This window comes from Procambarus clarkii, chromosome 73, assembly GCF_040958095.1.
Source record: "Procambarus clarkii isolate CNS0578487 chromosome 73, FALCON_Pclarkii_2.0, whole genome shotgun sequence".
In the NCBI taxonomy this organism is placed as follows: Eukaryota; Metazoa; Arthropoda; class Malacostraca; order Decapoda; family Cambaridae; genus Procambarus; species Procambarus clarkii.
Genome location: NC_091222.1, coordinates 28,363,540 through 28,435,628, shown reverse-complemented (window position 1 = coordinate 28,435,628; position 72,089 = coordinate 28,363,540). Strand labels below are relative to the sequence as shown.

General features: G+C 36.1%; 1 protein-coding gene and 5 long non-coding RNA genes across 12 annotated transcripts in view; 5 read left to right on the top strand and 1 right to left on the bottom strand.

Annotated features, from left to right (window-relative positions):
* LOC123774108 (zinc finger protein rotund-like) overlaps window positions 1–4,263 on the top strand; it is a 240,997-nt gene extending 236,734 nt beyond the window's left edge. For all 4 annotated transcript variants that reach the window (XM_069312734.1, XM_069312733.1, XM_069312735.1 and 1 more), the window contains one exon: window positions 1–4,263. This exon is cut by the window's left edge and continues 2,615 nt beyond it. The gene's annotated coding sequence lies outside the window, so the exon portion shown is untranslated.
* Window positions 4,264–13,736: 9,473 nt separating this feature from the next.
* Window positions 13,737–18,726, bottom strand: LOC138356545 (uncharacterized). The gene is made up of 2 exons (XR_011224528.1): window positions 18,603–18,726; window positions 13,737–15,386 (listed from the first exon to the last, which is right to left on the bottom strand). It is a non-coding gene; the product is annotated as an uncharacterized lncRNA (long non-coding RNA).
* A 980-nt stretch (window positions 18,727–19,706) lies between these two features.
* On the top strand, window positions 19,707–27,657 carry LOC138356544 (uncharacterized). Its single transcript, XR_011224527.1, has 5 exons — window positions 19,707–19,805; window positions 20,087–20,174; window positions 21,740–21,868; window positions 22,440–22,551; window positions 27,200–27,657. It is a non-coding gene; the product is annotated as an uncharacterized lncRNA (long non-coding RNA).
* A 10,652-nt stretch (window positions 27,658–38,309) lies between these two features.
* LOC138356543 (uncharacterized) lies at window positions 38,310–45,841 on the top strand. 2 transcript variants are annotated; one of them, XR_011224526.1, is made up of 4 exons: window positions 38,310–38,796; window positions 40,270–40,495; window positions 40,621–40,791; window positions 42,934–45,841. It is a non-coding gene; the product is annotated as an uncharacterized lncRNA (long non-coding RNA). The 2 variants fall into 2 exon arrangements; XR_011224525.1 differs by having other exon boundaries at window positions 38,311–38,796; window positions 40,270–40,490.
* A 7,500-nt stretch (window positions 45,842–53,341) lies between these two features.
* On the top strand, window positions 53,342–60,905 carry LOC138356542 (uncharacterized). Of its 2 annotated transcripts, XR_011224523.1 has the most exons (4): window positions 53,342–53,827; window positions 55,322–55,542; window positions 55,673–55,843; window positions 57,996–60,905. It is a non-coding gene; the product is annotated as an uncharacterized lncRNA (long non-coding RNA). The 2 variants fall into 2 exon arrangements; XR_011224524.1 differs by lacking the exon at window positions 55,673–55,843 and having other exon boundaries at window positions 53,343–53,827.
* A 7,508-nt stretch (window positions 60,906–68,413) lies between these two features.
* Window positions 68,414–72,089, top strand: part of LOC138356541 (uncharacterized) — a 7,563-nt gene continuing 3,887 nt past the window's right edge. The window contains exons 1-3 of one of the 2 annotated variants that reach the window (XR_011224521.1): window positions 68,414–68,896; window positions 70,391–70,611; window positions 70,742–70,912. This is a non-coding gene — a long non-coding RNA (uncharacterized lncRNA). The remainder of the gene's footprint in view (window positions 68,897–70,390; window positions 70,612–70,741; window positions 70,913–72,089) is intronic. The other variant, XR_011224522.1, reaches the window with a different exon arrangement.

Sequence of the window (72,089 nt, the reverse complement as noted above, 5' to 3'; positions counted from 1 at the left end):
ACAGGCACTTTGACTTCAGTCTCTAAGGACACTACTTTTGTATGCTGCAAAAGTTCTATATTATGCATGGGTAGAAGGTTATGAAAAGTACTTAGTAGGGTACATAGCTAATACGACTCGTTACTGTTTCCTTTTGTACTTACGACTATAGGGAGTGAAATAATAGGATAATGTTGGTTCGTTTTCTATATATTTGCATGGATAATAGACCGTAGCAACATCTTCTGTCGTATATAATATGAAAAATCAAACCGTGATGTTATAGACAAAGGAGGTAAAGAGAGTTTGTTAGAATGGACGAGTGAATGTATTTAGAAAGTCTGGAAATTCAACTCTTGCTTGCTCTCACAGTAAGCATCGCATACTTTGGGCCGCATTCTCGATGCGTACGGTAAGATTAGGCTGATTTACTTGAAGTTTCCAAGATTTTACATTAGGCTGAAGGGATTTCAGTAACAAACTTATGTGACTTTATGCCAAAAATAAACGTTTTTGAATGTGACTAAAATTTTGTTAGGCACGTGGATTACAGTAATCACTTCTGACAGCCTTTCGAATCTTCAATACGGCCCTCAGATTGTCAGTGACGAGTGATATTTTGTACAGTAGCCACAGAGAAGTCCAACCTTCCCAGATGATATTACTGTAAGTGAAACTATACATCAAAATATGTTTGCTCAACATAGCTACTTGTTCGTTTGGCACGTTAACAGATGTTTGTGTTAATTGTTAATTCAAGTGTTGACTGTTATTAAAGGCTCATAAGTCACACTAAAGTGGAGTTCTCGTATTCAACATGACTAGTTTTGTTTATGCTAGTTTAAGGTTTTAGTGGATTGGAAATGTGTGCTTGTTAGAGCAGTGTGACCAATCAAAAGGAACCTTAGCATAGACAAAGGGGTTGTGCGTTCCACGATAATTCCTCTTCTCGGGAAGCCTCAGCATTGCTGAAGGTCCAGAGCCCAAAGTGTACTCACGGGGGAAAACGTCCAATCAGGAAGTTCCTGAGACGGCAGCATCCAGCGACTGAGTTTGCTCTCCAGTCTCTGTGCTGATAAGCTTAACTCTTTGTGTATGGTAATTGCACGTGCTAAATCTAATGCTTGTCAGGGTAAACGTCGCATTGTTGAGGTTTAATTCCTAACAGACATTAGTGTTTGAGTTTAATCATCATCCCGCCATCTTTTTGGGCATGAATGCAAGATGAAAAAACTAGGCCACGGCACAGTCCGAGAGATGACAGGTGTGAATAGGGTCCCATAGTGCCTACACTGAGGGCTCTGGACGGCAAGGCTCACCCAAATGTCCTCGCAGTATGGCTGAAAGCTGCGTGCATGGCTTACTGAATTCCCCCCAAAATGATTTATTTTGTTTAGCAAGAGACATGACTGAAGTAAACTCGATAAGTTCAGCCCTTTTCGTTGGTTCATTTCTCTTTGTCGTTCGTGGCAAAGCTATTTCATTTTCCGCAACAACCCCTGAAGTAAACTCGATAAGTTCAGCCCTTTTCGTTGGTTCATTTCTCTTTGCCGTTCGTGGCAAAGCCATTTCATTTTCCGCAACCACCCTTTGTGAATGTACAGACCCTCCCCACCCACCTATGTATTGTTATTTTCATTTATTTCCTCTCTTTTGTTTCTCGTCCTTGCTTTTATAGCTATCCTCAGTCATGGCGGCCTGGCCTTGACAACCTGGCCACGATCTTGACAGTCTGGCCTGGATAAGGGTAATTTGTCTCGCCATCTTGACTCTCCCGGTGCGGCTCCAAAAGTGACGTTTGTGTATCCAGCTTTGAGTCCGTTCATTAACATTTCCCTCTGAAGATTTATCTATTTTTAATTATGCTCGAGAGCGTTATTTTTTATATTTAGAAGCAGTTATATTTTTAATTTTTGTTATTGACATTTTAATTGAGAAATCAACGAGGCGCTTTGCAAGGTGTGATATTAGTGAACAAGAGTGAGACGACCTGTCGGTTGTGCTAGCCCGCGGGTCCTCTTTAAGACCTGGGGCCAGATTCACGAAGCTGTTACGCAAGTACTTACGAACCAGGGGCCAGATTCACGAAGCAGTTACGCAAGCACTTACGAACGTGTACATCTTTCCTCAATCTTTGACGGCTTTGGTTATATTTATTAAATAGTTTACAAGCATGAAAACTTGGCAATCAACTGTTGTTATTGTTATAAACAGCCTCCTGGGGCTTGGGAGCTCATTAACTGTTTAATAAGTGTAAACAAAGCCGCTAAATATTTAGAAAAGTTGTACAGGTTCGCAAGTGCTTGCGTAACTCCTTCGTGAATCTGGCTCCAGGTTCGTAAGTGCTTGCGTAGCTGCATCGTGAATCTCACCCCTGGTGAGCAGCTGTAGTGCTCGCGTCAGGCCATAGACCGCGGGCTTTGGCTGAAAGCTACAGGTCATCTCTTGCTCTTTACAGCGTGTGACGCTGTCTAAATTGTGTAAAGTTATCCCTGAAAGCGTGGTTTAACCCACCGTCTGGCCGCTGGGTGGTCTTAAGACACCGCTGAAGGTGCAAGTGGGTTGAGATTGTGGGTGGTACCGGACGCTGGCGGTGCAAGATAATGTCCTGGTCCGGAACCCCTGCAATCACACCCAGTTGTTGTTGTGTTCCGGTACGAGAGTGAACACGGGCATCTGATGCCAAAAATGATAAAAAAAACAAAAAAACTAAAAATTCGCTTTGATAAGCGCGAACTAAGGATACCTGGGCTTTAAAGTCTCATTTGTTTTATAAATTGGTGAAAGTAAGTGCCCAGGAGAACCCCAAAGTGTAAATACGGAAGCGAGTTTAGGCAACTGTGCATCACCCGCGCGCCGCCGAATAACCGAATAACCAGAGTTTGTCTTGTCTAAAAAAAACTAAATATTTGCTATGGTGCTGCATTCGTGTTCCTGGTTGGTTATCAGTTGTTATCCAGATGTTGCATTTTAGTACCAAGTTTACCGTTATTCCACACGTTTCCGTTATGTAAAAGGGGCAAAAAAATAAAATAAAACCCTCTTTTTAGCCTGTTGAGAAAGATTTAATATGGTTTCGTTGCCCCCTACTACGGTAGTGGAGCGTAGTACAAACTAGGCCGAGTAAGATTAAGCTTAGATATAACATGTTAATTGGTGGAAGGATCTTTCTCAATGAGCACAACAGACCCAGGATATTTTTCATGACAAAAGAGGTGGGTGGTACAGGGTCAAAGCTTATGAGCTCCAGTATCCATGACACTTGGTTAAGTACGCATGTCCGCCCCCAATATGTGGGAGGACCATTTTAACAGGGTATTTTATTCTATACTGACTCTGTACCCACCCCACTACTACCTCCAACCTCGGTTATCTCGCTATTAATACTGTACGTCAAGCCGACATACTGTGTTGCCAGGGGACCCTCTTCCCATTTTCTATAGTTATAGCCACTTTTTGTTTATATCCCATTTTCTTTGATTGCCCATCCTATCTTGTGTGTGTCTCCTGCTTGGTCAATGCTTGTTTGCATATGAACGGATGGAAGTTGTATTTACAAGCACATCTGTAGGTAATATTTGTAGTGAACATAGGCTCTCTTTTTCCTCTATCAAATTTGTGATAGCGCAACCTAGTAATATGAATAGTGTTATTTTCATGTGGGATGTTACAATAGAGTTAACCGTGACTGCAGAGGAATACTGGGCTGCATTTTAATGCACAATGATTGTCTTGTAATATAGTAATATTAACTTTTCTCTGTGTTCCTTAAGGGGTTAAAATGGTTGAGCTGTTGTAATGTCTCTGTACAATTATATTTGTTCAATCCTGTAAGAAATAACTATGGTTAATTGTGTTAACTATACGATAACAATTGTTTCAAAGGGAAAGATTGACTCAGTAGATGGAATTATTATATTTAAAAACGTATGCCATGTAACCCAAAAAAGAAAATAGGGGCCTTTTTAGTGCATAACATTAATTGTATCTTAATTTGCATTACTTAATCTTGAATGTAACATTCTGAATGGAGCAAATGGAATTATTACTCTTAGTGGGCGCAGATCTGCCAGTAACTGTACATTATAGCACTATCTGCAGGCGTGCCATTAGATCTATTATTTGTCTCTGTTAAAGTTTTTTTTCCTAGTAAGAACGGGAGCCTGGTCTTATGATAGTGTGAATACTGTCCCAGATGCGTTTCTTTTTATCTTATTTTTACATTCTATATAATTTTTAATTTTAATTTTGTGTTTTTTAGAATAATTAAAGTCACCCATGTATTTTTTTGGTTTTATTTCTTCAATCCTTCCCCCCGACCCTCCTCTCCTAGCGAAGGTGTTGATAGTTTTATTATGATAAAAATGGTGCTGGTGTCTGAACTATGCATGACCGAGTAGAGTAGTCATGATGGTGACGGCAGTTATCGTTGGACAAAAGGATACTATTTTGGTATACGTGGTACTGTGATAAGTATGGTTGTCCTAAACTGCTGACTAGATATGTTGGGCCCACAAAATTGCACATGGCTACAAGACTTAGCAAGACTCTGCAACGCATGTTGCTCCTGGGCGTTATTTTGTCTTATATTTTATACAGATATCATTTATAGAATGAACTACCAGAATGGAGTTTGACCAAAGTTCCTATAATAGTGAATATTACCCTCAATAACCCTTTCTTCCCCCCTAGAGAATGATATTAAGATGTAAAAGTAATGTTAGTCAGCTTTCATCATCCCACTGCCATCGTGTCAGCGCTGACCTGTCGCACGCTGAAGAAGCTCTCTTACCACCTGATTAATCAAAGAGATTACGATCCTTCAACGTTCGACAGGCCGAGCTTCATCCACGTGAAGGGAGACAGAAGCCTCCCCCCAAACTCCCAATTTACAACATTGACTATACTGTAATCCCCCCCCCCCCTCACCACCACCGTAATAGGAGGAACGGATTCTTAGGTCATTGCTGGAAAATTTGCATTTAGATGACATTTTTATCTTTTCAAGAAATACTTGGTAAATGAATTTCTAGTGATGACTTAGATTTCCACCTTATTTGCCGTGATCCTCATTTTCCGTGTGATGTTGAATGGAAAAAGAGCCTTAATCACGCCTCAAGTAAGACTCAAGCGTTCGTTTTCTTACTCAGCACTTGGAACTTAGATGACCCATCAAAATGTGGCTCAAAGTTTGTGATTAGTCATATGCTATCTCTTAATGTGCCACAGTCCATCTGTAAGCCTGCATCAAATGTTAGTTATAAAGTGAAGTGTTGATCCCGTGGCAGCATTTGCCATGAAGTGATCAATGTGAATCATTTGTTTTAAGTGTTTTGTAAGAAAACGGGCGGGAAGGCTGATTCCGAACGTCATATATTGCCGTATGTGAATGTACTCTTAAAGCCCCGACTCCCCACATTTAACAAGTGGAATATACAGCTCAAAGTTATTAACTTGCCCTCACAAGCCTCGGGGTTGATTGGCGTATTCACTTGAAAGTTAATGTTTGGGAAATCGGAGCTCAAACGGGTCAGGAAGAGTATATAAAGTCTGTTTGAGCAGCTAGCCACCAAGCTCCTCACTTTGCTGAAATATATATATATAATAATTAAATGTGTATATCACGAAAATAAACACGTGATTAAGAATGTGACAATGTCAGACCACGGAGGAAAAATGAAACAGGAAATTTCCTTAAGTACTTTGGTATATTAAATACATCTTCAGAAGGTCCTGTTTCATTTTTCCTCCGTGGTCTGACATTGTCATAATAATTAAAATAGATCAGAAAAATGTTATGATGAACGAGCCTAGAAAAGTCAAAGAAATCTGGCAAATATTAACTTCAATGTATCAACATATAGTTGTATTAAAGTAATTCCGAAAATATGTTAAATTAGCGTACGGCACTAAATATGTTTTAAGAGAGCGAGGTGGGCAGCTTCTCTGGTGGCATACGAACCTGGCCCCATAAACCAGTCTCTGAATGTTTATACCGTGGACCGGTCATGTGAAACTGAGTGAGAGTATGTGAACACGAGGAAATATCGTAGTACATAAGTGGTCCCTCATTTCTGTTTAGCCAGCGACGAGTCTCCACTTCGCTCTTCTGTCGTGTTGAAACTATGCCTGTGCCGCCGGCCAAACTTCTCTCTCTTGGTGCCAACACATGTCATCAGGAACATCCGAACAGCATGGCACTTAGCCATGCTCATTCCCGTTCTCATGGGATCTGAGATTATGCTGTAACCGATGAAACAAGTGACTAAATTGCTCGTTAAAAAATGTAATTTTGCCGAGATAACAGTAATTAAATGTTCTTTGAGGTCACTCTAAGTGATGGTGTGTTGGTGGTGGTTCGGGGGTGTGGCACTCACAAGGTAGAGACGTTAGCCAAGCGTGCATGTTTAGTGGCAACACTTTGTCATAGACTCAAACAACTGTATTTGTTCCGAGAAATATTTGTGTGCCCGAGATCCCTTCCTTAGTAGATGGTAGTGCCGTCTCCTCACTATCCTAGAAGTGTTGATTTTCGTTGTTTAGCAGTGACTGATATTGTCTTTATAGGGAACTATTTTGCAAGTATTCCTCATAATATTTATTTTATTTTCAAAGCGTTGGGTTTAAGATACAATATTTCGGTAGACTTTTGAAGGTTACTGAATATCTGTACACATATGTTGCTTCAAAATAAATTCTAAACCCATCATAGAACTTTTAACTCTTATTAATTTATCCTCTACACTAAATAATAGTACACAATATCCTTGCTCCAAAATAAATGTACCATACCTGACAATATTCACGAAAATGTGCAAAACTGTTTGTTATTGGTTAATACAGATAGTTGGCTTACATACGCTCCTCTACTGAATTATGGGGGTGTGAGGCAAGGTTGGACCAGAAAATGCAAGATTTTCAAGACTAGTTTGCATATGGATATAATCAATGTAAGTGGATAAATTACGTTAATAAATTAACGGTGTCAGTGCAACGTCGAATCCATGATTACAAATGGAACCAACAATTATCGACGTTAAAACGTCAAAACGACGTTGGAAAGAAATGGAAACATTTACCTGATGAGTGGCGTTAAAACGACGTCGATTCCTTGATTACAAATTGAAATTGTTACTTGATAATTAGCGGTGTAATTTCTTGGGAATTTTTAGTAGGATTCCAAATAGGATTTCTTGTGATTTCCAGGGGAATTTCTAGTAGGATTTATAGTAGTATTTCTATGGAATTTCTAGAAGGATTTCTTGGGGAATTTCTAGTAGTATTTATAAAAGATTTGTAGGGGAATTTCTAGTAGGATTTCTAGGGGAATTTCTAAGGGATTTTAGGGGAATTTGTAGTAAGATTTCTGGGAGAATTTTTAGTATTGTAAGGGAATTTCTAGCAAGATTTTTTGTGGCAATTCTAGGGGAATTTCCAGGAGATTTCTAAGGGAAATTTCTAGGGGATTTATTTTGAAAAATCTAGGGGACTTCTGGATGAATTTGTAGGGGCTTTTTAAGGAAAAATGGATGGGATTTCTATAGGAATTTCTAGTGGAATTCTAGTATGATTTCTAGTATTTCTAGTAGGATTTGATTTGGAAATGTATAGTAGGATTAATAGCAGTACTTCTAGGGGATTTTCTAGTAGGATTTGTACTTTGATTTCTTGGTTAATTTCAAGTATGATTTCTAAGTATGATTTCTAGGGGAATTTCCAGTAGGATTTATAGTAGTTCTAGGGGATTTTTTGTATGATTTCTAGGGGAATTTATAGTAATTTCTAGGGGAGTTTTTAGTAGGATATCAAGTAGGATTTACAATAGTATTTATAGGGGAAATAGTAGGGGATTTCTAGTAAGATTTGTATAGGAATTTCTAGAATGTCTAGCAGGATATCCAGTTGGAATCATAGTAGGATTTATAGGGGAATTTCTAGTAGTATTTCTAGGTGAATTTGTATTAGGATTTCTATGGTATTTCTATAGGATTTGTAGGAGAATTTCTAGTAGGATTTCTAGGGGAATTTTAGTAAAATTTATAGTAGGATTCCTAAGGGATTTTTAAGGGGAATTTATAGTAGTATTTCCAGGGGAATTCTGGTGGAATTTCTTGGGGCTTTCTAGGGGAAATTTTAGTATGATTTCTAGGAGGATTCCTAGTAGGATTTCTAGAGAAATTATAGTATGATTTATAGTAGTATTTCTAGGGGAATTTCTAGAAGGATATGTAGTAGGATTTGTAGAGGAATTTTTAGGGGGATTTCTAGGGGATTTGTATTAAATTCTAGGAGAATTTCTAGGGGAGTTTCCAGGGGTATTCTGGAGGAGTTTGTAGGGTAAATTCTATTGGATTTCTAGGGGAATTTCTAGGGGGAATTTCTAGTAGGATTTCTAGTGTGATGGGTTGTGGTGTAGCAGCTATACTGAACCAAGATGGTATGGCTCTTCCTCAAATAAATAAAAAAAATGCTGCTATTTGCCTTGGAGTAAGTCACAGGTGGAAACAAATGAAACTGATCATATAAATAACCAATTTACTGATAGTAATGAACCAAAATGACCCATGACAATACTTGGCTATCATGTAATGCAAAGGTGAACAAGTTATGTTGACCAGACCACACACTAGAAATTGAAGGGACGACGACTTTCAATTTCTAGTGTGTGGTCTGGTCAACATACTTCAGCGACGCTATTGTGACTCATCGCCTGTGAACAAGTTAGTATGACCTTAAATGCAAAAATAAACTATAAGCAATGAATAAAAGCATAAAGATATACTGGTGTACTGAAGTCAGCTACCATACCACCATGGCATCAGTCACACGACGTTGGCTGGAGGCGGACGACGGGTAAGAGACACGAAGGTGATCCTAGAGCACTGAGACTGGCTCTCCAGGTTTGTTGTTGTTGTTATAGATTCAGTTATTCGGAACAAGTTCCGAGTAGGACGGGCTATGGTGAGCCCGTAACTTACCTGGCAGAGGAGCGGGGCAAGAAGCACGGGCTATGGTTAGCCTCGTGGACGGGAGATGTCTCTCCTCTCCAGGGAGACGTGTCTTCTCCAGGGAGCCGTGGGCCTTTATATAGTCCGGCGGTGATGACTCCTCCAGTGTCAACGTGAGGTGGACATCTCGTCAACTAGCAAACTGCTCGTTGTGGCTGGCTGTGCCTTTGTCTTGAGCTGCACCACTGCCAGTTGAAGGCGGGTAACTGCTTGTTTGTGGGGGCAAACTACCGGTTAGCAGAGGCGCCCAGCTTGCCTCTTGAGTCGTGCCAGGCCCTGGGGGGTATGGAGAGGTGGCAGGGCTGATGAATCATCTGGGCTGGTGTAGAGGTAGACTTCCAGTACAGAGGTATTGAAGGTGAAGGGAAAAGGCAGTTCCACTGCTATGCAGGGGATTCACGTGACAACTCCTCCCCAAAGCCTTTTCCTAATGTCTGAGATGTCGATGCTGGAAGGAGTGTGGAAGCGGAAGGTTCCACTTCATGAACACGTAATAGTGCGTCCGCAACTATGTTGTCTGATCCTTTGATGTAGATGATATAGTGGGTAAAAATGTCCAACTAGATCTATATTAGTATCTAAGAAATGTATTATTTCTATATCATATTGGAATCACTACAGATTCATTATACATCTGGACCCTAGATGACAATGCGTATGATCACGTACACCATAGGGCCCTATAGGTGCCTACGTGACTTTGTGCATGATTTCTCAAGGATCCAAAAGCTTCTAGAAGGATTTCTTAATTAAAAAAACTTATTTGAACAATTGAATCGATTTCCGGTAGGGATTAAATCAAATCCTTAATAAGAATCAATAGTACTAATAAGTAGTATTAATTATCTTTATAATATAATTAGATATAGGATTTAATCACATCTCAATCATATGTCTAGACAGTAAAAATAATCAATCAATATTCATTGAAGGTTACCGTGCTCAGGAAGCATGGGGGGGGGGGGGGGGAAAGAGAAGCACCCACCACACCCCGAGGACAGAACTTGTGTGTTTACAAACAGTGAACATGTGTGATGGTGCTTATCGAACATTAATCAGCTTAGGACACCTTATCCAATTATCTTGATCACTAGTGATTACTCTCTAGAACTGGGGGAGTACCTGGACAATATATCTAAAAGGAAAAAATCCTAGAACAATTATATATAAGAGTGTAGAGTGGAGCACACAAAGTGACACTGTCTCCACCTCCACCATCATCACCCATCGTAATCTCCGTGGTGTAGTGGTAAGACACTCGCCTGGCGTTCCGCGAGCGCTATGTCATGGGTTCGTATCCTGGCCGGAGAGGATTTACTGGGTGCAATTCCTTAACTGTAGCCTCTGTTTAACGCAACAGTAAAATGTGTACTTGGATGAAAAAACGAATCTTCGCGGCAGGATATCGTATTCCAGGGACCTGCCCGAAACGCTACGTGTACTAGTGGCTGTACAGGAATGATACAACTCTTGTATATATCTCAAAAAAAAAAAAAAAAAAAAACTATTGCAACCACAATGAAGGACATAATCAGATAGCAATGTTACTAGAGCAATATACAGCAAAGCTGTGATATAAAATATCGTGACTAAACTCGACAAGAGAGTTATCCTGGTCTGGCACACTTGTCAGACAGGCACCCGGCATTCAGAGAAGTATATTGAATGTTATTTAGTGTGTATTTAACCTAGATGATTATTCCAGTTAAGTAGGACCAAATTATTGTCCTTTGAACCTAGATAGTCTAGAAACTAGATTATATTTCAATAGCAAATACATAAACTTTGTAATTTTGCATTTGAGTAATTTGTACATTGTAGCCTAACGTAGCTAACAACCAATATTTATAATATCTATATATCAAAGTGAAAAATTTTTTTTCAGTGGTTTAAGACCACCATATCCATTACCTAGTAAGCAATCATAGTATACTAGTAACAGTTTTGTGTCAAAAACCACAGTACTTAATTTTATGAGTGTCACAGACACAATTACATCTTACTCATATACACCATTATTGACCTCACTTGAGGTAACATATACAGGTATACACATTTAATTGTATTATGCAGCATTATCTGTAATCAACTGATTTTCAGATCTGCTCATTACAAAATGCTCTTTTAAAAAATTGTTTTTAACACTGTAAGAGCATTTCATTACAATATATCCATAATCAACTGTATCAAACCCTATTACAGGTAAAACCAGTAGGCATTCTACTCTATTTTATCAAACCCCTATTAGGGTAAGAGATCTTGTAATAATTTAGCAAAAATAGTGCCATTTACTATTGTTAAAAAAATATTACAAAATGTAACGATTTGGTGCATTCGGATGACAAACCAAAGTTTTCACTTTTGACAATTGAGCGCCTGCTACATCCAGATTCCAGGGAGGAAATGAAGGACAATCTTTGGAATCATTACCTAAGTAGACAGGAAAGCTCATTTATCAAAATACATGAACAATATACATATTTTTATCAGAAAAGAGAAAATCTCTGAATCTCCCTGTGAAGCAGGATGATATGGACTGGACAAGACTTGGGTGATGTTAAATTCCTGAAGGGTTTTCTTAAAGAACTCACTGGTGAAATTAGTTCCACTGTCACTTTGTATCTCCTTTTGGAAATCATAATGAGTGAAGATCTTCAACAGACGCTTGAGAACTGTAGCAGCGGTAATATTCTTAACGGGAACTGCTATTGGGAACCTGGTTGCAGGACACATTATAGTGATGTACATGTTGGCTGCGTGGGTTTTTGGTAAGGGCCCAACGCAGTCCATTATTAACCTGGTAAAAGGTTCAAAAGGCACAGAAATAGGGTTAAGTGGTGCTTTAGGAATATGTACATTTGGTTTTCCTGCCATTTGGCAGGTATGACAATTGGTAACATAGATCTTGACATCTCGTTCCATGCCCTGGCCAAAAATAGTCCTGTAAGAGGGCATTATAAGTTTTATGGATCCTATAATGAGACATTGGGACCATGAGCTAAAGATATAATATCTTTTCTTAATGATGTTGGAACCACTAGCTGGTTCACATTAGCCCAAACATCCTTCACCTTAGGCTTACTGGGTCTGTATCTATCTCGTTACGTGGTTGATACCTGGTTACCTGGTTGATGGGGTTGTGGGAGTTCTTCTACTTCCCAAGCCCGGCCCAAGGCCAGGCTTGACTTGAGAGTTTGGTCCACCAGGCTGTTGCTTGGAGCGGCCCGCAGGCCCACATACCTACCACAGCCCGGTTGGTCCGGCACTCCTTGAAGGAAACAATCTAGTTTCCTCTTGAAGATGTCCATGGTTTTTGCTGTAATATTTCCGATGCTCGCAGGTTGAACAACCGTGGACCTCTGATGTTCATACAGTGTTCTTTGATTGTGCCTATGGCACCTCTGCTCTTCACTGGTTCTATTTTGCATTTTCTTCCATATCGTTCACTCCAGTACGTCGTTATTTTACTGTGTAGATTTGGGACCTGTCCCTCCAGTATTTTCCATGTGTATATTATTTGGTATCTCTCTCGTCTCCTTTCTAGTGGGTACATTTAGAGAGCTTTGAGACGATCCCAATAATTTAGGTGCTTTATCTCGTCTATTCATGCGATATATGTTCTCTGTATTCCCTCAATCTGTCGTGCTCTGAAGGGGGAAGTGAGTACTGAGCAGTACTCAAGACGGGACAACACAAGTGATTTGAAGAGTACAACCATTGTGATGGGATCTCTGGACTTGAAAGTTCTCGTAATCCATCCTATCATTTTTATGGCTGACACAATATTTGCTTGGTTATGCTCCCTAAACGTTAGGTCGTCAGACATCATTATTCCCAAATCCTTGACATGCTGTTTTCCTACGATGGGCAGATTCGATTGTGTTTTGTACCCTGTATTATGTTTAAGTTCCTCATTGTTGCCGTATCTGAGTACCTGGAATTTATCACCATTAAACATCATGTTATTTTCTGCTGCCCAATCGAAAACTTTGTTAATATCTGTTTGTAGTTTATCAATGTCTTCAGCAGAGGTAATTTTCATGAACTTTTAACTGCGCTCAGACTCGATTTTACTTGATTGACTGTTACTCTGTGTTCTGTTCGACATGAAATTTAGTATCCAGCTTCCTAGTTTACCAGTTATACCCATTGACCTCATTTTGTGTGCAAGCACTCCATGGTCACATTTGTTGAATGCCTTTGCAAAATCTGTGAATATGACATCTGCATTATGTTTTTCCTCTACGATACAATAATTGATTAGCGTCTTTATAAAATCCTGGAATGGCATTGGTCTTAATCTGTGGTTGATAGAAAAGATTAGTTAGTGACAAATCTGGTTGTTGTAACTTAAAGGAACTCCAAATGGTTGAGATAAGGAGGGAGGCCTTGTACGTCTTGAGGGACAGCTGCTGCTGCTAGTTGTGGTTGAGCAGCTTGAGCACGGGTAGTCACTAGCACAGGCTGGGAGATGTCTGCCGATTCTTGTGTCACGGTCGGGGAGCCGGTCGGCTGAGCGGAAAGCACACTGGACTTGTGGTCTCGGGTTCGATCCCGGACGCCGGCGATAAACAATGGACAGAGTTTCTTTCACCCTATGCCCCCGTTACCTAGCAGTAAATAGGAACCTGGGTGTACCAGCCGTCCACCAAGCCCCCTCAAGACGCCAACGGGCCGGATGGGAAGGGGGGTATAAGTAAGTAATTATCAAAAGAAGGCACCAAACCGGGAAGGGTATGTAGCACCATCAAAAGTCTAAAGTTTATTTCAAATACAATCGAGTAGGAAAATACAATTATGAATTTCAAGATCACTGGAAAACGTGAAATTGCAATAGAGATTAATTACAGATTGTATCAACAATAGGGAGTAGGCAAGACATAAGACTGCAATAGCCTAACGAAATATATTTTTTGTCTTCGACTCATGAGGCTATGGTTAAGCATCAATGTTCTTTTAAAGTTTCATAGAAACACTATCTTATTAGTCTTTTCCACTAAAAACAAACCTTTAGCTAACCTTAGATAAACGCGCTGTGTATTATTAATTTATTTAGTTGTCTATTGGCCTAAATTATATAAATAATGCTTAAAACCTCTCAAGTACAATATATGGTCTATGAGCACCAAACCAACGTTAGAAGCCTAGTAATTACACTGTCAAAAATTAGCATTTACAGGTGAAAGCATTTTATGTCGCAGAGTAAACAAGATGGAAACAATTATCTTCCACATTTGCACAATTGGCATCCTGATATGATCACTCCATCGCCCTAGTCGTTAACACGCTAAGTGTATGCGATGAGTCACAATAACGTGGCTAAAGTATGTTGAGCAGACCACACACTAGAAGGTGAGGGAACGACGACGTTTCAGTCCGTCCTGGACCATTCTAAATTCGACTTGAGAATAGTCCAGGACCGAAACATTGCTGGTCGCCTGTGGGCCGCCGAGCGGTGTGGAGGAGTCGTTTGCCCGCTCCAGCAGTTTTGGGGTGATTGCCGTTTTTCGCCAGCAGGGGGTGTGGGTGTGTCTACCCTCCCTGCTGTTCCTGGTGATGGGGACGTGGCGTGTTTGCAATGGGCGGTCCTATTCCAGCTGTCGTGAGGTAAAACTCCATAGGTTTGGAGTTTACTGGCCGTGCTGGTTACCCGCTTGTGGACTTTTGAATGACATGCTCAGAGTCCCGTTCCAGGACGTATATGGTGTCGAGCTGGTCATTGCTCGCCGTATCATCAAGTTTGTGGGTGAGGCAGTGTACCGTGATTTTCTGTGGAGGTACGAAGGGCGTACTTTGCAGCTGCAGGGCGGCAACGGGTCTGACCATTTCGGACCATAGTGGTGCTGTGACATATGTAAGTGTCCATGGCGCCCCCATGGAGTTTCTCGAGTCTCTCCTCCGGCGTTTCTTCCAGAGGTACGGCTCCGTCGTCAGTGTGGAGATGAAGTCAGTGTCGTCTGGAACGTATTCGGGTGTGAAGAGCTCATTCGGACCCTCGGGATGCGACTGAGGTCGGACATCCCATCATCTGTCCGGGTGTTAGGTTACTACGTGCGGGTGTTTTATGGCTGCAGCCTCTCATTGGGTCCCTCCTGTGCTGGGTGCCGAGGTGGCTGCGGTGCCTCGTGCTGTGTCTGGTCCGGTTCCTCCTGTGGTAGAGGCTGCTGCTGTTCTGCGTCGGGTTCGTCCGGCTGGTGGTGGCGGTGTTTCTGGGTCCGCTTCTGGCTCTGATGATAACCGGCCGGAGCCCAAGCGTTCCAGGCGTTCGTCTACTGCCTGGGACTTCAGTGACTGTGGGTCTTCAGGTGTTGACGGCGTGGATCCGGATGCGTCGTTGTCTCCTCGGGTGGTGGTGGCGGAGGTTCATGTGCCTGCTGATGGCCCGTGTCTCAGGTGTGCCTGAAAAATAAAAAATTACAGTTGAAACCATTTTATATCGCAGAGTAAACAAGATGGAAACAATTATCTTCCACATTTATTTGCACAATTGCCATCCTGATATGACCACTCCATCGCCCTAGTCGTTAACACACTAAGTGGAGGCGAGGAGTCAATAACGTGGCTAATGTTGACCAGATCACTCTAGAAGGTGAAGGGACGACGACGTTTGGGTCCGTCCTGAACCATTCTCAAGTGGACTTGAGAATGGTCCAGGACCGAAACGTCGTCGGCAACACACTAAACAATCTAGGGCGACTTGTTGCTAAACATTACAACGTCACCTTGAGTTTAGCTACAAAACACGTTGTGCATATTATCAAACTACCTTTAATGTCATAATGCAACAGTTTGCGCGGTCAAAATACAGATAGACAAACTGCTCATGAACCGTAGGGGAACCTTTGACAAGCCGCTGGGTTCCTGTTGCCGTAGAGGGCACTATGGAGAAATGGTGGCCCTCTGGTAAATTTAAGTCAATATTACCTAGGAGTTATGATGTACTAGCCATTGAACATGTGGGACTCAGTTAATATGAAAACAATCCTTAAGAATAGTTAAACGAATCTTTGACTTAAACGAACAACATTGAATATTCAACTGTACGAGTTTCTGTTGTGGTCCCATGTGGCCTACTGTATCCTAATATGGAAACTTCACTTTAAAAAGACATCAATGATTTACCGCTTTGGATAAAGTTCAAGACAGCAACAACAATCATGCCAGAACTTGTTCAACTGTCACTACCACGAATATTTGAAGGACTAACACCTATAAATGTTGAAATTGTTATAGATTTTGATAGATTATCCCTATAAATTTTGTTAGAAAATGAGTTTTGTTTGTTAGAAAATTAGTAATTTGTTAGAAATTACCTACTTAATATTATCTGTTAGATTAAGGCCCTACCCGAAGCGATATGCGTACTAGTGGCTTTACAAGAATGTAAAGACATCATGGCATGTACTTTCAGAAACCCAATGTAACTTTTAGTTATATAAATAACAGCCGAGGCCTTTGTAATACTATTTTAATGCATTGCTTTATACTTTGTACTGTATTTTAGAGAAGTACTTTGTGTTTATAACTTGCAGCTTTGTCAGTATTACAAGTTAAAATAGAAAATTATAATACTGACCAAATTGGAGGTCATTAATACAGACCACTTCTCTAAAATGTCATTTGACACAGACAGGCTGGACAACAGCTTCAAGCTCAACAAGGCACAATGTAACACAGAAAATAGATGTGTTGTTCCTCCCATAGGGGTATTAACCCATGAACCCGCTCAACCACTCAAGTCGTAAATGCCGAGTCATTGCTTTTGTTCACAATATACACCAGACAAATCCTCAATAAAATAAGGGGGGAGGGAGTAGGAAGGCTGGCTTTTGACAAGGCGCCGCCGTCCTGTCCCCGTCGAGGCCACTGTAGATGGTGGCCCTTAGGTCAATTCATCATACGAGCCCTTCTCCTTCCATCATTCTGAATCATGCTCATCATACGAACCTGCACCCCCGCAACCCCCCCCCCACCATCTTTACACAATTTGTGGGCAAAATGTCTCGTTTCATTCAGATTTTAATGAAAATATGTCGAAGATTTCTCTTTGGGTTGTTTTAAGGGGCCTGACAGCCGAGTGGACATCGCTTCCTGAATTCGTAATCCTGAGGTTCCGGGGTTCGATCCCCGGTGGAGGCTGAAACAAATGGGCACTTTCTTTCACCCTCATGACCCTGTTCACCTATCAGTAAATAAGTACCTGTGAGTTAGACAGCTGCTACGGGCTGCTTCCTGGGGATGTGTAAGAAAAAGAAGGGCTGGTCGAGGACCGGGCCGCGGGAACGCTAAGGGCGAAATTATCTGAAGATAACCTTAAGATTGCTGGCTAACTACTGGCATGGCTATTAAGGCCACCACAAGCGCCCTAATGACTTAACTAGCGGGTACACCTATGGCTGCCACCTGACAATCTCCTCTATATTTTGTCTAAATACATATAATATACAAAATAATAAGGAATAACATAAAACATACCCCGAACAAATCTTTCTATATAAAGATATCTGCAACTCAAATTTATTTGCTCACTGGTAATCAACATTACCCTTGCCAGGCGGCGGCTGGTCGACAAATGAGCCACACGTTAAGAAGCGGGACTCCCAGACGCGCCACTCACCCTTACTTCACCATATCTAAAGTATCAACCTGTAATACAGTTAAGCATCTGACCACCAGAGGCGCTAATGCTCCCCCTGTTATTACACCATCCATATAATGATTGCTCTCATTATTCATTGTTGCAACGTTTAACACTTTGCCTAGTCTGACGCGCGAGGTTCAGCCTACCCCAAGGTCGGCGTGGCCGATTCACCCCAAGGTGAGCCTGAGCGGTCACCCGCACTAAAATGTGTTTACTCTTTTGCGTATATAAGGTCAAAAAGGGCCAGCTTGCCACCCGCAGTAGACCCAAAAGTTGGCGAAGTGTCAGCCGCGAACACAACCGGCACTAAAATGTGTCTACTCATTTCAATGTTCTCACCTCAATTGTCATGGTACGTTTTTGATGTTGGTATCGAATTGTTCACAATAGAAATCTCTAAAGGGATATATGCATGCAAGGCCAAAAAGGCCGGCGCGCTACCCACAGCAAAGCCATAAAATCCACCGAGTTACGTAATGTCGCTGGGTTGATGTCTAGCCTACACCCCATACCCAAGACTTTCCAATCTATTTGACCCAAGAAATTTATTAGGCTATTGAAATGAGCTTTTCGGAAATCAGGCACTTTAACAGAATTTTATCCTACAGGTCTATTCCATTCTATGCTAAATTTAATTACTTTGTGATCACTGTTCCCTAGGTCACTCGCTATTTCGATGTCATTAATTTGTGTTTCCCTGATAACAGTAAACCTAAAATATTTTGCCGCGTTGGTTCCTTAATGTGTTTTGTAAGAAAGCAATCGTCAATTAATTGTAGAAAATCTTTTGCTTCACTATTCCCTGTTTTGTTCAGGTAGCCTGGTGACTTTCCAAATTTCACCGCCACACGCATATAGGTAAGTTTCTCCAGGCCTAGAAGATGGGCGACCTTCACATCCAAAACGTCCAGTAACGCGAGTAATACGAGAGGGCAATCCACAGGAGGTGAGAAAGCAAGGGCCACAGTATCTACACGGTGAATGGGCCTACTCCCAGCCGCCGCCATGCCGCGAGCTAACACGCCGGTCAGCGGGCGCACCACCAGCCCCTCGCAGCGGCCAAGCACTACTGGGAACGCGAGACGTGGCGACGACTACCCCCCCCCCCCCCTCCAGTGGTGAGGCCTGGGGTCAGATTCACGAAGCAGTTACTCAAGTACTTACGAACCTGTACATGTTTTCTCAATCTTTGGCGGCTTTGTTTACAAGTGTTAAACAGTTAATGAGCTCCGAAGCACCAGGAGGCTGTTTATAACATTAACAACAGTTGATTAGCCAGTTGTCATGGGGGTAAACTGTTTAATAAATGTAACCAAAGCCGTCAAAGATTGAGGAAAGATGTACACGTTGGTAAGTGCTCGAGTAAGTGCTTTCGTGAATGAGGCCTTGAACTCCACGGTACTATACCTTTTACTGTAGTGTAGTGTACGGTAATGTACTGTTCTCTATTGTACTGTACAGTACTGTGGCCTTGAGTGTACTGTATCGTACGATAGTGTACGGTACTGTACTGTATTGTAAAGTATACAGTATAGTATACTGTAGTTCATCGTAGCGTACGGAACTGTACACTACGGTACTGTAGTATGCTGTACTGTACATACAGCATTGAATAAGTAATCTTATTATGTAATAATTATAATAATAGTTATTTAATAATAAGTAATAGAAAATCATGAATTTTGAGTGTAATGTAAAACATTAAAAAAATATATTTATATATTTATTTATATATAGGAAGGTACAATGGGTTTGTGAGAATACATAGCATAGTACAGTAATTACACTCTTGTAAAGCCAGTAGTACGCGCAGTGTTTCGGGCCGGTCCTTAAATTAACCAATAAATATAAGTAGGTAAAATCGATAAAAAATAATAATTTCTCATCCATTTGATACATGTATGTTTTTCAGACTTTGGGTATACATTTGAGTTGATATATTTCAGTTTCAAGAAATAAAACTCATTAACTAGTAAGGTATCCAATTAGGTCGAGCCGACCAATGACAGTACAGCTTGCGACAATGTGACGTGAACTGAAAATAGAAACGTGATTGGCTATTGAGTATGTGACGTGAACTGAAAATAGAAATGTGATTGGCTATTGAGTCCACCTGGTCATTGAGGCGCCACGGAACGTTATTTTGCCCCTAGAATTAGCCGAGTAGAGGTGTACAAGTTAGTGTTAGGGCGTTTTGTTACTCTGAGCTGGTACCCCGTTACCCTTTGGGGTCGCTAGGGCTGACAGACCCCTAGGTTACACTGTCACTCTGTACACCGTCAAAACGCACATAGGGGCAAAAATCTATATTATTTTTAGCTGTCGTATATAGCCCCTGTTGGGGGTGATATATGCTGCGATATTTTTTAGTCGTGACCCATAATCAGTACTAAAAGATATTTAATAATGTTTACGTAGTGTATTGATTTGTAACATTGTTTGGTATTTTTTTCCACAGTAGTGTTGAAGGAGGGATGATTGGAGTCATACCCTGGCGAGCAGAAGGTGGTGGCAGATGTTCCAGTTGTGCTACTTGAGTTACCAAGGTATGATGGGCCTATCCGGCACACTGGAAATAGTTAGGCATAGTAATATTGTATTAGGAATAGCGTAATTTAGAGCCTAATTTGGGCAATGGAAGTTTGACCAGTTATTACTTCAGCCATATTAGGACTCCCATCAGTTATGTTTTAAATATGAAAAGGTATGAGTGACACAACTTAACATTAATTACCGTAAAAAGTAGTTAAAATCGTATAAAAATATAGTGTGGAAGGAGGATGGTGGTGTTGCTTCGGGTAACTTTGCTGATTAAGAGTAGTGAATAAGTCTGTGGATAGGCTTTGGCCGCTCTCGGTCTGGGTCGAGTGTAGTTATCAAATTTGAAAGTGCTGTTGTTCCCCCCCCCCCCCCCCCCCCCACACTTTAAAGTGTTCGGGTTACGTGGGTACATAATTTGACGTATGAGGGGGGGGGGGGGAACTGTTGACAATACGTAGCCTTCCTGTCCCCGTCGAAGGACGTAGACATAAATTGACCAGAGTCGTTTTCGGTACATAGTTGATAACTGTTTTTATTATTCCAATATTACTGCCATTATTAAGTGAATTTGTTTATAATGTTGAAGAATATACAGCATTTAATAAGCGCGATCTCCTTCGTAGGACAAAGATGTCATAAAAAATATTGTTGAGCTTTATCATTTATACGTGTAGGTGATAAGGTTATGGTTGAGTTGAAATTAATCAACCATTGATCGCAAGTTGAGATGTGAGCCTCGTGACAGTATTTGTGATGTTTACTGTAGGTGTCTGGCGACGGTACACGTGGGAGTGTGTAGGTGGTGGTTATGTTGTTGATATTGGTGTAATTGTGTAGTGAGCGGGATAGCGTGCGCTCTAACAGTGTAGTTTGAGGCAAAAGTGAAAAAAACATGTCAAGAGTAAGTCACTTTTGTAAGTTAAGGTTGAGCTTCAGCTATTGGTCCACGAGCTGTTGGTTATCATTGTGTAGCAGGAAGTATATGGTGTGGGCTTGATTTTGTAGTGTTAATTGAGAATTGTGTACTAGGAACATAGTCTCCTTTCCGTGTAACATAATAATGCAATATTGTGATATAGGTACCCTAATTACTACTGGTAGGTAATTAATTGGCAGTTAATGTTGTCGTAGTCAGAACTGTAAGAGATTGTGATTGGGGGAAGGGAGGATGATTATGCGCGATCAGGAAACCCGACTAAATTTCAATGTCGGTGTTTAGCTTCGGATTGTAGGTATACCCGACATGGTGTTTTGAGTGTGGGTAAGGGTATTGTCATGGCTGCGCTTTGATGGTATTGAAAAAAAAATTAGCTCTCGTCAGAGCTGCGAGACATGTTTTGCTATGTATTATAGTTTACCAACGTGTAACTGCGTTTAGATGATGTAATACATCAGAAACGTAATCTACAAATTGTTAGTTAGAAATATAGAATATTATAGGAAATGATTTCGGATGGAAGAAAAAATTGTGTAAGGAGTTAGGACTAGAGTAATCATAAATCGATGTTTGTAGCCCTTAACAATTGTTATTAAGGTTAAATGGATGGATATTATGCATTGTTTCATGCAGATCAGCGTGTGGAGAGGTGCGGGCCGGGCGAAACAGCAATGGTGAAGCATGTATTTGTGGTGAAAGCAGCATTGGTGGAGACCAACCAACGCCACACTGGAGAGTAATGGAAGAGGCTGTGACCTGGAGGTGAGTGATATGTTATATCAGCACATATTCCTCCAAGAATTTAGTTACGTAGTGCATAAAACTGAAATCCCAAGTAGTACTAAATATATTATCATTCCTGAATGAATCATGTGGTGTACTTTGAGCATTAGACGTCATGAGACCCAGCCTTACTAGACGGAGCACTTTTATTATGTAATAAAACTAAATGGCTGTAAGTGAACATAACGTGTGGAAGCTTTTGTGTGTGTGTGTATCTGAATGCTACGCGGTATTCATCCATAGATGGTGAAATAGACATGAAGAACAGCTCACACACTCGCAGCTCCCAGAGAAGAGATTAAGCTTAGTTGATAAACCCCCCCCCCCTTCCCCCCCCCCCCCCAGAGTGTCTGGAAGGTGGACTGGCGCTTGGATTCATAACTCGATGCATGTCGCATTTCAAAATTGGCCCCTGAGGCACCCCCTCCTCCCTCCCAAGGTGTCTTGTTGTTTGAACAGTGCATGGGCGTGTATTTGAGATAGTAATGGTGATAAGGACTGTTTATCGTATATGAATGTTCAGAATCCTGAATAGAATATAGTTTCGCAGGTGACACGGTTGAGGACCCTCGAGGTGGATGACGTTGGTACCATCGTGTGTAGTTACTCTCGGGACACAACCTCCAGCTGTTGAAGGATCCAGTTTCTGTCTTGGATACAAGGTAGGAAAGAATTAAAATAGGTCGTAAATGTTGATAGTGGAGAATCGTCTAGCATCTAATTAGATGGTTATTAGATATGCAGCGGGTTTTGAATAGTTATTAATGTGGATTGATATTGAAAGTTGAATATATATAATAGAGAAATAGGATTGAGTCGCGTAGAAGGGGTTGTCCTTACAGAGGGCATTAAATATGTGTTGTCAATGAATGGGAAATATATAGTTGATGTAGATAAATATTGTTGGGGAATTGTTGAATCGTAAAGGGATAGATAGTTGTAGGGAATCATAAGTAAATAATTAAAATAGAGGTACCTAAATTGCTAATATTCTTGTGACTGTAATGCATTAATATAAAGTACCTAATTAGGAAGAATATGTTTACAATTACCTAATATTTAAACTAAAAAGTACCTAATTGCATATTCATATTGTTGTACATGGTTTAAAAATTGATTGTATCTAGTGGTGCCCAATCTCCTAATCATGTACCCAATGCAAAAAAACAACTTTACCATTGTGATCATTGGTGTGTTATGTGGTTTCAATTAGCTGTATGGTGGCTATTAATCTTAGTTTAAATTAGCAATGAAGCTGTCAATGCATTCGGAGGTTTAATATACGAATGTGGTTGAATATACGTGTACGTACTAATCTGACGTATAGTTTGTTGCAATGTATGAATCACGTTATTAAATCCGCTAGAATTGAGGTAGTTAAAATTGTTACAATAAGGACTTTGCCGAAACGCTGCGCGTACTAATGGCCTTACAAGTGTAAATAGCATTGTATGTATTATAAAAAAGGCAATGTACCTTGTATATATAAATGTTATTGTATTCCCTAGAATGGCAAGGTAATAAGTTTGTAATATGTGAAACGTTACCGAAATGAAGTTAAAATGGTTATAGATATCAATGTAAAGTAGACGTGAATCTAGTGTTAGATCATTGACTGTAAATGACTTACCCTACTGTAAATGCTGGCTATATAAAAAAGTAATATAATTGTCTTTCAGTTACAATTTGTTATGGGTGACAATTGATTTATGTTTCACCCGCATGACGGGTCCAAGTCTGTTGCCTTCCTTGGGGTTTGAACTACTAATTTTCTCTGCAATTAAATGAAATTGATGCATTGGCCTCGTGCATGTTTTATTAAGTGAATAAATAATTCATTAAGTCTTGTATTAAGTAACGTAACCTAGGTTTAACTATTTCCTGAGGTACAAGCGTGATGCTTTTGACTTTAATGTTACGCAATACCCATATAATTTGAATGTACCTAAATTTATTAATATAATTTATGCGGGTCAAGCTGCACGTTATTGACTCTTACTGGTTTTGCAATTGTGATTCTTTAACTGTTGTTTGCCATTAAGTTATGAAGTAACTGAGCTAGGTTGTGATAGGCGCGGAGTAGGGCCCCCCCCCCCACCCCCCTTGCCTCGTGCTTTAAGATTAGTGGCCCTGCATTTACGTTTAGTTACAAAAGCTAATTATTCCCGCAAATTATGGAGCGTGTTGCTGCATGTATGGATTTATTACTGGTTGACACACATGTTGATTATTTTGCTTATCGCTTGACCTAATAACTTAAGTCAGGTAGGGTAGGTGCTGTGTGACAGGCCTCCGGCCCGTAGCTTAAAGTTTTCATGGAGTTGTAATTTCCCTAAGTGAGCTTAATTTATTAATGAGTTATGCAGTGTCAAGCTGCATGTTTTTGTGTTTTGACATTCGTTTGTTGAACTTGTGGTTTGGATTTACATAATAACTTAGTCAGGTAGGATGAGATAGTTGCAGGGCTCGGGCCCTTGCCTCTTGCTTGAAGTTTATTCTGGGCGTGCATTTACGTATAGTTTCCTGTGGCAAATTCCTTAATTTGACATTGCTGTTGCTTGATGTTTTTACTTAACTGGTTTACAATTATGTTGACTGGTTTACAATTATGTTGACTTTAACTTAAAGTTGAAGCATAATTTAAAGAAAGTCAGCTAGGATGTACTAGACGGTGTCTTGGGGCCTCATGCCTCTCTTTAAGTTTATCTTGGACTCGTATTATTAGTTCGTTCCGGAATTTATTGCTAGTTATGCATTGCTTAAGTGCATGTCATTTTACTTATCGTTTGACCGTTTATACTTGTTTTGTTTAGTTTGTCATTGGTAATGTATAGCTGTCGGTACTTTGGTTTTTCAGTACCAGTAAACGTTTCCAGTGTGTTTGTGTACCGGGTGTAAGCTGAAATAATCTGGAGGCTCCCGGGCCGCTGGTTATCGGACGTGTTGTCTGGTCGGTGTAGGCCGGAAGGTTTTCACATGGACCGACGTGTTGGCTGCCTTCGTTGAGGGGTTGATGTCCGGGCGATGTTTTTCGTGGGACGTGTGACTGTTCTAGCTGGCGATGGTCAGTTTTGTGTGTTGCATCTGGTGCAGCCGTCTGGCCGTAGTGTCCGAGCCGCCACTGTTCGTACGTTGTTGCTCCATTTTGTTGTGCAGTTTCTGCAGCTGTTGGTGTTGCGGGTGGTGAGATTCCGGCCAGTCGGTGTTGTAGCTGCTGTGGGTACAGCTGTTGCTGTCCCAGGTTGGTGCTGTTGAGGTGGAAGATGGTGTAGCTGGAGGTGTTCCAGGTGATGTTGAGATGCCGGATTGTACAGTTTAAATTTTGTTTGCCCTTTTTTTGCCTTTTGTTATATATATATATATATATATATATATATATATATATATATATATATATATATATATATATATATATATATATATATATATATATATATATATATATATATATATATATATATATATATATATATATATATATATATATATATATATATATATATATATATATATATATATATATATATATATATATATATATATATATATATATATATATATATATATATATATATATATATATATATATATATATATATATATATATATATATATATATATATATATATATATATATATATATATATATATATATATATATATATATATATATATATATATATATATATATATATATATATATATATATATATATATATATATATATATATATATATATATATATATATATATATATATATATATATATATATATATATATATATATATATATATATATATATATATTTGATATGTTTGTTAATTTTGTTAATTTTGTTATTTTGCCCTTGTTGACCACTAGTGTTCGTTTTGTGGCTGCTACGTTATTGTTTGTTTGTTAAGGTTAGGGGTTTCCGTGCTTACTTCCTCCTCCCCAGTGTGGGACAAATAGTTATTGATGTATTTATAGTTCCTACTGTATCATAGTACTACTTAAGTCCTTTATTATTAGGTCCGGGTTTTAGTCGCGTTAGTTATCGGGTGCCTTTGCTTGACTTGTTATCGTTTTCTGTGGCATTTTCCGCCATGCCCTTGGTGTGTCCCGTACTATGCCCATTAGCTGGGCCAGTTCGTTAGGGCCTTAGCCGGGACCCCTGTGGAGGCGTTAGCTGGCGGTGGCCGGCCTGTTAGCCGGCTACTTGTCTTGGGACGTAGTAGTTTGGAAGGAGTATTTTGTGCTTTTCCTTATCCCTCTAGTGGTTGTCTGTGTTTTATATGTTGTTAGTGCAAAGTGAGTTATAATTGTAAGTTAGTAGTTATTGTTTGTGAATGTGTGTGTATATGTAAATGTGTGTATATTGAATAGTTGCTAGAATAATGTATATTAGTCATTCATTGTATTAATCGCATCTTGTCGGTATGAAAATATTATGAGTGTGGTAGTTTGTTTACAATGTTCGTCGTTATTTATGTTAGTTTACTATATTAATGAGAAGAAATAATCGACATTGACGGATCCGTAGCCTTCGTTGTGTGCATTTAAGTTTGCCTCAGATCCGCAGATGTTTAAGTTCTTGGGGTACTGGTGGTCGCAGACTGCTGATGGAGACTGAGAGTAAAGACAATTACGCGTCTTAATGGAGTATTTTAGGTTAACTATTGAGGTGTAAAATGGTTTGGGAGGGCAACAGACAATGGAGATGACTGTAAGGGGGAGTGTTACCAAACTTATAAATTGTGTTCGTGTCACTGTGGACGGAAGCATGTTGCGCCTTAGGAGGCTGTTTCTTATATTAGATGTATGGTTTTATTGATAAATTAGGATATTATATACATACTCGTCATGTAAATATTGATTGTTTGGTGTTTTGATAATAATATATTAGAAGATTTAGAAATGAAATATTGGTTGCTAGATCCCTCCCCCTTGATTAACTTGTGGCTTTGACCCAGATACGGTAACTGTATCCCCCCCCCCCCCCAAATAATTGTTTGTTAGTTTTGGTTGTTTTTCCCGGTAAAGTTCTGCTTGGGTTGTTAGTTACGTTACTTCGCTACCGAGTAGTTTCCTGGAAGACTTTTGTTTCTCTTCCGTTCCCGTGTAGTCACTGCTTTCCCCTGTTCCAGTGTTCGTTTTCAGAATTTCGCACAGGGTATCACCCTGGCTTTATCCATTAATGAGGCTTGTGGAAATGTCCCCCTCCTGTTAGAAAGTAATTTCAGCAGTACCCTTAAGGGTTAGGTTCGTTGGCTGTCTCGTTCATAGTGCATGCCCGTTTGTGCCCACCCTTACTGCCTTAATACTTCCAGAACCTAACTACGGAAGGCGCACGAGGTACACCATTGATGAACAAGGAAAAGGGATGGAGCCCGATGGGAAGACTACTGCGGCGATGATGTCGACAGACATTCCTAGTTAGAGCGGGCAGGCGCCGCGTTCGGCCTTCGGGGTGCTCCGGCGGAACCCCCAAATTGATAGGGCTGCAGATAGCTAATAAATACTACCAATAATTTAAATGACTGTAATGAAAATAATGCAACTTTTATATAGTATTTTGAGAATTAGTTATATTATAGTTTATAAAGAATAAATATAATTATTGGTTAATACTTGATTGTTAAGGAGTCAATAAACAGTAAAAAATCATTGTAAATCGGTAATGTAGTAATTAAAAAGAATAGGTCATTATACTATTTAATATAAATATATAATAAAAGTTAATAAATAAGTCAAATATTAGTAATATAAAATAAAAAATTGGGCAATCTGAGGCCGTTTTGTTTGAACCTCCCCCCTCCCCGCTGCAGCTCGTTGTCGCCGTCGTGGGGGCTTAGTGGGCGGCTGCCGGAGTGTGATGCTCCTTGGGACAGTCCTCTGTCCTTTTCTAGCCTTGTGCTCCTGCTGCCGTCCTCTCCAATTCTGCTGGGCATCTTTTCCTTTTCCTTCTGTTTCGTTTTTCTCCCCCCTCTTCTCCTATCTGCTTGCCGTTTCCTGCCGACCTTTTGCTCGTTCTGGTTCTTCCCTTGGACTTCTTCTACTTTGACGCCCGGGTGCTTGAGGAGGCATACTCTTGCACCCGTAGAACTGTAGTACCCGACGTCGAGAGCGAGGGGAACCTTTTATTGTCAATCCCCACTTCGTCACTGAACCCGATCTCGACGGACTGTCGGTTTCTTAAGGTGGCGTTTGTGGGGCGTATACTCACGACGCACCCCTAGGAGGCCCCGACAAGATCGGCGATAGCTTCTTGTTGGGTGTCCTGCCTCTAATTGTGGCTCCATGGTGGGTGTGGGGGCACATTCGTGAGTGAATTCGTAATTTCGTCAAGATGATAACCCCTGCTTCGGCTGCTTCTGGCTTACCTTTTCAGGCTCGTGGGGTGGGCGACCAAGCCCCCGAGTCGGTCCGTATTGGAAGACCGGGCTCTGTAGCCTCCGCTGCATTGGGCCCCGACCTTGCTCCTCCTTTGGCCTCTCTGACTCCTTCCCCTGGCTCCCCTCCCTCCTCTGTGGTTGGGTCGAGCCCCAAGCCCCCAGTGGTGACTACCTCGTCCCCTGGCGCGGCTCCTTCTCTAGTTGTAACTACTGCGCCTTTTAACCCCTCTCTCTCTGGGGGTTCTCACCGCCGTTCTCGTCACGGCCGCCCTCGCTCGATTCCTTCCAGTTCTGCTACCTATCAAGCCTTGTTTGGTCCCGCTTCGTGGGCCAAATATTTTGATCTCCTCCCTCTTGATTCTGCACCTCCTGACGATTTCTCCCTTCATCGACATCTCATTGATTCCGTGGATGCCTCCATTACTTTCAACCCCACTCGTCTCGGTACAGCGTGTCGTTGCTGCTCCTTCTCAGGATGCTGCTTCCCGCTTGGCTGCCTTATCCTGCCTTGGCAAGACCCCCGTTCGGGTCTGGAAGAACGTTCAGTTGAATGCCAGTGTTGGCACTATTTTGCTCCCGCCCCATGTTGCGACCGGTGTTCGGGACCTACGCGACTGCCACGACGATATTCGACATATCCTCGCTGCCCAGGGCCATTCTATTCTCCAGGTGGACACGTTTACTCGTCCCCCTCGTGGTAGTCGCCGTCAACCCCTCCGGGTTGTGAAGATTACCTTTGATGGTAGGACCCTTCCACCCTCTGTCATTCTTGCTGGTGCCAGGTGCTCTGTCCAGGAGTACATTCCTTCTCCTCGGCTCTGCAACAAGTGCTGGAGGTTTGGGCATGGTGCCCTCCGCTGCTCCGGGACTGTCTCTCTCTGTCCTTTGTGTGGTGGCGAAGGTCACTCTAAGTCGGAGTGTGCTTCTCCCCAGGCTCGTTACCTCAACTGCGGTGAGGCCCATCCTACCTTCTCCCGTGCGTGTGTCCATTACAAGCTTGAGGCAGCCGTCCTCAACTTGAAGCACCGGGAGCGTTTATCTTTTCCTGAGGCGAGGCGCCAGGTTCGCCGGCTCCCGCCTTATGCTAATATCTCTTATGCTCGCGTGTTGCGCTCTTCCTCTCCTCGTCCTTCCCGCCTTCCTCAGACTCACAACCGTTTCCAGGCCTTGGACCCTGATGCGCCCACTGCCCCCTCCTCTGTCCCTTTGGGTTCTCTCCCGAAGGATCCTCCTCCTGGTCCTCTGTCTGGGGTTCCCCTTCCTTCTACCCGGTCTGTCGTGTCTTCTGTGTCTCCTTCCTCGTCCCCCTCCGATCCTCCTTCCCATCCTCTTCCTCCATCTATCGGCTCTCCCCGCCGCCTGTCGGTGCGGGCGGATGTCCATCGCTCTCCTAACGGCCGTCGTGTGTGCTCTCGTTCGGCTTCTCCTGTTGAGACACTGGAATCCGTTGCCCGGTACGTAGTTGCTGGGACACCGGTCTCTTTAAGTCAGAAGCGTAAGCCTGGCTCCTCTCCTTCCTCTTCCCCGGCGGGTAAGAAGGCTTCGCTTTCTTCCTCAGCTCCTCCTTCTGGCTCTGTTGCTCCTTCCACTCCCGTTTCAGTGCTTGCGCCCCCTGTTCCTGCTATGGAGGTTTCTTTGGCCCCTGCTTCCCTTTCGGTTGCTGCTCTTGCTGGGGTGCGCTCCTCTCTTTCTACTCCCCTCTTCCTGCTGCTGTCCTTGACTGCTCCTCTCCGTTGTCTCCTCCTCCTCCGGACCCTGCCCGCCCACCTCTGATCTGTTCTCCCGTTTCCTTCCCTCCGTCTTTGCTCAGTTTACCCATGCCCCCTAACCCTGACTTTGCTGACCCTGATCCCGACCCTGATTATTCTTTAACGTGCTCTGTTGGTCTTTCGCCTTTGTTTCTTCCTTGTTCTCTGTTTTTTGTCCTTTCTCTTCTCGTCGTTGTCCATTCTTCAATGGAACGTTCGAGGTTATTACGCCAATTTCCTCGAACTCCAACTTCTGGTTTCGCGGTTTTCGCCCCTTTGTGTCTGTCTCCAGGAGCCGATGCTTGGTGCTCGTCCTGGTCGTTTTCGTGGCTATTCCTTTCTCTCCCCCCCCCCCAGCCATTGCTGGGGCTTCTAATTCTTCTGCTCTCTTGATTCGGGCTGATGTTCCCTTTGTTCCTTTACTTTTTCCTTCGCCTCTCCATTGTTCTGCTGCTCGTATCTTTGTGGGGAAATGGTACACAGTTTGTTCCATTTATCTCCCCCCGAGTGTCCCGCTCTCTCTTCCTGATTTGAAACACCTCCTAGACTCCTTGCCGGAGCCTGTGCTCCTGCTGGGTGACTTCAATTGTCGTCATTCTCTTTGGGGTGAGGTTCTGACGAATACCCGGGGTCGCCTCCTTGAGCCGTTTCTCCTCTCTTCTTCCCTGTCTCTTCTGAATTCTGGTGAGCCCACTCATTTGGACTCTCGAACTCGTACCCTTTCTTGTCTTGATCTTTCTCTCTGCTCTTCTTCTCTTTACTTAGATTTCACATGGCAGGTTCTTGATGACCTCCATGGAAGTGATCATTTCCCCATCCTTGTTTCCTTTTTCTCTTTTCGCCCTTCCCTCTCTTTCCCTAGGTGGCAGTTTGCTAAGGCGGACTGGACCCTATTTTCCCTCAGTGCTACTCTCTCTGACCTCTCCCTTCTGCCCCTCTCTCGCGCTCTCCTCCTTTTTCATGACACTGTCTTCGACGCTGCCCTCCGCTCTATTCCTCGCTCTTCCTCTCGGGGTCCACGGAAGTGCGTTCCCTGGTGGAATGCGGACTGTGCTCGGGCTGTCCGCTGTAAGCGTGCAGCCTGGAAGAAGCACCGCCGTAGGCAGACGACCGATTCTTTTCTTTTCTTTCGGAAAGCGAGTGCGGTGGCCCGTAGGGCCATCCGTACGGCTAAACGTGAATGTTGGGCATCTTATGTCTCGACAATTACGTCCGAAACCCCTCTGGCCCAGATCTGGAAGCGTATCCGCAAGATAGCGGGTAAGTTCGTTCCCGATGTTTCACCGGTCCTTCACCTCCATGATACTCTTGTGGCGGACCCGTTGCAGGTCGCTTCCGAACTGGGTTCCCACTTTTCTTCTGTTAGCTCTGGTCTTCATCTTCCCCAATCTTTCCTTCTTCGTAAACCTGTCCTTGAGTCTCGTCCTTTAGATTTCTGCACTCATCTTCAGCCTTCCCTATAATGATCCCTTCTCTCTCTCTGAACTTCGTTCTGCCCTGGCCCTCTGCGGTTCTACGGCGGCGGGCTCCGATGGTATTCATTATGAGATGCTTCGCCATCTCCCTCCGAGCACGTCTCAGTATTTACTGAGTCTGTATAATCGGATCTGGGAGTCGTCGTCAGTCCCTGAGGACTGGCTCGATGCCGTTGTCCTCCCTGTTCGCAAACCGGGGTCTCTGGGTACTTCCCCTAAGGACTTTCGCCCTATTGCTCTCACAAGTTGTGTCTGCAAACTCTTTGAACGTATGGTTAACGTTCGTCTGATGTGGTTCCTGGAACACCATCACCTCCTCTCCCCTTCTCAATTTGGTTTCCGCAAGTGCCGCAGCACGACAGATGTCCTGGTGAACTTGGAGGTCTATATACGTACTGCTTTTGCTGCGAAGACCTCCGTTGTTGCCGTCCTTTTTGACCTAGAAAAGGCTTACGACACCACTTGGCGTTATCATATCCTATCTCAACTTCATTCTTTTGGCCTTCGTGGTCATCTCCCTCTCTTTCTCCGCAGCTTCCTCTCTCGTCGTTCCTTTCGGGTGCGCCTTGGTACCGCTCTCTCTCCCTCTTTTCAGCAATACGAAGGTGTGCCCCAGGGTAGTGTTCTGAGCACTACTCTTTTTCTGGTTGCCCTCAATGGTCTTCTTTCCTCTCTTCCTTCTGGTGTCTTCTCCGCTCTCTATGTCGATGATCTTACCCTTTGTTGTCAGGGTGATGATTCACCTCTCCTTCAACGCCGGCTTCAACTTGCGATTGATGCCGTGTCGTCTTGGGCCACAGGTCATGGCTTCAAGTTTTCTACTTCTAAGACTTGTGCCATGACTTTTACGCGGAAACGGGTTGTTCTTCGTCCCTCTTTGTCACTTTATGGTCATCCCCTTGAATACAAAGAATCCGCGAAGCTTTTGGGGTTATTCCTTGACACTCGTTTGTCTTGGTCTCCCCATATCTCTTACCTCCGTGTTGAGTGCTCTAAGTCCCTTACCCTCCTTCGGGTCTTGTCCCATACTTCTTGGGGGGCAGATAGGCGCACTCTCCTTGCTTTACATTCCTCTCTCGTCCTGTCTAAGCTCGATTATGGTTGCCCTGCTTACTCGTCTGCTTCTCCTTCTACTCTTCGCCGTCTTGATGCTTTGCACCATACTGGGTTGCGCCTCAGTTCTGGTGCCTTTCGTTCGACTCCCGTCCTTAGCTTGTATGTTGACACTGGCTTCCTGTCTCTCCAGGACCGCCGTGATCGCTACTGTCTTCGCTATCTTGCGCGGTCCTTACAACATCCTTCCTCTCGTCCTCTGTCGTGCTTTAACTTTTACCCCTCCTGCGGTTCCTGTTCCTCTTCACCACCTCCCTCTTTCTGTCCGGTTATCTCGCCTGCAGGATTCTCTTTCCGTTCGTATTTCTGATGTTTCTCCTCGTGTTGTTCCTTCTTTGCCCCCGTGGAGGGTCCCTCTTCCGCGGTTTTGTACATCCTTGACTCGTATCACTAAAGCTTTTACCCCTCCTACAGTTCTAAAACGCCTTTTCCTCGAGCACTTTTCTTCTCACTCCCGCTCCGTTTCTGTCTTCACCGATGGGTCTAAGTCAGCGGACGGTGTTGGCTACTCTGTTGTTTTTCCTGATCGCACTTATATGTGTCGCTTGCCTCCGGAGACTAGCATCTTTACAGCGGAACTTTATGCTATTCTCTATGCTCTTCGTCTCCTGCTTTCTCGTTGTCAGTCTTCCTTTGTGGTTGTTGTTGACTCTCGTAGTGCCCTCATGGCTCTCGGGTGCTTTAATCCAGTTCATCCGGTAGTTGTCGAGATCCAGCATTGGCTGTTTCTCGTTCACAGTAAATTTAAGTCGGTTGAGTTTTGTTGGGTTCCCAGCCATATTGGCGTGTCTTTAAATGAGCGTGCGGATGCTGCCGCTAAGGAAGCTGTCCGCTCTTGTCCCATCTCTCGTAAAGGCATTCCGTATTCCGACTTTTACCCGGTTATCCATTCCTCAGTCCTTACCCGTTGGCAGGCTTCTTGGTTGTCTGTTACTGGTAACAAGCTACGTACTCTTAAATGTTGTGTTTCCTCGTGGCCGTCCTCCTTCCACCGTAACCGGCGGTGGGAAACAGCTCTAGCGAGGTTGCGTATTGGCCATACTCGCTTAACCCATGGTCACTTGATGGAGCGCCGCCCTGCTCCTTATTGTCCTAGTTGCATTGTCCCTCTTACAGTTGTGCATGTCCTTCTTGAATGTCCTGACTTCCAGGACGAGCGTGTGTCTTGCTTTCCGACCGCCCCTCGCGGTCACCTATCCCTCGATAGAATTCTTGGTGACTCGGATACTTTTGATATCGTTCGCCTTATGCGTTTTTGTTCTCGTATTGGCATCCTTGGTGATATTTAGCGCCCTCTGATTATTTTGGGTATTTGATGGTGCTACATAGCCTTCCCGGTTTGGTGCCTTCTTTTGATAATTACTTACTTACTTGTTTGAACCTCAGAAAAGTAAGTTTGTAGTATTGTTAGCGTTGAACGTTCTGTAGTGAGAAATGTCGAAACAATTGTTAAAGTAAAAGTGTATAGAGAAGTGCAATAGGAAATAGATATGAATAATACGTTTGATGTTTGTAACAGTTTTGCTTTCTGGTCAGTTGCACAATAGTTACTGTGTTGGGAGTGTGTTTGTCTGAGAAAATGTCGTATCTCACGGAGAGGGCAAAGATATTTTGATTATGAATCTATGAAGGAAGTAATATTCTCACTAACTTTGAGGGTTAATGTGTTAATATTTAGTGTGGTTGATGTACAGTAATATAGTATTATCTAAGAATATATGAACGTGAAATGTTAAATTGGATTGTTGTAATTGTACTAATTGAATATGTGCGCCTGGAAGGGGTAGAAATACCCTAAGGTACTCGTGAGTGTTTGTTAAGAATATATTTTAAACTTGTGTATTAAGATAGTTGAAGTTTAATACATAATGTGGTTTCGATTGTAAAGTGATTGAAGTTTGTATAGTTATTGATAAGTAGTGTACCACGTAAAATAGTTTTGATGTGTGATATCATTGATAGACAGTATACCTGAGACCTACATGAATTTCGCCCAGAGTGTAACATTGAAATGGTGTGCTTACTATATGTAAGAGTATTGTTGTACTGTGTATTTGTAATCATTTAATTTGTGCGGCCCCCCCTTTATGTTGTGCAGTTAGAGGTGAGTAGAAATATCATAAAGTACTGTATCCGTTTGAGATGTAATGATTATTAGTGTGTAATTAAACATACTTTAATTGAAGGTTGTTTTTAAGAACCTCGTGTTTTGTCTTGAGTCAAAGGTGACACGTACGTATGTATAATACATATAATAATCGGGAAAAGAAAAATACATTAGTAAAATGAAAGCATTATATTAAAAAATAAAAATATTAAAGAATAGTTGTGAAAAACGTTATTATTATTACAATGTATTTATTGAAAATTAAACTGAATATTGAAACAAATAATAATAAATAAAAAAAAAAAGGAATAATATAGTTTATAGGAATAATAATGAATATTGAAGAATATTCTTCAATATTATTATTATTGAAGAATAATATTGAAGAATATTCTTCAATATTGAAGAATATTCTTCAATATTGAAGAATATTCTTCAATATTGAAGAATATTCTTAAATATTGAAGAATAATATTTAAGAATATTCTTCAATATTGAAGAATAATATTGAAGAATATTCTTCAATATTGAAGAATATTCTTCAATATTGAAGAATATTATTCTTCAATATTGAAGAATATTCTTAAATATTATTCTTCAATATTGAAGAATATTCTTAAATATTGAAGAATATTTTTCAATATTATTCTTCAATATTATTCTTCAATATTGAAGAATATTCTTCAATATTATTCTTCAATATTGAAGAATATTCTTCAATATTATTCTTCAATATTTAAGAATATTCTTCAATATTGAAGAATATTCTTCAATATTGAAGAATAATATTGAAGAATATTCTTCAATATTATTATTATTGAAGAATAATATTTAAGAATATTCTTCAATATTGAAGAATAATCTTCAATATTGAAGAATAATATTGAAAAATATTCTTCAATATTATTATTATTGAAGAATAATATTAAAGAATATTCTTCAATATTGAAGATTATTCTTCAATATTGAATAATAATATTGAAGAATATTCTTCAATATTGAAGAATAATATTGAAAAATATTCTTCAATATTATTATTATTGAAGAATAATATTAAAGAATATTCTTCAATATTGAAGATTATTCTTCAATATTGAATAATAATATTGAAGAATATTCTTCAATATTGAAGAATATTCTTGAATATTGAAGAATATTCTTCAATATTATTCTTCAATAATAATAATATTGAAGAATATTCTTCAATATTATTCTTCAATATTGAAGAATATTCTTCAATATTGAAGAATATTCTTCAATATTATTATTATTGAAGAATAATATTTAAGAATATTCTTCAATATTGAAGAATAATCTTCAATATTGAAGAATATTCTTTAATATTATTCTTCAATAATAATAATATTGAAGAATATTCTTCAATATTATTCTTCAATATTGAAGAATATTCTTCAATATTGAAGAATATTCTTCAATATTGAAGAATAATATTGAAGAATATTCTTCAATATTGAAGAATATTCTTCAATATTATTCTTCAATATTGAAGAATATTCTTCAATATTGAAGAATATTCTTCAATATTATTATTATTGAAGAATAATATTGAAGAATATTCTTCAATATTATTCTTCAATATTGAAGAATATTCTTCAATATTGAAGAATATTCTTCAATAATAATAATATTGAAAAATATTCTTCAATATTGAAGAATAATATTGAAGAATAATATTGAAGAATATTCTTCAATATTGAAGATTATTCTTCAATATTGAATAATAATATTGAAGAATATTCTTCAATATTGAAGAATATTCTTCAATATTATTCTTCAATAATAATAATATTGAAGAATATTCTTCAATATTATTCTTCAATATTGAAGAATATTCTTCAATATTGAAGAATATTCTTCAATATTATTATTATTGAAGAATAATATTGAAGAATATTCTTCAATATTATTCTTCAATATTGAAGAATATTCTTCAATATTGAAGAATATTCTTCAATATTGAAGAATATTCTTCAATAATAATAATATTGAAGAATATTCTTCAATATTGAAGAATATTCTTCAATAATAATAATATTGAAGAATATTCTTCAATATTGAAGAATATTCTTCAATATTATTATTATTGAAGAATAATATTGAAGAATATTCTTCAATATTGAAGAATAATATTGAAGAATATTCTTCAATATTGAAGATTATTATTCTTCAATATTGAACAATATTCTTAAATATTAATCTTCAATATTGAAGAATATTCTTCAATATTGAAGAATATTCTTCAATATTATTATTCAATAATAATAATATTGAAGAATATTCTTCAATATTATTCTTCAATATTGAAGATTATTCTTCAATATTGAAGAATATTCTTCAATATTACAGAATATTCTTCAATATTGAAGAATATTCTTCAATATTATTATTATTGAAGAATAATATTGAAGAATATTCTTCAATATTGAAGAATAATATTGAAGAATATTCTTCAATATTATTATTATTGAAGAATAATATTAAAGAATATTCTTCAATATTGAAGAATATTCTCCAATATTAAAGAATATTCTCCAATATTGAAGAATAATCTTCAATATTGAAGAATATTCTGTAATATTGGAGAATATTCTTCAATATTGAAGAATACATATATACTATGCAATAATGTAGTGTAGTGTACTGGATTGTTCAGTAGAGTAGTGTAGTATAGTGTACTGTATTTGACTGTAGCCTGTACTGTGCCGTGCACTGTAGTGTACGTAAAAAAATTATACTGTAATGTAGTGTAGTTTACGTTAGTTGAGTATATTGTATTGTACTGTAGTGTACCCTGTAGTGAGGTGTTCTGTACAGTATTATAGTGTAGGGTAGTGTAGTGTATTGTAGTGAAGTGTATTGCACTTGAGTGCACTGTAATGTATCGTGTACAGTAGTATATCGTACTGTATTGTAGTGTACAGTACTGTAGTGTATTATATTTAAGTGTAGTGTACCCTGTACCAGAAAAGAATGTACTGTACTCTTGAGTGTACTGTAGGTTATTGGTCGGTAAGGTGCTGTACCCTTTACTCTAGTGTAGTGTAGTTTATGGTACTGTAGCTTGTAGTGTACTGTACTGCACTTGACTGTAGTGTAGTATACGGTACTGTACTGTTGTGTATTGTACTGTAGAGTACTGAGCCCTTTGCTGTTGCGCATCGTATGTTAGTGTACTGTAATGTATAGTAGTGTACTGGAGACTAGTACAATGTATAGTAGTGCAATGTATATTAGGCTACTTAAGTTTAATGTGCTATAATGTACTGTGTTGTTCTGTACTTACAGCTTGAATAAGTATTGTTAATATTTAATAATTATAATAGTACTTATTTAGTAATAATTAATGGAAAGTCATCAATTGTGAATGTAATGTCAAAGATTGTTTCACATACATTAGGTATATGTATGTTTCTCATACAATGGGTATACATATTTAAGTGTCAGTAAATAATGTGGATGAATTACTGGAGTATGCAATTAGGAGGAGCCGACCAATGAGAGTACAGCGTGCGAGAATGTGACGTCAAGTGAAAAATCGGAACGTGATTGGCTGTTGAGTCGACCTGCTGCGGCGAGGAGCAACGGAACGTTATTTTGACCCTGGTATTCGCAAAGTACTGGTGTACAAGTTAGTGTTAGGGCGTGTTGTTACTCTGAGCTGGTACCCCGTTACCCTTTTGGGGTCGCTAGGGCTGACAGACCCCTAGCTTACACCGAATTTGTACACCGTCAAAACGCGAATACATAGGGTCCAAAAACATTAAAATCTGCCGTATATACCCTCTTGAGGGAGTATACGCAGATATTTTAGTCTTGAAATATTAAATGTTAATTACATACTGAATGAAAATTATTTTCAGGTGTATTGTTAGTGAATGAGGTAATGGTGGTAATATGATGCCTCGGCATGAAATTGGCCTAGTGGTGATGTATGAATCTTGGAGACTAACGTTGTGATGGGAGCAGTGGTGGAGCGATGATTTACGTGAGACCTGTGGCAGCCGAGCAGAAGCTGGTGGCAGATGGTTTGGTTAGGAAGATGTGCTACTGATAGCTGGATCATATGTGGTAAGGCAAGTAGTTGTTTATTAGTTATTTTGTTAGTCATTGTAATATTTTATTACGAAACCGTACTTAGTTATTGGAGGAGCACATAGTTTTGTATGTAATGAGATTGAAGTGGTTAATAGTATCTGGCGCGGGGGGCGGCAACCCACAGATAAGAGCTGTCACACCAGTTGACTATTGAGGTTAGATGGGTTGAAGAGTTGCATTTGAAATGAGGTACATCCGAGAAAATAGTTTATGGTAATAAGTTTGAAAGGTATGGTATACGGATGATTGCATGATTTCTATTGGTAGGATGCAATAACTGTTGGCTTGTTGCAGGTAATACCGGAGAGATTTGTGGGACCCCTTGGCTGTGGAAGGGCACAGCGAGACGCGTCAACTTAAGTGTTAGTGAAGAGTTTGCAAGTAAGTGTCTGAATCGTGTTTGGTCTAATTGTCGTAGATAGGTGGGTGGGGATAGGTTGTAAGTTCGGTAACGTTACTAGAGTAAAGGAGTGTTAATGTCTGGTTTGAATATCGTATTAGGGGGCCGAGAGTAGTTATGATAGTGAAATTGAATACTGTTGAAGTTGAGAGGAAGGTAGTCTGGCAGGGGTTAATGTTGAGTTTGTGAAATGATAATGAATTATAACTTGAAAGCGTCCGTTTGTTTAAAAAGGAAAAGTTGTATTAAGTTTGTCAACGATGAGGTTAAAATGGTTAAGCTGTAAATATTTAGCGAGTGTTCCATGTTGCAGGGAGAAGTGGGTACAATAACAAAGTATTGAGTAATAAGACTCGTAAACGGTAAATTGAATAGACAGGATGAGTAGGCAATATAAGATGGCATATAAAGAATTTTAAAGGCTCATAACGTCCTTTAAGTGTTGAATCGTACCTGACATAATAGTTTATTAACTACTTTACGACTTACGCTATACTTGCCCTAGTGCCAACAGTAAGGCAGTAGTGTATATTTAATCGTGACCCACTGTATAAGTACAATGAGGATAGGCCGTGGTGTAGGGTATTTAGTCGCAATTAGATGTTACATTTTTTTTTAAGACAAAGGGAGTAGATTTGCGGCATGGAATAGATAAGTGTCTTGTTGTTTTTGAATAGCGGAGTTGCCGGGTATTGTGAGGTTGACGGGTGGTTAAATACCCCATTGGCAGTTTTACCACTACTACAGGCCATATCGGGTATCATCGCGAGTGTTTTAATTGAAAACACTATAGCCGTAAAGTGTCATTTAGCATTTTTTGATGTAGACAAATTATTTTTGCTTGAGGATGCAGTTGGTTCTTGAAAGTGCTTAAGTCTAGTGAATAAGTGTGGATAGTGTTTGGGCTTAGAAATCGCGCGGGCCGTGTCTTTAAAATGTGTTGATAGTGCGGTTGGATAGCCAACAGCAATTCCCCCCCCCCCCCCCCCCCCCGGCAATCATGGAATGGGCACTTTGGTACTTTAAAGGTAAAAAATATATTACAGGTGGCGTATATAGCATCTTGGATGCATAAGTGGACGAGCCTTGACTGTGTTGAAGAGAGAATTGGATAAGCACGTGGCAAGGATACCTGATGAAGCAGGCTGTGACTGATAGGTCAGGCTGCGAGGAGCCGCGTCCAAGAGCGTGGTTGACGAGTCCGGCAACCAGAAGGCTTGGTGGAGGAGCGGGCCGGGGGAACGCTAAGGGCCGGAAGGACCTCAAGGTAAGGTATATATAAACGTCGATATTTTAGTCGTGACCCATAATGAGTACTAAAATATAAATATGAAGTATGTAGTGAAATGTCTTTTAGAAATTGCATGGTTATTATTGAAAGTTGCAATTGTTTTAAGGTGACGGGTTTCGTGAAATGAGTAGAATGTGGAGGAGAGAAACGTTGTGATGGGACCAGTGTTGGACTGATTTGAGTCCGAGCGGTGGGAGCCGAGCAGACGCTGGTGGGAGATGTGCGGGTTGAGGTAGATGTGCTACTTGAGTTTGACATGATAGAACAAAATGTTAAGGCAAGTAGTTATTAAATACGTAGTTACGGGTGGTAATATTTGAATGGTAGCTTAACCAAGTTGTAAACAGATGTTGAATCATGTAAACTGAAATGTTGAGAAGCATAGTAAATATTAGGTGTGGGTTCCCCCCCTCTGATGGTGTAAGAGGTCCAAAAGCCGTTGCATATGCAGGTTTGATGTAAGATTTTAAAAATGTGAATTGAAATGAGCAGTTACAATAAAAGTTTACTGAAACAAAGTACACGTTGTCATTAAAGTTATGGTATAGGGATGATTGAATGAATGGTATTTGTAGCATAAAGTTTTGCCTTGTTGGAGGTAATATCGTGCCTATTGTCATGACCCCTGGGCTGTGTGGATGACCAGAGGGAGACGCTGGCAGTTCAGTTATCGTCAAGACTTGGTAGTGTGTGAGGTGTTTGGGTGACTTGTTGTGTTGATAGGTTTAAGGTATTTGCCGTTTACTACATAGTAAATGTGAGTGAAATATGTTGTTTGGGGTTTGATTTTCACGTTGAGGCGGCGGAGAGTAGTTAGGGTAAGTTAAATGTGAGCGGAAATGAGTTGATATTGTGAGAAATGTATTAGTGAAGTGGAAATAGATGGTGTTTTAGTGTTGTATTTTTGTTGATATAACGTGATCGTTGACACAGTTAGGAAATGGTTTAATAATAGAACATGTCATTTAGTGAGTCATGTTTGAGTGAGAAATTGTTGCAATAAGAAAGTAGGGATTAATAAAGTTACTGTGAAACTGAAAATAGGGGATGAGTCGTAATGTTAAGAGCGCATGTAAAGAGCGCGAAAAGCTCATAGTTGAAGGAGTTAGTGTTGAAGCGTACGTTACATAGGTGTTAAATTAAGTAGTTTATGATTACTAACGTAGCCAGAAAGGCAAGTGTACGTGGCTTAAGGGAGTCGTGTATATTGAAGCGGCAGTCACTGTAGAGTTGTAGTTAATGAAATTGACTTTATGACGATAGGCAGTGTTTGACGTGATTGAGTTGGAAATAGGTTAAGTGAAACATTGTTAAATGATGGAGTAGATTTGGGGCATGCAATAATTGTGTGGGTTGTGGAATAACGGATTTGTTGTTGGATGGTGTTATGTTGATATTGTGGTGAAATAAAATTGGCAGTTCGAGCACTACTACAGTGGTGTTATTGGTCATGTCGAGTGGTTTTAATGAAAAGCAAGTAGCGTTAAAATGCGAGTCATTAAGGTGTGTAAAATGTACAGAAATGATAGTTTCGTAAATTTGTTAGGGTTGTATGGTCTCATTTAGGGCAAAAATGTGTTTTTTGAAAGTTCAGAGTAGTGAATAATTGTCGATAGGGTGAGAGTTTGGGCGTGTTGAAAATTGTTGATAGTGGTGTTGGGGACCGTCTAGTTTTCGAAGAGTGTTTGTGTATTAGAAGTACTAATGTTGATAATGGAAATGTGTAGTATATGAATGTTAATAATGGTATAATGAAAATCGGCAGGTGAAAGGCTTGAGTAGCTTAGACGTGGATAACATCGTTTGTAGGTAGTTAAGGGAGAGAGGTGCAAGTGTTGAATGTAGAAGTTGCAGTTTCTTGCATAGAAGGTAGCAAAGAATGATGTATTGAGTTTGTTGTAGTGCAGAGTCGTTGATATAGAATGAATGTTGTGTGGGAATGTAATTATATATTTTTTATATACTATTAACAGACAGAAATTGAGGGGTGGGTGAAGTGCCGTAGAAGGCGGGTCGTTAGTGTGATCATAGAGGACAGTAGATGTGTGGTGAATGATAAGTAGTTGAAGTAGATGATTAATGAATACATAGTTGTGATAAGTAAATGAAATATGCATTGTAGGGAATATAAGTGATAGAAACGATAGGTAAATAATAAAATATATGTTGAATGAGAATGTTACGTGAATGTTCTCTTTAAAACTAAAATACTACAAAGTTATGATTTTTAATTGTTATAAAGAATTGTATAGTGAATAGATATGAATGATAAGTGATGTATTATAGTATATAGGTTGAAGAATGGTATATTAATAAATGGGTATAGCTAATTTAAATGTTTTGGGGGGGGGTGTTAGTATGGTAAGATAGTAAGTTAGTGGTAAGTGTAATAATAATGTATACCCATATTATGTTCTAGATTTGCGAGAAGATGGTAATAATGGTGGTTGATTGGTAGAGGGACCGCAGGCCAGCGGAGTGTGACGTCGAACTGAAGGAGAGTGTGATGTGCAAGAAATAATATTGTTGAAGACAAGGATGATGCGACGCATATGAAGAGAAAGGCGTATATAATTGCAAAGATACGAAGAAGGGACAATAGATAGTTTTATGGTGACCAAAAATATTGGAGTAATGAAGATGGATTGGAATCGAAACTGTTGTTTAAATATCATTTGTTACGTGTAAGGGGAAAGTGTTAAGGAGAGATGATAATGTAGTGATATTTTGGTATAATATTTAGTAGACTGTTTAATGAAGTTAAGTATTATATGTTGAAAGAGTGTGCACAATGTTTGTTTTGAAAGAAATGTTGGGTGAAGTTGTTGAAAATGTGTGAAGAGAATGTTATGGAAGGTGTATAGTAAATATGTTGTGGGAGTTAATAATTAGTGTATTAAATGACGTAAATGTATACATTATAAAATGAATTGTTTGATGGTTATAATTGAATGTAAAGTAAAATAATAATAAGTGATTAAGAACAGTGTTTAAATGACGTAATTATGAAAGTTGTAAAGAGACGAATGTTTTAGGTACTGAGAAGAAAAAGTAGCAGTTTTTGTTGTGTATGGAGATTGCCTATGTGGGGGGTTGTTTTTAGGCATTATGTGTGAGTGTGAAAGTCGAGATGGATGTTGTGGGTGTTAATTGTTGTTTTTACGTTGGTTATTGTTATGGAGGTTGTTTGACTAGTGTAGAGTTGTGTTGTTTGTATTTTATTATGTTGAGTTTGTATGATTGATGTCATGTGAGTTTTGTTGACATTGCGTCCAGGATGAAGTGTTTGAGCCGTATTTCAGCAGCAGGGGTTGAGTTGATAGTGGGAAAATGTAGATTGAGGATATGTAGAATAGAAAATGATCATGTAAGAGGAAGGTATGGTAATGTATATAAAGTAAAATAAATGTGAAAATAGGAATTTTATAGAATGTTAAAATAAATTGTAATGAAAGGCAGAAATGATAGTTGATTATAGGAAATTGATGTTGAAAAGTTAATGTTTTAAAGGTGTGTGTGTAAATTGGCAATGATGAGATTGAACTGATGTAAATGTGTATTATAGTTTTGAAATGTAATTATGACAGGTAGTGAAAGAGATTAATATGGAGGAATGATTTTAGGAGAAATATATGGACGTAGGTTATATGTTAATAGTAGTGTAAATATAGTAACTTTGATAATGTGTTTATATATGATAGGTATAGATATATATAAAAGCATAAATACATAGGTGAAAGTAAAACTATATATACCGAAATAGCATAAAAAGAAGGAAATATAGTAAAAATATGGAAGATGTAGTGTAGAAGATGTATATTGATAGGAAAGGTATGCTATGGTAGGATGTATGATGTCAATGTTTTGGATACATAGGGTGCGTGAAGGAAATGAAACGTAGTTTGTTGTAAGCGTGCTCTGCAGCCAACGTTGTTAGTGTGATAGTTAAGCCGGCGATGTTATTGAGGTATTATATTGATAATGGTCATATAAATATGCGGCCTTGCAGGCGTGGGCTTTATGGATACGTGTTACAAATACGGATCCGTAGCGTTCCTGGTGTCCATTTCACTTTAGATCCCGAGATCTTAAAGCTGTGTTACTGGTGCTCGCAGATGCTCATTGACACTAAACTGATTCACGGCTCTTAAGGCAGTTTGTTAGGGTTACTATTGAGCTGTAACATGTTTCGGAGGGCAACATACACTGGAGATCACTGTAACGGACTCAGTTACCATCCTTATAATTTGTCAATCCGGACGCAAGCATGTTGGGCGTTAAGACGTGTTTATTATAATTGAAATATTGTTTGATTTGTATATTGATTTGATAATATATACATAGTGGTCATAAAAATCATTGTTTGGTTGTTTTATATTATTAATTTATTGGAATAGTTGGAAATGAATTATTGCTTGCTAGATCCTTCCCCCTGGAATAACTTGTGGGCTTGACTCAGATACGGTAACTGTTCCCCCCCCCCCCCCCACCAACCTTTATTGAATTTGTTATTTTAAATGTTTTTTTTCCCGGTAAAGTTGTGGTCTGGTTGGTAGTTACGTTAGTTCGCTAGCGACTATTTTCCTGGAAGATGGTTTTCTGTTCCTTTCCCCTCTAGTCACTCCTTTGCCCTGTGGCAGTGTTCCGTGTCAGAGTTCTCCCCACAGGGTATCAGCCTTGCTTTATCCATTAATGACACTTGCCGAGTTAGCTTCCGGAAATGTCCCCCTCGTCTTAGAAACTAATTTCAGCAGTACCCTTAAGGGGTAGGTTCGAGGAGAATATTATGTTTAAGCGTTAATGTGTTTAAATTGAGTGTGGTTGATGTACACTAATATAGTAGTATGTAAGAGTATATTAACGTGAATTGTTAAATTGGAATGTTGTATTTGTACTGAGTGAAATTGTGGGGCTTGAAGGGGTAGAAATTTCCTAAGGTACTAGTTGAGTATTATTTATTGAAATTGTCTGAAATAACATACTTGAAGGTTAATAAATAACTTGACCCAACAGTATGTAATGTTTGCTATAGTTATCAATAAGTAGTGTACCAGTTCACATTGTTTTGATGTGTGATATCATTATGATACACTGTACCTCGGAGCTAGAAGAAATGTGGGGCAAGAGTTGAACATTTATATGCTGTGCCTACTATATTAAACAGGATTGTTGTATTGTGTATTTGTAGTCAGTGAATGTGTGCGGCGCCACCGCCACCCCCCCTTGAGGTTGTGCAAGTAGTGGGGGAGTAGAAATACCCTAAACTACTGTATTCCTTTGAGATACGTTTATTGAGAGAATAATAAATACAATTGAATTGAAGTTTGTTTTGTGTATATTTTTGTTAACAACCTGTTGGGTTTTGTCTTAGTTACCGGTGATATGTACGTATGTATATAGTGTATTATATATAAACGTGGTTTGATGGAAATTGAATGGTTTTCATTTTCCACAAAACTATCATAGAAGACGTTTCTGAGGTTGTTTTCCGAAAAAGATACCTCCATTTGTAAACTCTAATAATAAACATTAAATATGATAGAAAAAAAATCATTTTGAACACTATATTAATATTAAACATTGAATAATACTCTTAATTTCATTCTTCATAGTAATAAGAAATATAGTTTGGAGTAATAATAAGGAAGAATATTTAGGTATATTGAGTTATGAAGAATAATCGTAAATATTGAAGAATATTGTTCAATATTGAAGAATATTCTTCAATATTAATCTTTAATATTGAAGAATATTCTTCAATATTTTTCTTCAATATTGAAGAATATTTTTCAATATTGAAGAATATTCTTCAATATTGAAGAATATTGTTCAATATTGAAGAATAATATTGAAGAATATTCTTCAATATTGAAGAATATTCTTCAATATTGAAGAATATTCTTCAATATTGAAGAATATTCTTCAATATTATTCTTCAATATTGAAGAATAATATTGAAGAATATTCTTCAATATTGGAGAATATTCTTCAATATTGAAGAATAATATTGAAGAATATTCTTCAATATTGAAGAATAATATTGAAGAATATTCTTCAATATTATTCTTCATTATTGAAGAATAATCTTCAATATTGAAGAATATTCTTCAATATTGAAGAATATTCTTCAATATTGAAGAATATTCTTCAATATTGAAGAATAATATTGAAGAATATTCTTCAATATTGAAGAATATTCTTCAATATTGAAGAATATTCTCCAATATTGAAGAATATTCTTCAATATTATTCTTCAATATTGAAGATTATTCTTCAATATTGAAGATTATTCTTCAATATTGAAGAATATTCTTCAATATTGAAGAATAATATTGAAGAATATTCTTCAATATTGAAGAATAATCTTCAATATTGAAGAATATTCTTCAATATTGAAGAATATTCTTCAATATTGAAGAATATTCTCCAATATTAAAGAATATTCTTCAATATTGAAGATTATTCTTCAATATTGGAGAATATTCTTCAATATTGAAGAATATTCTTCAATATTGAAGAATATTCTTCAATATTGAAGAATATTCTTCAATATTGAAGAATATTCTTCAATATTGAAGAATATTCTTCAATATTGAAGAATATTCTCCAATATTGAAGAATATTCTCCAATATTAAAGAATATTCTTCAATATTGAAGAATATTCTTCAATATTGGAGAATATTCTTCAATATTGAAGAATATTCTTCAATATTGAAGAATATTCTTCAATATTGAAGAATATTCTTCAATATTGAAGAATATTCTTCAATATTCAATAATATTCTTCAATATTCTTCAATATTGAAGAATATTCTTCAATATTGGAGAATATTCTTCAATATTGAAGAATAATATTGAAGAATATTCTTCAATATTCAATAATATTCTTCAATATTGAAGATTATTCTTCAATATTGAAGAATATTCTTCAATATTGAAGAATAATATTGAAGAATAATCTTCAATATTGAAGAATATTCTTCAATATTGAAGAATATTCTTCAATATTATTCTTCAATATTGAAGAATATTCTTCAATATTGAAGAATAATATTGAAGAATATTCTTCAATATTGGAGAATATTCTTCAATATTGAAGAATAATCTTCAATATTGAAGTATATTCTTCAATATTGAAGAATATTCTTCAATATTGAAGAATATTCTTCAATATTGAAGAATAATCTTCAATATTGAAGAATATTGTTCAATATTGAAGAATAATATTGAAGAATATTCTTCAATATTGAAGAATATTCTTCAATATTGAAGAATATTCTTCAATATTATTCTTCAATATTGAAGATTATTCTTCAATATTGAAGATTATTCTTCAATATTGAAGATTATTCTTCAATATTGAAGAATATTCTTCAATATTGAAGATTATTCTTCAATATTGAAGAATATTCTTCAATATTGAAGATTATTCTTCAATATTGAAGAATATTCTCCAATATTGAAGAATATTCTCCAATATTGGAGAATATTCTTCAATATTGAAGAATATTCTTCAATATTGAAGAATAATATTGAAGAATAATCTTCAATATTGAAGAATATTGAAGAATATTCTTCAATATTCAATAATATTCTTCAATATTCAATAATATTCTTCAATATTGGAGAATATTCTTCAATATTGAAGAATAATATTGAAGAATATCCTTCAATATTGAAGATTATTCTTCAATATTATTCTTCAATATTGAACAATATTCTTCAATATTGAAGAATATACTTCAATATTGAAGATTATTCTTCAATATTGAAGAATATTCTTCAATATTGAAGAATATTCTTCAATATTATTCTTCAATATTGAAGAATATACTTCAATATTGAAGATTATTCTTCAATATTGAAGAATATTCTTCAATATTGAAGAATATTCTTCAATATTGGAGAATATTCTTCAATATTGAAGATTATTCTTCAATATTGAAGAATATTCTTCAATATTGAAGAATATTCTCCAATATTGAAGAATATTCTCCAATATTGGAGAATATTCTTCAATATTGAAGAATATTCTTCAATATTGAAGAATAATATTGAAGAATAATCTTCAATATTGAAGAATATTGAAGAATATTCTTCAATATTCAATAATATTCTTCAATATTCAATAATATTCTTCAATATTGGAGAATATTCTTCAATATTGAAGAATAATATTGAAGAATATCCTTCAATATTGAAGATTATTCTTCAATATTATTCTTCAATATTGAACAATATTCTTCAATATTGAAGAATATACTTCAATATTGAAGATTATTCTTCAATATTGAAGAATATTCTTCAATATTGAAGAATATTCTTCAATATTATTCTTCAATATTGAAGAATATACTTCAATATTGAAGATTATTCTTCAATATTATTCTTCAATATTGAACAATATTCTTCAATATTGAAGAATATACTTCAATATTGAAGATTATTCTTCAATATTGAAGAATATTCTTCAATATTGAAGAATATTCTTCAATATTGAAGAATATTCTTCAATATTGAAGAATATTCTTCAATATTGAAGAATATTCTTCAATATTGAAGAATAATATTGAAGAATATTCTTCAATATTGAAGAATATTCTCCAATATTGAAGAATATTCTTCAATATTATTCTTCAATATTGAAGATTATTCTTCAATATTGAAGAATATTCTTCAATATTGAAGAATAATATTGAAGAATATTCTTCAATATTGAAGAATATTCTTCAATATTGAAGAATATTCTTCAATATTGAAGAATAATATTGAAGAATATTCTTCAATATTGAAGAATATTCTTCAATATTGAAGAATATTCTTCAATATTGAAGAATATTCTCCAATATTGAAGAATATTCTTCAATATTGAAGATTATTCTTCAATATTGAAGAATATTCTCCAATATTGAAGAATATTCTCCAATATTAAAGAATATTCTTCAATATTGAAGAATATTCTTCAATATTGGAGAATATTCTTCAATATTGAAGAATATTCTTCAATATTGAAGAATATTCTTCAATATTGAAGAATATTCTTCAATATTGAAGAATAATCTTCAATATTGAAGAATATTGAAGAATATTCTTCAATATTCAATAATATTCTTCAATATTCAATAATATTCTTCAATATTGGAGAATATTCTTCAATATTGAAGAATAATATTGAAGAATATCCTTCAATATTGAAGATTATTCTTCAATATTGAAGATTATTCTTCAATATTGAAGATTATTCTTCAATATTGAAGAATATTCTTCAATATTGAAGAATAATATTGAAGAATATTCTTCAATATTGAAGAATATTCTTCAATATTGAAGAATATTCTCCAATATTGAAGAATATTCTTCAATATTATTCTTCAATATTGAAGATTATTCTTCAATATTGAAGAATATTCTTCAATATTGAAGAATATTCTTCAATATTGAAGAATATTCTTCAATATTGAAGAATAATATTGAAGAATATTCTTCAATATTGAAGAATATTCTTCAATATTGAAGAATATTCTTCAATATTGAAGAATATTCTTCAATATTGAAGAATATTCTCCAATATTGAAGAATATTCTTCAATATTGAAGAATATTCTTCAATATTGAAGAATATTCTTCAATATTGAAGAATATTCTCCAATATTGAAGAATATTCTTCAATATTGGAGAATATTCTTCAATATTGAAGAATAATATTGAAGAATATCCTTCAATATTGAAGATTATTCTTCAATATTGAAGAATATTCTTCAATATTGGAGAATATACTTTAATATTGGAGAATATTATTCAATATTGGAGAATATTCTTCAATATTGAAGAATATTCTTCAATATTATTCTTCAATATTGAAGAATATTCTTCAATATTGAAGAATATTCTTCAATATTGAAGAATATTCTTCAATATTGAAGAATATTCTTCAATATTGAAGAATATTCTCCAATATTGAAGAATATTCTTCAATATTGAAGATTATTCTTCAATATTGAAGAATATTCTCCAATATTGAAGAATATTCTCCAATATTAAAGAATATTCTTCAATATTGAAGATTATTCTTCAATATTGGAGAATATTCTTCAATATTGAAGAATATTCTTCAATATTGAAGAATATTCTCCAATATTGAAGAATATTCTTCAATATTATTCTTCAATATTGAAGATTATTCTTCAATATTGAAGAATATTCTTCAATATTGAAGAATAATATTGAAGAATATTCTTCAATATTGAAGAATATTCTTCAATATTGAAGAATATTCTTCAATATTGAAGAATATTCTCCAATATTGAAGAATATTCTTCAATATTGAAGATTATTCTTCAATATTGAAGAATATTCTCCAATATTGAAGAATATTCTCCAATATTAAAGAATATTCTTCAATATTGAAGAATATTCTTCAATATTGAAGAATATTCTCCAATATTAAAGAATATTCTTCAATATTGAAGATTATTCTTCAATATTGGAGAATATTCTTCAATATTGAAGAATATTCTTCAATATTGAAGAATATTCTCCAATATTAAAGAATATTCTTCAATATTGAAGATTATTCTTCAATATTGGAGAATATTCTTCAATATTGAAGAATATTCTTCAATATTGAAGAATATTCTTCAATATTGAAGAATATTCTTCAATATTGGAGAATATTCTTCAATATTGAAGAATATTCTTCAATATTGGAGAATATTCTTCAATATTGAAGAATATTCTTCAATATTGAAGAATAATATTGAAGAATATTCTTCAATATTGGAGAATATTCTTCAATAATGGAGAATATTCTTCAATATTGAAGAATATTCTTCAATATTGAAGAATATTCTTCAATATTGAAGAATATTCTTCAATATTGAAGAATAATATTGAAGAATATTCTTCAATATTTGAGAATATTCTTCAATATTGAAGAATAATATTGAAGAATATTCTTCAATATTGGAGAATATTCTTCAATATTGAAGAATATTCTTCAATATTGAAGAATATTCTTCAATATTAATCTTCATTATTGAAGAATAATATTGAAGAATATTCTTCAATATTGGAGAATATTCTTCAATATTGAAGAATATTCTTCAATATTGAAGAATATTCTCCAATATTGAAGAATAATCTTCAATATTGAAGAATATTCTTTAATATTGGAGAATATTCTTCAATATTGGAGAATATTCTTCAATATTGAAGAATATTCTTCAATAATAATAATATTGAAGAATATTCTTCAATATTGAAGAATATTCTTCAATAATAATAATATTGAAGAATATTCTTCAATATTGAAGAATATTCTTCAATATTATTATTATTGAAGAATAATATTGAAGAATATTCTTCAATATTGAAGAATAATATTGAAGAATATTCTTCAATATTGAAGATTATTATTCTTCAATATTGAACAATATTCTTAAATATTAATCTTCAATATTGAAGAATATTCTTCAATATTGAAGAATATTCTTCAATATTATTATTCAATAATAATAATATTGAAGAATATTCTTCAATATTATTCTTCAATATTGAAGATTATTCTTCAATATTGAAGAATATTCTTCAATATTACAGAATATTCTTCAATATTGAAGAATATTCTTCAATATTATTATTATTGAAGAATAATATTGAAGAATATTCTTCAATATTGAAGAATAATATTGAAGAATATTCTTCAATATTATTATTATTGAAGAATAATATTAAAGAATATTCTTCAATATTGAAGAATATTCTCCAATATTAAAGAATATTCTCCAATATTGAAGAATAATCTTCAATATTGAAGAATATTCTGTAATATTGGAGAATATTCTTCAATATTGAAGAATACATATATACTATGCAATAATGTAGTGTAGTGTACTGGATTGTTCAGTAGAGTAGTGTAGTATAGTGTACTGTATTTGACTGTAGCCTGTACTGTGCCGTGCACTGTAGTGTACGTAAAAAAAATATACTGTAATGTAGTGTAGTTTACGTTAGTTGAGTATATTGTATTGTACTGTAGTGTACCCTGTAGTGAGGTGTTCTGTACAGTATTATAGTGTAGGGTAGTGTAGTGTATTGTAGTGAAGTGTATTGCACTTGAGTGCACTGTAATGTATCGTGTACAGTAGTATATCGTACTGTATTGTAGTGTACAGTACTGTAGTGTATTATATTTAAGTGTAGTGTACCCTGTACCAGAAAAGAATGTACTGTACTCTTGAGTGTACTGTACGTTATTGGTCGGTAAGGTGCTGTACCCTTTACTCTAGTGTAGTGTAGTTTATGGTACTGTAGCTTGTAGTGTACTGTACTGCACTTGACTGTAGTGTAGTGTAGTATACGGTACTGTACTGTTGTGTATTGTACTGAGCCCTTTGCTGTTGCGCATCGTATGTTAGTGTACTGTAATGTATAGTAGTGTACTGGAGACTAGTACAATGTATAGTAGTGCAATGTATATTAGGCTACTTAAGTTTAATGTGCTATAATGTACTGTGTTGTTCTGTACTTACAGCTTGAATAAGTATTGTTAATATTTAATAATTATAATAGTACTTATTTAGTAATAATTAATGGAAAGTCATCAATTGTGAATGTAATGTCAAAGATTGTTTCACATACATTAGGTATATGTATGTTTCTCATACAATGGGTATACATATTTAAGTGTCAGTAAATAATGTGGATGAATTACTGGAGTATGCAATTAGGAGGAGCGGACCAATGAGAGTAGAGCGTGCGAGAATGTGACGTCAAGTGAAAAATGGGAACGTGATTGGCTGTTGAGTCGACCTGCTGGGCGAGGAGCAACGGAACGTTATTTTGACCCTGGTATTCGCAAAGTACTGGTGTACAAGTTAGTGTTAGGGCGTGTTGTTACTCTGAGCTGGTACCCCGTTACCCTTTTGGGGTCGCTAGGGCTGACAGACCCCTAGCTTACACCGAATTTGTACACCGTCAAAACGCGAATACATAGGGTCCAAAAACATTAAAATCTGCCGTATATACCCTCTTGAGGGAGTATACGCAGATATTTTAGTCCTGAAATATTAAATGTTAATTACATACTGAATGAAAATTATTTTCAGGTGTATTGTTAGTGAATGAGGTAATGGTGGTAATATGATGCCTGGCATGAAATTGGCCTAGTGGTGATGTATGAATCCTGGAGACTAACGTTGTGATGGGAGCAGTGGTGGAGCGATGATTTACGTGAGACCTGTGGCAGCCGAGCAGAAGCTGGTGGCAGATGGTTTGGTTAGGAAGATGTGCTACTGATAGCTGGATCATATGTGGTAAGGCAAGTAGTTGTTTATTAGTTATTTTGTTAGTCATTGTAATATTTTATTACGAAACCGTACTTAGTTATTGGAGGAGCACATAGTTTTGTATGTAATGAGATTGAAGTGGTTAATAGTATGTGGCGCGGGGGGCGGCAACCCACAGATAAGAGCTGTCACACAAGTTGACTATTGAGGTTAGATGGGTTGAAGAGTTGCATTTGAAATGAGGTACATCCGAGAAAATAGTTTATGGTAATAAGTTTGAAAGGTATGGTATACGGATGATTGCATGATTTATATTGGTAGGATGCAATAACTGTTGGCTTGTTGCAGGTAATAGCGGATAGATTTGTGGGACCCCTTGGCTGTGGAAGAGCACAGCGAGACGCGTCAACTTAAGTGTTAGTGAAGAGTTTGCAATAAGTGTCTGAATCGTGTTTGGTGTAATTGTCGTAGATAGGTGGGTGGGGATAGGTTGTAAGTTCGGTAACGTTACTAGAGTAAAGGAGTGTTAATGTCTGGTTTGAATATCGTATTAGGGGGCCGAGAGTAGTTATGATAGTGAAATTGAATACTGTTGAAGTTGAGAGGAAGGTAGTCTGGCAGGGGTTAATGTTGAGTTTGTGAAATGATAATGAATTATAAATTGAAAGCGTCCGTTTGTTTAAAAAGGAAAAGTTGTATTAAGTTTGTCAACGATGAGGTTAAAATGGTTAAGCTGTAAATATTTAGCGAGTGTTCCATGTTGCAGGGAGAAGTGGGTACAATAACAAAGTATTGAGTAATAAGACTCGTAAACGGTAAATTGAATAGACAGGATGAGTAGGCAATATAAGATGGCATATAAAGAATTTTAAAGGCTCATAACGTCCTTTAAGTGTTGAATCGTACCTGACATAATAGTTTATTAACTACTTTACGACTTACGCTATACTTGCCCTAGTGCCAACAGTAAGGCAGTAGTGTATATTTAATCGTGACCCACTGTATAAGTACAATGTAAGAAAATGTACGTGATGAGGATAGGCCGTGGTGTAGGGTATTTAGTCGCAATTAGATGTTACATTTCTTTGTCTTAAAAAGGGAGTAGATTTGCGGCATGGAATAGATAAGTGTCTTGTTGTTTTTGAATAGCGGAGTTGGCGGGTATTGTGAGGTTGACGGGTGGTTAAATACCCCATTGGCAGTTTTACGACTACTACAACCCATATCGGGTATCATCGCGAGTGTTTTAATTGAAAAGACTATAGCCTTAAAGTGTCATATAGCATTTTTTGATGTAGACAAATTATTTTTGCTTGAGGATGCAGTTGGTTCTTGAAAGTGCTTAAGTCTAGTGAATACGTGTGGATAGTGTTTGGGCTTAGAAATCGCGCGGGCCGTGTCTTTAAAATGTGTTGATAGTGCGGTTGGATAGCCAACAGCAATTTCCCCCCCCCCCCCCCCCCCTCCCGGCAATCATGGAATGGGCACTTTGGTACTTTAAAGGTAAAAAATATATTACAGGTGGCGTATATAGCCTCTTGGATGCATAAGTGGACGAGCCTTGACTGTGTTGAAGAGAGAATTGGATAAGCACGTGGCAAGGATACCTGATGAAGCAGGCTGTGACTGATAGGTCAGGCTGCGAGGAGCCGCGTCCAAGAGCGTGGTTGACGAGTCCGGCAACCAGAAGGCTTGGTGGAGGAGCGGGCCGGGGGAACGCTAAGGGCCGGAAGGACCTCAAGGTAAGGTATATATAAACGTCGATATTTTAGTCGTGACCCATAATGAGTACTAAAATATAAATATGAAGTATGTAGTGAAATGTCTTTTAGAAATTGCATGGTTATTATTGAAAGTTGCAATTGTTTTAAGGTGACGGGTTTCGTGAAATGAGTAGAATGTGGAGGAGAGAAACGTTGTGATGGGACCAGTGTTGGACTGATTTGAGTCCGAGCGGTGGGAGCCGAGCAGACGCTGGTGGGAGATGTGCGGGTTGAGGTAGATGTGCTACTTGAGTTTGACATGATAGAACAAAATGTTAAGGCAAGTAGTTATTAAATACGTAGTTACGGGTGGTAATATTTGAATGGTAGCTTAACCAAGTTGTAAACAGATGTTGAATCATGTAAAGTGAAATGTTGAGAAGCATAGTAAATATTAGGTGTGGGTTCCCCCCCTCTGATGGTGTAAGAGGTCCAAAAGCCGTTGCATATGCAGGTTTGATGTAAGATTTTAAAAATGTGAATTGAAATGAGCAGTTACAATAAAATAGTTTACTGAAACAAAGTACACGTTGTCATTAAAGTTATGGTATAGGGATGATTGAATGAATGGTATTTGTAGCATAAAGTTTTGCCTTGTTGGAGGTAATATCGTGCCTATTGTCATGACCCCTGGGCTGTGTGGATGAGCAGAGGGAGACGCTGGCAGTTCAGTTATCGTCAAGACTTGGTAGTGTGTGAGGTGTTTGGGTGACTTGTTGTGTTGATAGGTTTAAGGTATTTGCCGTTTACTACATAGTAAATGTGAGTGAAATATGTTGTTTGGGGTTTGATTTTCACGTTGAGGCGGCGGAGAGTAGTTAGGGTAAGTTAAATGTGAGCGGAAATGAGTTTATATTGTGAGAAATGTATTAGTGAAGTGGAAATAGATGGTGTTTTAGTGTTGTATTTTTGTTGATATAACGTGATCGTTGACACAGTTAGGAAATGGTTTAATAATAGGACATGTCATTTAGTGAGTCATGTTTGAGTGAGAAATTGTTGCAATAAGAAAGTAGGGATTAATAAAGTTACTGTGAAACTGAAAATAGGGGATGAGTCGTAATGTTAAGAGCGCATGTAAAGAGCGCGAAAAGCTCATAGTTGAAGGAGTTAGTGTTGAAGCGTACGTTACATAGGTGTTAAATTAAGTAGTTTATGATTACTAACGTAGCCAGAAAGGCAAGTGTACGTGGCTTAAGGGAGTCGTGTATATTGAAGCGGCAGTCACTGTAGAGTTGTAGTTAATGAAATTGACTTTATGACGATAGGCAGTGTTTGACGTGATTGAGTTGGAAATAGGTTAAGTGAAACATTGTTAAATGATGGAGTAGATTTGGGGCATGCAATAATTGTGTGGGTTGTGGAATAACGGATTTGTTGTTGGATGGTGTTATGTTGATATTGTGGTGAAATAAAATTGGCAGTTCGAGCACTACTACAGTGGTGTTATTGGTCATGTCGAGTGGTTTTAATGAAAAGCAAGTAGCGTTAAAATGCGAGTCATTAAGGTGTGTAAAATGTACAGAAATGATAGTTTCGTAAATTTGTTAGGGTTGTATGGTCTCATTTAGGGCAAAAATGTGTTTTTTGAAAGTTCAGAGTAGTGAATAATTGTCGATAGGGTGAGAGTTTGGGCGTGTTGAAAATTGTTGATAGTGGTGTTGGGGACCGTCTAGTTTTCGAAGAGTGTTTGTGTATTAGAAGTACTAATGTTGATAATGGAAATGTGTAGTATATGAATGTTAATAATGGTATAATGAAAATCGGCAGGTGAAAGGCTTGAGTAGCTTAGACGTGGATAACATCGTTTGTAGGTAGTTAAGGGAGAGAGGTGCAAGTGTTGAATGTAGAAGTTGCAGTTTCTTGCATAGAAGGTAGCAAAGAATGATGTATTGAGTTTGTTGTAGTGCAGAGTCGTTGATATAGAATGAATGTTGTGTGGGAATGTAATTATTTATTTTTTATATACTATTAACAGACAGAAATTGAGGGGTGGGTGAAGTGCCGTAGAAGGCGGGTCGTTAGTGTGATCATAGAGGACAGTAGATGTGTGGTGAATGATAAGTAGTTGAAGTAGATGATTAATGAATACATAGTTGTGATAAGTAAATGAAATATGCATTGTAGGGAATATAAGTGATAGAAACGATAGGTAAATAATAAAATATATGTTGAATGAGAATGTTACGTGAATGTTCTCTTTAAAACTAAAATACTACAAAGTTATGATTTTTAATTGTTATAAAGAATTGTATAGTGAATAGATATGAATGATAAGTGATGTATTATAGTATATAGGTTGAAGAATGGTATATTAATAAATGGGTATAGCTAATTTAAATGTTTTGGGGGGGGGGGGGGGTGTGTTAGTATGGTAAGATAGTAAGTTAGTGGTAAGTGTAATAATAATGTATACCCATATTATGTTCTAGATTTGCGAGAAGATGGTAATAATGGTGGTTGATTGGTAGAGGGACCGGAGGCCAGCGGAGTGTGACGTCGAACTGAAGGAGAGTGTGATGTGCAAGAAATAATATTGTTGAAGACAAGGATGATGCGACGCATATGAAGAGAAAGGCGTATATAATTGCAAAGATACGAAGAAGGGACAATAGATAGTTTTATGGTGACCAAAAATATTGGAGTAATGAAGATGGATTGGAATCGAAACTGTTGTTTAAATATCATTTGTTACGTGTAAGGGGAAAGTGTTAAGGAGAGATGATAATGTAGTGATATTTTGGTATAATATTTAGTAGACTGTTTAATGAAGTTAAGTATTATATGTTGAAAGAGTGTGCACAATGTTTGTTTTGAAAGAAATGTTGGGTGAAGTTGTTGAAAATGTGTGAAGAGAATGTTATGGAAGGTGTATAGTAAATATGTTGTGGGAGTTAATAATTAGTGTATTAAATGACGTAAATGTATACATTATAAAATGAATTGTTTGATGGTTATAATTGAATGTAAAGTAAAATAATAATAAGTGATTAAGAACAGTGTTTAAATGACGTAATTATGAAAGTTGTAAAGAGACGAATGTTTTAGGTACTGAGAAGAAAAAGTAGCAGTTTTTGTTGTGTATGGAGATTGCCTATGTGGGGGGTTGTTTTTAGGCATTATGTGTGAGTGTGAAAGTCGAGATGGATGTTGTGGGTGTTAATTGTTGTTTTTACGTTGGTTATTGTTATGGAGGTTGTTTGACTAGTGTAGAGTTGTGTTGTTTGTATTTTATTATGTTGAGTTTGTATGATTGATGTCATGTGAGTTTTGTTGACATTGCGTCCAGGATGAAGTGTTTGAGCCGTATTTCAGCAGCAGGGGTTGAGTTGATAGTGGGAAAATGTAGATTGAGGATATGTAGAATAGAAAATGATCATGTAAGAGGAATGTATGGTAATGTATATAACGTAAAATAAATGTGAAAATAGGAATTTTATAGAATGTTCAAATCATTTGTAATGAAAGGCAGAAATGATAGTTGATTATAGGAAATTGATGTTGAAAAGTTAATGTTTTAAAGGTGTGTGTGTAAATTGGCAATGATGAGATTGAACTGATGTAAATGTGTATTATAGTTTTGAAATGTAATTATGACAGGTAGTGAAAGAGAATAATATGGAGGAATGATTTTAGGAGAAATATATGGACGTAGGTTATATGTTAATAGTAGTGTAAATATAGTAACTTTGATAATGTGTTTATATATGATAGGTATAGATATATATAAAAGCATAAATACATAGGTGAAAGAAACTATATATACCAAAATAGCATAAAAAGAAGGAAATATAGTAAAAATATGGAAGATGTAGTGTAGAAGATGTATATTGATAGGAAAGGTATGCTATGGTAGGATGTATGATGTCAATGTTTTGGATACATAGGGTGCGTGAAGGAAATGAAACGTAGTTTGTTGTAAGCGTGCTCTGCAGCCAAGGTTGTTAGTGTGATAGTTAAGCCGGCGATGTTATTCAGGTATTATATTGATAATGGTCATATAAATATGCGGCCTTGCAGGCGTGGGCTTTATGGATACGTGTTACAAATACGGATCCGTAGCGTTCCTGGTGTCCATTTCACTTTAGATCCCGAGATCTTAAAGCTGTGTTACTGGTGCTCGCAGATGCTCATTGACACTAAACTGATTCACGGCTCTTAAGGCAGTTTGTTAGGGTTACTATTGAGCTGTAACATGTTTCGGAGGGCAACATACACTGGAGATCACTGTAACGGACTCAGTTACCATCCTTATAATTTGTCAATCGGGACGCAAGCATGTTGGGCGTTAAGACGTGTTTATTATAATTGAAATATTGTTTGATTTGTATATTGATTTGATAATATATACATAGTGGTCATAAAAATAATTGTTTGGTTGTTTTATATTATTAATTTATTGGAATAGTTGGAAATGAATTATTGCTTGCTAGATCCTTCCCCCTGGAATAACTTGTGGGCTTGACTCAGATACGGTAACTGTTCCTCCTCCCCCCCCCCCCCCCCACCAACCTTTATTGAATTTTGTTTTTTTTTGTGTGTTTTTCCCGGTAAAGTTGTGGTCTTGTTGGTAGTTACCTTAGTTCGCTAGCGACTAGTTTCCTGGAAGATGGTTTTCTCTTCCTTTCCCCTCTAGTCACTCCTTTGCCCTGTGGCAGTGTTCCGTGTCAGAGTTCTCCCCACAGGGTATCAGCCTTGCTTTATCCATTAATGACACTTGCCGAGTTAGCTTCCGGAAATGTCCCCCTCGTCTTAGAAACTAATTTCAGCAGTACCCTTAAGGGGTAGGTTCGAGGAGAATATTATGTTTAAGCGTTAATGTGTTTAAATTGAGTGTGGTTGATGTACACTAATATAGTAGTATGTAAGAGTATATTAACGTGAATTGTTAAATTGGAATGTTGTATTTGTACTGAGTGAAATTGTGGGGCTTGAAGGGGTAGAAATTTCCTAAGGTACTAGTTGAGTATTATTTATTGAAATTGTCTGAAATAACATACTTGAAGGTTAATAAATAACTTGACCCAACAGTATGTATGTTTCTATAGTTATCAATAAGTAGTGTACCAGTTCACATTGTTTTGATGTGTGATATCATTATGATACACTGTACCTCGGAGCTAGAAGAAATGTGGGGCAAGAGTTGAACATTTATATGGTGTGCCTACTATATTAAACAGGATTGTTGTATTGTGTATTTGTAGTCAGTGAATGTGTGCGGCGCCACCCCCACCCCCCTTGAGGTTGTGCAAGTAGAGGGGGAGTAGAAATACCCTAAACTACTGTATTCCTTTGAGATAATAAACGTATATTGAGAGAATAATAAATACAATTGAATTGAAGGTTGTTTTGTGTATATTTTTGTTAACAACCTGTTGTGTTATGTCTTAGTTACCGGTGATATGTACGTATGTATATAGTGTATTATATATAAACGTGGTTTGATGGAAATTGAATGGTTTTCATTTTCCACAAAACTATCATAGAAGACGTTTCTGAGGTTGTTTTCCGAAAAAGATACCTCCATTTGTAAACTCTAATAAGAAACATTAAATATGATAGAAAAAAAATCATTTTGAACACTATATTAATATTAAACATTGAATAATACTCTTAATTTCATTCTTCATAGTAATAAGAAATATAGTTTGGAGTAATAATAAGGAAGAATATTTAGGTATATTGAGTTATGAAGAATAATCGTAAATATTGAAGAATATTGTTCAATATTGAAGAATATTCTTCAATATTAATCTTTAATATTGAAGAATATTCTTCAATATTTTTCTTCAATATTGAAGAATATTTTTCAATATTGAAGAATATTCTTCAATATTGAAGAATATTGTTCAATATTGAAGAATAATATTGAAGAATATTCTTCAATATTGAAGAATATTCTTCAATATTGAAGAATATTCTTCAATATTGAAGAATATTCTTCAATATTATTCTTCAATATTGAAGAATAATATTGAAGAATATTCTTCAATATTGGAGAATATTCTTCAATATTGAAGAATAATATTGAAGAATATTCTTCAATATTGAAGAATAATATTGAAGAATATTCTTCAATATTATTCTTCATTATTGAAGAATAATCTTCAATATTGAAGAATATTCTTCAATATTGAAGAATATTCTTCAATATTGAAGAATATTCTTCAATATTGAAGAATAATATTGAAGAATATTCTTCAATATTGAAGAATATTCTTCAATATTGAAGAATATTCTCCAATATTGAAGAATATTCTTCAATATTATTCTTCAATATTGAAGATTATTCTTCAATATTGAAGATTATTCTTCAATATTGAAGAATATTCTTCAATATTGAAGAATAATATTGAAGAATATTCTTCAATATTGAAGAATAATCTTCAATATTGAAGAATATTCTTCAATATTGAAGAATATTCTTCAATATTGAAGAATATTCTCCAATATTAAAGAATATTCTTCAATATTGAAGATTATTCTTCAATATTGGAGAATATTCTTCAATATTGAAGAATATTCTTCAATATTGAAGAATATTCTTCAATATTGAAGAATATTCTTCAATATTGAAGAATATTCTTCAATATTGAAGAATATTCTTCAATATTGAAGAATATTCTCCAATATTGAAGAATATTCTCCAATATTAAAGAATATTCTTCAATATTGAAGAATATTCTTCAATATTGGAGAATATTCTTCAATATTGAAGAATATTCTTCAATATTGAAGAATATTCTTCAATATTGAAGAATATTCTTCAATATTGAAGAATATTCTTCAATATTCAATAATATTCTTCAATATTCTTCAATATTGAAGAATATTCTTCAATATTGGAGAATATTCTTCAATATTGAAGAATAATATTGAAGAATATTCTTCAATATTCAATAATATTCTTCAATATTGAAGATTATTCTTCAATATTGAAGAATATTCTTCAATATTGAAGAATAATATTGAAGAATAATCTTCAATATTGAAGAATATTCTTCAATATTGAAGAATATTCTTCAATATTATTCTTCAATATTGAAGAATATTCTTCAATATTGAAGAATAATATTGAAGAATATTCTTCAATATTGGAGAATATTCTTCAATATTGAAGAATAATCTTCAATATTGAAGTATATTCTTCAATATTGAAGAATATTCTTCAATATTGAAGAATATTCTTCAATATTGAAGAATAATCTTCAATATTGAAGAATATTGTTCAATATTGAAGAATAATATTGAAGAATATTCTTCAATATTGAAGAATATTCTTCAATATTGAAGAATATTCTTCAATATTATTCTTCAATATTGAAGATTATTCTTCAATATTGAAGATTATTCTTCAATATTGAAGATTATTCTTCAATATTGAAGAATATTCTTCAATATTGAAGATTATTCTTCAATATTGAAGAATATTCTTCAATATTGAAGATTATTCTTCAATATTGAAGAATATTCTCCAATATTGAAGAATATTCTCCAATATTGGAGAATATTCTTCAATATTGAAGAATATTCTTCAATATTGAAGAATAATATTGAAGAATAATCTTCAATATTGAAGAATATTGAAGAATATTCTTCAATATTCAATAATATTCTTCAATATTCAATAATATTCTTCAATATTGGAGAATATTCTTCAATATTGAAGAATAATATTGAAGAATATCCTTCAATATTGAAGATTATTCTTCAATATTATTCTTCAATATTGAACAATATTCTTCAATATTGAAGAATATACTTCAATATTGAAGATTATTCTTCAATATTGAAGAATATTCTTCAATATTGAAGAATATTCTTCAATATTATTCTTCAATATTGAAGAATATACTTCAATATTGAAGATTATTCTTCAATATTGAAGAATATTCTTCAATATTGAAGAATATTCTTCAATATTGGAGAATATTCTTCAATATTGAAGATTATTCTTCAATATTGAAGAATATTCTTCAATATTGAAGAATATTCTCCAATATTGAAGAATATTCTCCAATATTGGAGAATATTCTTCAATATTGAAGAATATTCTTCAATATTGAAGAATAATATTGAAGAATAATCTTCAATATTGAAGAATATTGAAGAATATTCTTCAATATTCAATAATATTCTTCAATATTCAATAATATTCTTCAATATTGGAGAATATTCTTCAATATTGAAGAATAATATTGAAGAATATCCTTCAATATTGAAGATTATTCTTCAATATTATTCTTCAATATTGAACAATATTCTTCAATATTGAAGAATATACTTCAATATTGAAGATTATTCTTCAATATTGAAGAATATTCTTCAATATTGAAGAATATTCTTCAATATTATTCTTCAATATTGAAGAATATACTTCAATATTGAAGATTATTCTTCAATATTATTCTTCAATATTGAACAATATTCTTCAATATTGAAGAATATACTTCAATATTGAAGATTATTCTTCAATATTGAAGAATATTCTTCAATATTGAAGAATATTCTTCAATATTGAAGAATATTCTTCAATATTGAAGAATATTCTTCAATATTGAAGAATATTCTTCAATATTGAAGAATAATATTGAAGAATATTCTTCAATATTGAAGAATATTCTCCAATATTGAAGAATATTCTTCAATATTATTCTTCAATATTGAAGATTATTCTTCAATATTGAAGAATATTCTTCAATATTGAAGAATAATATTGAAGAATATTCTTCAATATTGAAGAATATTCTTCAATATTGAAGAATATTCTTCAATATTGAAGAATAATATTGAAGAATATTCTTCAATATTGAAGAATATTCTTCAATATTGAAGAATATTCTTCAATATTGAAGAATATTCTCCAATATTGAAGAATATTCTTCAATATTGAAGATTATTCTTCAATATTGAAGAATATTCTCCAATATTGAAGAATATTCTCCAATATTAAAGAATATTCTTCAATATTGAAGAATATTCTTCAATATTGGAGAATATTCTTCAATATTGAAGAATATTCTTCAATATTGAAGAATATTCTTCAATATTGAAGAATATTCTTCAATATTGAAGAATAATCTTCAATATTGAAGAATATTGAAGAATATTCTTCAATATTCAATAATATTCTTCAATATTCAATAATATTCTTCAATATTGGAGAATATTCTTCAATATTGAAGAATAATATTGAAGAATATCCTTCAATATTGAAGATTATTCTTCAATATTGAAGATTATTCTTCAATATTGAAGATTATTCTTCAATATTGAAGAATATTCTTCAATATTGAAGAATAATATTGAAGAATATTCTTCAATATTGAAGAATATTCTTCAATATTGAAGAATATTCTCCAATATTGAAGAATATTCTTCAATATTATTCTTCAATATTGAAGATTATTCTTCAATATTGAAGAATATTCTTCAATATTGAAGAATATTCTTCAATATTGAAGAATATTCTTCAATATTGAAGAATAATATTGAAGAATATTCTTCAATATTGAAGAATATTCTTCAATATTGAAGAATATTCTTCAATATTGAAGAATATTCTTCAATATTGAAGAATATTCTCCAATATTGAAGAATATTCTTCAATATTGAAGAATATTCTTCAATATTGAAGAATATTCTTCAATATTGAAGAATATTCTCCAATATTGAAGAATATTCTTCAATATTGGAGAATATTCTTCAATATTGAAGAATAATATTGAAGAATATCCTTCAATATTGAAGATTATTCTTCAATATTGAAGAATATTCTTCAATATTGGAGAATATACTTTAATATTGGAGAATATTATTCAATATTGGAGAATATTCTTCAATATTGAAGAATATTCTTCAATATTATTCTTCAATATTGAAGAATATTCTTCAATATTGAAGAATATTCTTCAATATTGAAGAATATTCTTCAATATTGAAGAATATTCTTCAATATTGAAGAATATTCTCCAATATTGAAGAATATTCTTCAATATTGAAGATTATTCTTCAATATTGAAGAATATTCTCCAATATTGAAGAATATTCTCCAATATTAAAGAATATTCTTCAATATTGAAGATTATTCTTCAATATTGGAGAATATTCTTCAATATTGAAGAATATTCTTCAATATTGAAGAATATTCTCCAATATTGAAGAATATTCTTCAATATTATTCTTCAATATTGAAGATTATTCTTCAATATTGAAGAATATTCTTCAATATTGAAGAATAATATTGAAGAATATTCTTCAATATTGAAGAATATTCTTCAATATTGAAGAATATTCTTCAATATTGAAGAATATTCTCCAATATTGAAGAATATTCTTCAATATTGAAGATTATTCTTCAATATTGAAGAATATTCTCCAATATTGAAGAATATTCTCCAATATTAAAGAATATTCTTCAATATTGAAGAATATTCTTCAATATTGAAGAATATTCTCCAATATTAAAGAATATTCTTCAATATTGAAGATTATTCTTCAATATTGGAGAATATTCTTCAATATTGAAGAATATTCTTCAATATTGAAGAATATTCTCCAATATTAAAGAATATTCTTCAATATTGAAGATTATTCTTCAATATTGGAGAATATTCTTCAATATTGAAGAATATTCTTCAATATTGAAGAATATTCTTCAATATTGAAGAATATTCTTCAATATTGGAGAATATTCTTCAATATTGAAGAATATTCTTCAATATTGGAGAATATTCTTCAATATTGAAGAATATTCTTCAATATTGAAGAATAATATTGAAGAATATTCTTCAATATTGGAGAATATTCTTCAATAATGGAGAATATTCTTCAATATTGAAGAATATTCTTCAATATTGAAGAATATTCTTCAATATTGAAGAATATTCTTCAATATTGAAGAATAATATTGAAGAATATTCTTCAATATTTGAGAATATTCTTCAATATTGAAGAATAATATTGAAGAATATTCTTCAATATTGGAGAATATTCTTCAATATTGAAGAATATTCTTCAATATTGAAGAATATTCTTCAATATTAATCTTCATTATTGAAGAATAATATTGAAGAATATTCTTCAATATTGGAGAATATTCTTCAATATTGAAGAATATTCTTCAATATTGAAGAATATTCTCCAATATTGAAGAATAATCTTCAATATTGAAGAATATTCTTTAATATTGGAGAATATTCTTCAATATTGGAGAATATTCTTCAATATTGAAGAATATTCTTCAATAATAATAATATTGAAGAATATTCTTCAATATTGAAGAATATTCTTCAATAATAATAATATTGAAGAATATTCTTCAATATTGAAGAATATTCTTCAATATTATTATTATTGAAGAATAATATTGAAGAATATTCTTCAATATTGAAGAATAATATTGAAGAATATTCTTCAATATTGAAGATTATTATTCTTCAATATTGAACAATATTCTTAAATATTAATCTTCAATATTGAAGAATATTCTTCAATATTGAAGAATATTCTTCAATATTATTATTCAATAATAATAATATTGAAGAATATTCTTCAATATTATTCTTCAATATTGAAGATTATTCTTCAATATTGAAGAATATTCTTCAATATTACAGAATATTCTTCAATATTGAAGAATATTCTTCAATATTATTATTATTGAAGAATAATATTGAAGAATATTCTTCAATATTGAAGAATAATATTGAAGAATATTCTTCAATATTATTATTATTGAAGAATAATATTAAAGAATATTCTTCAATATTGAAGAATATTCTCCAATATTAAAGAATATTCTCCAATATTGAAGAATAATCTTCAATATTGAAGAATATTCTGTAATATTGGAGAATATTCTTCAATATTGAAGAATACATATATACTATGCAATAATGTAGTGTAGTGTACTGGATTGTTCAGTAGAGTAGTGTAGTATAGTGTACTGTATTTGACTGTAGCCTGTACTGTGCCGTGCACTGTAGTGTACGTAAAAAAAATATACTGTAATGTAGTGTAGTTTACGTTAGTTGAGTATATTGTATTGTACTGTAGTGTACCCTGTAGTGAGGTGTTCTGTACAGTATTATAGTGTAGGGTAGTGTAGTGTATTGTAGTGAAGTGTATTGCACTTGAGTGCACTGTAATGTATCGTGTACAGTAGTATATCGTACTGTATTGTAGTGTACAGTACTGTAGTGTATTATATTTAAGTGTAGTGTACCCTGTACCAGAAAAGAATGTACTGTACTCTTGAGTGTACTGTACGTTATTGGTCGGTAAGGTGCTGTACCCTTTACTCTAGTGTAGTGTAGTTTATGGTACTGTAGCTTGTAGTGTACTGTACTGCACTTGACTGTAGTGTAGTGTAGTATACGGTACTGTACTGTTGTGTATTGTACTGAGCCCTTTGCTGTTGCGCATCGTATGTTAGTGTACTGTAATGTATAGTAGTGTACTGGAGACTAGTACAATGTATAGTAGTGCAATGTATATTAGGCTACTTAAGTTTAATGTGCTATAATGTACTGTGTTGTTCTGTACTTACAGCTTGAATAAGTATTGTTAATATTTAATAATTATAATAGTACTTATTTAGTAATAATTAATGGAAAGTCATCAATTGTGAATGTAATGTCAAAGATTGTTTCACATACATTAGGTATATGTATGTTTCTCATACAATGGGTATACATATTTAAGTGTCAGTAAATAATGTGGATGAATTACTGGAGTATGCAATTAGGAGGAGCGGACCAATGAGAGTAGAGCGTGCGAGAATGTGACGTCAAGTGAAAAATGGGAACGTGATTGGCTGTTGAGTCGACCTGCTGGGCGAGGAGCAACGGAACGTTATTTTGACCCTGGTATTCGCAAAGTACTGGTGTACAAGTTAGTGTTAGGGCGTGTTGTTACTCTGAGCTGGTACCCCGTTACCCTTTTGGGGTCGCTAGGGCTGACAGACCCCTAGCTTACACCGAATTTGTACACCGTCAAAACGCGAATACATAGGGTCCAAAAACATTAAAATCTGCCGTATATACCCTCTTGAGGGAGTATACGCAGATATTTTAGTCCTGAAATATTAAATGTTAATTACATACTGAATGAAAATTATTTTCAGGTGTATTGTTAGTGAATGAGGTAATGGTGGTAATATGATGCCTGGCATGAAATTGGCCTAGTGGTGATGTATGAATCCTGGAGACTAACGTTGTGATGGGAGCAGTGGTGGAGCGATGATTTACGTGAGACCTGTGGCAGCCGAGCAGAAGCTGGTGGCAGATGGTTTGGTTAGGAAGATGTGCTACTGATAGCTGGATCATATGTGGTAAGGCAAGTAGTTGTTTATTAGTTATTTTGTTAGTCATTGTAATATTTTATTACGAAACCGTACTTAGTTATTGGAGGAGCACATAGTTTTGTATGTAATGAGATTGAAGTGGTTAATAGTATGTGGCGCGGGGGGCGGCAACCCACAGATAAGAGCTGTCACACAAGTTGACTATTGAGGTTAGATGGGTTGAAGAGTTGCATTTGAAATGAGGTACATCCGAGAAAATAGTTTATGGTAATAAGTTTGAAAGGTATGGTATACGGATGATTGCATGATTTATATTGGTAGGATGCAATAACTGTTGGCTTGTTGCAGGTAATAGCGGATAGATTTGTGGGACCCCTTGGCTGTGGAAGAGCACAGCGAGACGCGTCAACTTAAGTGTTAGTGAAGAGTTTGCAATAAGTGTCTGAATCGTGTTTGGTGTAATTGTCGTAGATAGGTGGGTGGGGATAGGTTGTAAGTTCGGTAACGTTACTAGAGTAAAGGAGTGTTAATGTCTGGTTTGAATATCGTATTAGGGGGCCGAGAGTAGTTATGATAGTGAAATTGAATACTGTTGAAGTTGAGAGGAAGGTAGTCTGGCAGGGGTTAATGTTGAGTTTGTGAAATGATAATGAATTATAAATTGAAAGCGTCCGTTTGTTTAAAAAGGAAAAGTTGTATTAAGTTTGTCAACGATGAGGTTAAAATGGTTAAGCTGTAAATATTTAGCGAGTGTTCCATGTTGCAGGGAGAAGTGGGTACAATAACAAAGTATTGAGTAATAAGACTCGTAAACGGTAAATTGAATAGACAGGATGAGTAGGCAATATAAGATGGCATATAAAGAATTTTAAAGGCTCATAACGTCCTTTAAGTGTTGAATCGTACCTGACATAATAGTTTATTAACTACTTTACGACTTACGCTATACTTGCCCTAGTGCCAACAGTAAGGCAGTAGTGTATATTTAATCGTGACCCACTGTATAAGTACAATGTAAGAAAATGTACGTGATGAGGATAGGCCGTGGTGTAGGGTATTTAGTCGCAATTAGATGTTACATTTCTTTGTCTTAAAAAGGGAGTAGATTTGCGGCATGGAATAGATAAGTGTCTTGTTGTTTTTGAATAGCGGAGTTGGCGGGTATTGTGAGGTTGACGGGTGGTTAAATACCCCATTGGCAGTTTTACGACTACTACAACCCATATCGGGTATCATCGCGAGTGTTTTAATTGAAAAGACTATAGCCTTAAAGTGTCATATAGCATTTTTTGATGTAGACAAATTATTTTTGCTTGAGGATGCAGTTGGTTCTTGAAAGTGCTTAAGTCTAGTGAATACGTGTGGATAGTGTTTGGGCTTAGAAATCGCGCGGGCCGTGTCTTTAAAATGTGTTGATAGTGCGGTTGGATAGCCAACAGCAATTTCCCCCCCCCCCCCCCCCCCTCCCGGCAATCATGGAATGGGCACTTTGGTACTTTAAAGGTAAAAAATATATTACAGGTGGCGTATATAGCCTCTTGGATGCATAAGTGGACGAGCCTTGACTGTGTTGAAGAGAGAATTGGATAAGCACGTGGCAAGGATACCTGATGAAGCAGGCTGTGACTGATAGGTCAGGCTGCGAGGAGCCGCGTCCAAGAGCGTGGTTGACGAGTCCGGCAACCAGAAGGCTTGGTGGAGGAGCGGGCCGGGGGAACGCTAAGGGCCGGAAGGACCTCAAGGTAAGGTATATATAAACGTCGATATTTTAGTCGTGACCCATAATGAGTACTAAAATATAAATATGAAGTATGTAGTGAAATGTCTTTTAGAAATTGCATGGTTATTATTGAAAGTTGCAATTGTTTTAAGGTGACGGGTTTCGTGAAATGAGTAGAATGTGGAGGAGAGAAACGTTGTGATGGGACCAGTGTTGGACTGATTTGAGTCCGAGCGGTGGGAGCCGAGCAGACGCTGGTGGGAGATGTGCGGGTTGAGGTAGATGTGCTACTTGAGTTTGACATGATAGAACAAAATGTTAAGGCAAGTAGTTATTAAATACGTAGTTACGGGTGGTAATATTTGAATGGTAGCTTAACCAAGTTGTAAACAGATGTTGAATCATGTAAAGTGAAATGTTGAGAAGCATAGTAAATATTAGGTGTGGGTTCCCCCCCTCTGATGGTGTAAGAGGTCCAAAAGCCGTTGCATATGCAGGTTTGATGTAAGATTTTAAAAATGTGAATTGAAATGAGCAGTTACAATAAAATAGTTTACTGAAACAAAGTACACGTTGTCATTAAAGTTATGGTATAGGGATGATTGAATGAATGGTATTTGTAGCATAAAGTTTTGCCTTGTTGGAGGTAATATCGTGCCTATTGTCATGACCCCTGGGCTGTGTGGATGAGCAGAGGGAGACGCTGGCAGTTCAGTTATCGTCAAGACTTGGTAGTGTGTGAGGTGTTTGGGTGACTTGTTGTGTTGATAGGTTTAAGGTATTTGCCGTTTACTACATAGTAAATGTGAGTGAAATATGTTGTTTGGGGTTTGATTTTCACGTTGAGGCGGCGGAGAGTAGTTAGGGTAAGTTAAATGTGAGCGGAAATGAGTTTATATTGTGAGAAATGTATTAGTGAAGTGGAAATAGATGGTGTTTTAGTGTTGTATTTTTGTTGATATAACGTGATCGTTGACACAGTTAGGAAATGGTTTAATAATAGGACATGTCATTTAGTGAGTCATGTTTGAGTGAGAAATTGTTGCAATAAGAAAGTAGGGATTAATAAAGTTACTGTGAAACTGAAAATAGGGGATGAGTCGTAATGTTAAGAGCGCATGTAAAGAGCGCGAAAAGCTCATAGTTGAAGGAGTTAGTGTTGAAGCGTACGTTACATAGGTGTTAAATTAAGTAGTTTATGATTACTAACGTAGCCAGAAAGGCAAGTGTACGTGGCTTAAGGGAGTCGTGTATATTGAAGCGGCAGTCACTGTAGAGTTGTAGTTAATGAAATTGACTTTATGACGATAGGCAGTGTTTGACGTGATTGAGTTGGAAATAGGTTAAGTGAAACATTGTTAAATGATGGAGTAGATTTGGGGCATGCAATAATTGTGTGGGTTGTGGAATAACGGATTTGTTGTTGGATGGTGTTATGTTGATATTGTGGTGAAATAAAATTGGCAGTTCGAGCACTACTACAGTGGTGTTATTGGTCAT